Here is a 62074-nt window from a genome sequence, read left to right on the forward strand (position 1 = left end):
ATCTGGCAACTCTGTGCATGGGCACACTGGGAACAGGCTCCAGCTCTTCATCTGCCTCACTGATGTCTGACTCCAAAGGCAGCTGATAGCTGGCATATGGTCCTGGCCCACTCTCTGCCTCTGACTCAGAGCCCTCATCAGAGCCTTCCTCAGACTCCAGGACTGGCCCATGTTCATCCCCAACCTCCTCACTGTCTGAATCTTCTGCCACCTCCGCTGGCCACTGGTAGGCCATAACACAGGTATGGAGTATTGGTTAAGGTGTTGAACTAGGAAAGTGGCAATCCAACTTCCTTTATCCCTTAAATTCCATTGGAAAGTTTTGGGCTAGTCCTTCTCCGTCAGTCCAGCCTGCCTCAGAGTTGAGGGGAGAAATAGGCCTTGTATTGTGCTTAGATAAAAGAGCATGTTGAATAAAAAACACTTTAAAAATTAGAAATAGAACTATATTCACAAAATTTAAAAAAGGAAACAAAGAAAAAACTAGTTTGGCTATATTAAGCTAATGGAACTTGAATATGTTATGTTTCAGATCAACCCAGGATTTGCGTATGGCTTAGAATCACTGAAAATGTGAGGTATGACTAACGCAATTCCCATTTCTTTCTACAGTTCCATTTTATAAATAAGGCTATATTTGGATCCCAACCTTTATTTAAGCATTATCTATATTCTAATTTGCATGTTCTTTCCTTCTTGAATATCTGTGCTGATCTACAAATTTATGTCACAAAATGGGTGCTATATTTCCCCTAAAATATACAAAACTTCTAGCAGTCTGAATTCTGGAAATCAGCCTTATTTTAAAACAGTGTTTCAAACATATTTCATCATATAGAATTATGGTGACTTAAAAAAAAAGTGATTGAACAAGATAGAGGAAGAGAACTATATAAGGCAGAAAATTTTGTGGATTTTTTTTTTCTTTTAAAGTATTACTCACCTAGAAGTAAATTTACTGAATACATTATGTCTATAAATGTAAGTAAACATAGAATTGTTCTTCCTATTTGAGGTCAAACTTGAGAATCAGGTATTTTTAGTAGCATGGCATACAGACCTCAATTCTATTAACGCTTGCCAGTGTGAAACATCTGCATAAACAATTAAACTCGAACCTGGATTTTCTTGTTTCGGCTCCACTCCCTTTTTCTTTTGCATTGAACATTTTATTAACATAAGCCTGAGAACACAAACACTTTTAATGTTTCAGTTGAAAAGTGAAACATTAAAAAAGGAAAAGGAAGAAATGTTAGTAAAAAGACAGCAAATAAATTCAAAAAAAATTGTTCTGTGAGCCATAGGTTTAGGATGACCTTCTTTAATGAAAAGAAAAGATACTTAAATTTGTTTAAATGTTTGAACTCATAGCTTGTTTGTTTCTCCACCCACCCATCCACCCACCCATATCTATCTATCTATCTATCTATCTATCTATCTATCTATCTATCTATCTATCTATCTATCTATCTATCTATCTATCTATCTGGCTAGCTAGCTAGCTAGCTAGCTAGCTATCATCTATCTGTAGTGGAATTCAATTTTTTTTATTACTGTTTCTGTGGGTGTGGCTTGGTGGGTGTGGCGTGGCGTGGTGGGCGTGGCAGGGGAAGGATACTGCAAAATCTCCATTGCCACCCTACTCCAGGGGAAGGATATTGCAAAATCCCCATTCCCTCCCCATTCCTGGGGGAAGGTTATTGCAAAGTCTCCATTCCCACCCCACTCTGGGGTCAGCCAGAGGTGGTATTTGCCAGTTCTCTGAACTATTCAAAATTTCCACTACCGGTTCTCCAGAACCTGTCAGAACCTGCTGAATAGCATCCCTGCTATCTATCTATCTATCTATCTATCTATCTATCTATCTATCTATCTATCTATCTATCTATCTATCTATCTATCTATCTATCTATCTATCACATTTCTACATCCCCTACCTCACCTAAGTGACTCTTGGAAGTTGACAATAAAATGTAAATGGACAGTGCATTTTTTTTCCCAAAATGGTCTTGTTCTTTTTAGTAGTGTGAAAATTTGAGCATTTTTGGATCAAAATATTTCATTAATTCAGCAGGCTTCTTTTTCTTTCTTCTAACATTCACTGCAGTGGTTAAGGGCTGACCTAGAAACCAGGAGACTGTGAGTTCTAGTCCCCATAGCCTGGAAAAACTGGTCTGGTGACCGTGGACCACTGGGCCAGTTACTCTCACTCCAGAGGTGGTATTCAGCAGGCTCTGACCAGTTCTGGAGAACCAGTAGCGGAAATTTTGAGTAGTTCGGAGAACCGGTAAATACCATCTCTGGCCCTGCCCCCATCTATTCTCTGCCTCCGGAGTCCCAGCTGATTGGGAGGAAATGGGGATTTTGCAGTAACCTTCCCCTGCCATGCCCACCAAGCCACGCCCACCAAGCCATGCCATGCCCACCAAGCCACACCCACAGAACCGTTAGTAAAATTTTTTGAAACCTACCACTGTCTCACTCAGTCCAACACATCTCAGAGGATCGTTGTTGTGGGGAAAGAAAGAGGAGGAGTATTGGGTATTGCCTTGAGTTGTATTTTGGAAAAGGGCGGGATATATATATATATATATATATATATATATATATATATATATATATATATATATATATATATATTCAAATTTTATTGCATGGTATTGAACAATGCAATATAACAAGCCTCAGCAAAACGAAAACATTATAACAATGATAACAATGGCAATATTAGTTTCTACCTTAGGCTGTTGAAGTTATTTGCATTGTGTAATGAAATGTAAGCTGGATCCAGTGCACCTTTCACTCTTCACCCTCATCCCATCCTCATTCTGAATCAACTGCTTATTTGTAGTCGGTAGAAAGAAAATAATCCCATTCAAATCATCCTTGCATTATTCATGGTGAGAGAAAAAATGGCATACAATTTACAGAGCAAAAATAATAATTAAAAAAAACAACAACAGCAAAAAAAAAAAGAGAGAACTGTTTTACACCGCAATTTAAATAATGCATGCTATGTTACTCGATTTTTTTTTTCTAGCCAACATTTCTTAGCAGATATATGGAAATTGTTCAGTAAAGCTTGTCACTTGAATTGTACATGATCCTTATTTGGATTCTGTATTCAGTGCTGTCGGTGACAGTTCTCCATTAATTTCACTGCCAGCAAGACCCCAAAGGAAGCTAACTTTGAATAAAAACTATGTTTTTCATAAAGTTTTATTAATGAATATTTTCCATCTAGTTTGATGGCTCTGCATTTTTCCTGAAGAATTAAAAGAGACTGGCAGGATAGAACAACTCTTCTCTGCAATCTTTTCAATGAGATTAAAAATAAAACAAGGTTTCAGAGAAATATCAGGTTAATAGCTTAGATTTTGTAGATATAGTTAGAGCAATTTGCCCTCTGTTGTTAGCCGCTTCTCATCCTCTTCTAATAGATGGATACTCATCACACAGAAATATAGAAAAATGATGGCAGAAAAAGACCTAGTAGTTCATTGAGTCTCCCTTTGAGTTATTTTTGCTTTTTAATTTATTATTATTTTAAATTATTATTTTTGTATTTTATTTATTTTTATTTTTTAATTTTTGTCCAATGATGGACATGTGTTTATCCCAAGCATGTTTGAACTGATATATGCTAAAATAGGAAAATCAACCTGAACAGCTCCAAATGAGGAACTTAAGCAGAAATGATTAGAAAATGATATGGCATGTGTCTAAATATTAGTAGATTAGTAATTGAATATAAGGTTATATCAGCAGAGTAGAGTAGAGTAGAGTAGAGTAGAATAGAATGGAATGGAATGGAATGGAATGGAATGGAATAGAATAATAGAGTTGGAAGGGACTTTGGAAGTCTTCTAGTCCAACCTCCTGCTCAAGCGGAGACCCTATGCCATTTCAGACAAATGGTTGTTCAGTCTCTTTATGAAAGTCTCCAGTGATGGAGCACCCACAACTTCTGATGGCAAGCCATTCAGTGGTGGGATACTACCGGTTTAACAACTGGTTTGCTGCGCAAGCATGCACAGTTTCAAGAAAAGTCACTTTCCGCATTGCAACCAGTGAGGAGCGGCAATCTACTCTGCTGCGCCGATCAGCTGGGCTTTAGAAACGGAAATATAGGTAAGTATAACACAGGGGCAGGCGCGTGGACCAAAAGTCAAAGTGAACCGGTTCACTCATGGCTGAAAGTCAGAGCTAATGGTTTGCCCGAACCAGTGAGAACCAGTAGAATCCCACCAGTGAAGCCATTCCATTGTTTGATTGCTCCCACTGTTTGGCAGAGTAGGCACACTACAGGTACCTTCAGCTAGGGGCCTACATTTGGTAGGCCTCAGAAGATATGCCTTCTCTGCCATGGTACATACCTCATGGAACATTCTTCCACCCAAAATAAGATCAGCTCTAACCAGTGGTGGGATTCAAGTAATTTAACAACCGGTTCTCTGCCCTAATGATTTCTTCCAACAACCAGTTTGCCAAACTGCTCAGAAAGTTCACAACCGGTTCTCCCGAAGTTGTGCAAACTGGCTGAATCCCACCACTGGCTCTAACCAAAAAGCCCTCAAGACTTGGGATTCCCAGGCAACCAGAGATTTTCTTAGATGGCTCCGTTGTTGGGATAAACATTTTTAGTCTCCCTTCACCTGTGATCTGTATCTTTAGCTTTTATGCTGTCTATTAGTTTGCATTTTTATATTTTATAACTGTTGTTTTTACCGTTCTTGTTTTTATTAGATTGTTGCAAGTCACACAGAATTGCTTTTGGTGAGATGGGCAGCTATGTAAATTTGATTAATAATTAAATGCATAAATATTCCACCAGAGTATTTTCTAAAAAAATCCCAAACCCATCCTGCTTTTGTAAATAAATGAATAAATAACGCTACTTTATAAATACTGAAAAGGGATTAAAAGTTTTTTTCTGGTGGGACTGGTCCATGAGGGAAACTTGGTCTACCCAATTATAGAATGGAGCATACCGCTACAATTTTCCCCTTTCATACCCAATCCAGAGGCCTTCGCAGGCAGTCACTTCCTTTGTTGGTAAAACATAAATTTAACCCTGAAAGGGATCTTTCACTGAAATAAGGAACAGATTGGTAAAATTAAGATGATTATGTGTGAATGGATAATTTTATACTTGGCTGAAGGGAAGAAAGGTCCAAACACACAGAGTGAATGAGGACAGTCATCTATTTCAATTAAGCTTTCTGAACCAAGTGTTAATACTATAGTTTATCAGATAACAGTTGTCCTGTTCAGCGATTAATAAATCATGACTTCCTTTAAGAAGAAAAATATTTCTGTTCCACTGTATGGTTTCTATAGTAGATGTATTTGGGTCAGTGAAGGGATAATATGGTATGGGAAAACCGAAACAGTCAGTTGATCCAGTCAGTTAGCAAGCATTTAGGTAACTGAATTAGTAGTGGGTTTCAAATCCCGTCACTACCAGTTCGTTCGTGGGTGCGCGTGTACTTGCGTGCGTGTGCGATGCTTTTGCACATGCACAGAAGCATCCGGGCGGGTGGGTGGAGCGTCCCGCCACTGTCACTACCGGTTTGCCTGATCCGGAGTGAAATGGTAGCAACCCACCACTCAACTGAATTCATCTTAAAAGGATTCAAGGATGTACAGGGGTTAAACTAACTAACACAGTCAGTTGTGTTATGGAAATACCTAATCTAGTTAGTTGGCCTGTTTTGCATGCCTAATGCTCTGAGAAAAAGGACTGGGGAGAAACATCACCTTAAAAAGTAAACATCTCTCAAAAGGACTGTGATTTAATATAGAAACAGTAGTTCTGTTTTGCTTGGGTTCGATGTTAATCTATTTTATGCCATCCAAATTTTGATGGTCTTCAAACAGGATAAGACATCAAGGCCAGCTCCAGCCATGGCATAACTCACTCCAAAGTCTATGAGCACAAAATATGCTTCCCAATTACTGATTTACTCCAGGGATCAAATTGTTATTACTGGACAAGGGCTAGTTATGGCTTGTTAGTCTTCTTCTGACTGAAGGATTTATGGGTTACTAAGCACTTCCTAATAAAGGAAGTAGGTGTGGACTTTGTGTTTTTCCAATGGAAGTTTTTTTTTTTTACTCAGTTATATGATTGGTTACTGCAAGAATAACCAGACTCGCTGGATTAGTGGTTGATTAAGTTAAGAACAGTATCGGATGTTGGACTTTCCTTTTGCAAATATCTTTCCTGACCTGATGGATATCTTCAGAAACTAGTATACCAGGAGTAATATCAACAGGAGAGAGAGTTACTTTAATTCAGTCAGTACCTGTCACACAAGCTAAAATAGAATAGAAATTTGAAATGAATAAAACATAAAATCATAAATATTAAATTTATGAAGTTATTAAATGAATCTAAATGACCAAAGCTGCTAACTTTTGAAAATTGAAAAATAAGTAAATTGCATAGTATTTATAGTATTGCCTGGAGCTTGTCCCATTTTAATCCTTTTACACAGAGATGTAATTTTTGCACAGGTTACTGATGCCCAACTGGGACTTCCACCTACAGTGATCCATTTTAAAATCAGGTTTGGGATCAGCTCATCTTGGATGTATAGTGCAAAAGTGTACTGATACCATTTCCTAACTGGAATATGAAGGATACTTAATTCAAATTAAATTACAATTCTCCAGAGCAGAATCAAATTATGAGAGCATCATTTTTTCCTCTCTCTCTCTCTCTCTCTCTCTCTCTCTCTTTCTTTACTACATTTATCTTCTATAATAATTCTTAACGTGATTTGGACTATGCCTGCATAGAGCAAAAGATCCTTTCAGAACCTATTTTGTCAATCAGCATTCCGAATCAAACCATGATTTAGAGTCCTCTGCCTTGCTCTTGAATTACAGATTCTACTTTGGTTCACGCTGACATGACAGTAAAAAGAACTTATTTATAATTCTTGAGAATAAATCCATCCAAACTTCTCTCTATAAAGTGAAACGCATTGCCTTTTCAGATTCTAATATTTTTCACCAAATGCTGAGATGGATCTTGAGCGGAATCTACAGGTTTTATTATCCATGTTGAGAATCAGACCAATTCAATTATTCTCATGGGTTCTCATGTGTAGAACAGCTGAGAGAATAGTTACTATCAGAATGCATAACAAAGGACAAAGAATGGGGTTCTGGATTATGCAATATAATATAGTGTATCAAGCAGTGGTGAAATCCGTCCGGATCTATCCAGCTCACGCAAACCGGTAGCACCGGAGGCAGGAGGCTCCGCCCACCCACTGGGACATCATTACAACCTGTTTTTGACCCTCTGTGCAGAAGGCTCTACATATATCACATTGCATGAGAAGCCCAACTCAGAGTTCCTTAGGTCCATCTGATTGCCTGGCAACATGAATGCAGAGCTGCTAAAATATCTAAAATATTATTAAATATTGAATATTAATCTTAAATATTCATTATTATATTTTAAGGAGGTTTCAGAGAAGTAAACCACAGCCCCTCTATTACGTTAATTCCTGTCATCATTACATCAGTGGTGGGTTGCTAACGGTTCGTCCCAGATTGGGCAAACTGGTAGTGGTGGTGGCTGGAGGCTCCACCCACCTGTGCATGTGCAGAAGCATTGTGTGTGCACGCAAACACGCACGCACACATCCACGAGCGAACTGGTAGCGATGGGATTTGAAACCCACTACTACATTACACCCACATATTTAAGAAAACCATTCTACACTGAACCTATTTAAAGTGGAAACCAAAGCCACACTTAAACACGTTTGCCAATGTAAGTGTCCAATGTTGCATGTTGCTTTTGTTTTTGTCACATCCAAAAATGTTTTACTTGTGGACATTTATTAACACCTTCACTTTGCTTGCTTTTATGTAGTCATTTAGACTTTGACTACATTTTCCACTCCATTCATTTGTCACAAACCACAATCACTATTTTTTCTTGGCAAATACAAATGATCTACTTTCTTCTTCTTTTTTTTGATGTAGCACGTGATGCATTATTATTATTACTATGCTGTTATTGTAATTGTTTATTGTATTGAAGTATACACAAGTCATTTGAGGTTGAATTTGCCTCAAGGTAAAAGGAAGTAATGAATGAATTAAACATAATTCTAATTAGAATAACATATAAAGTCATCGGCTTTTAAAATGATTAAATGTTCAAAAAGGAAGGACTGGAAGTGGGACCATGAGGGACGGGAGGAGGGAGAGATGGTTTCCATACTGTAACTTCTTGAAGAACATAATTAACAGTGTGAAAAAAGTGGATCAGCAATGTTACTAAGTAAAGGTGGAGCAACAAGGATCACTGAGTCAAGTTAACGCATTTCCATGATAACTAATATGCAGCTACATTTTTTTTTTATATTTAAATAGTAGAGAGCAAATCTTACTAGAAGCATAGGGTAAGAAGATGTTATTCCTAATCAAATACCAAGTGACAACAATTTTTTACTTTATTTTATTATTTTATTATTTTATTTTATATATTTTATTATTTATTATTTACAAATGTATACAGCTGCACATCTCATACGACTGACCCTAGATGGCCCACAATTGAAAACATAATTAAAACACATTTGAAAACAAGTGAAATTAAAAACAACAGAAGTCACATAAAATAACATAGCAGTTGAGAATACTCATTTAACATAATGATGACCAAGAAATAAGATCACCCATACTACAGGAGCATGGTGGCTCACAAGGTCAGGATACTTGTCATGACAATTACCAGGTTCGTGTTAGAGACCTGGTTACTGCTGTGTGGCAGGGTAAGTTCTCGTCACTCACTCCCACTCCTGCTGATCCAGCAGTTCCAAAGCGGGTGACCATAATTAAACAGATGGGTACCACTTTAAGTTGGTGGGCAACTAATGGGGACATGAAAGGGCTCCCAGCTGTGCATCCAAGGGCAACAGTAATGTCACTGGTTGATCCTTTCATCACAAAAGTGCTTCAGTGCTTCTGACATGGGGAAAAAAAACCCATAGTATCAGGGCACGAGGGTTGATGGCAAAACCAAATGTTATTTTTTTTAAAAAAAGAAAAATAAAGTTTATTTTCATTTTTAAAAATACAATACTTTACATATATACATACAAGGTTATTACATCTAACGTACACAAATCTGTGCCTATACCACTAATACAATCCATTTCATTTCCCTCTCTACCAATGGTTGTGGGACATACTACCACCAATGGTGGACGTGTCCCAAAGCAGGCAAATATTGGTCCAAGGTTCGGAACTGGATAGTGGAAATTACAGGATATAATATAGAGCTGAAACCAGAGATTTTTTTATTAGGAATGAAACCAGACAAAATAACTAAGGAAAAATGGTATTTGATCCTCCACATCACTGCTGCAGCTAGGATACTATACGCGCAAGAATGGAAAAATGAATTAATACCCACAGAAAATAAATTGATTTGGAAAATTACAGAATGCACAGAGGCAGACCGGTTAACGAAATTACTTAGGAACCAAAAAGATTCTGATTATTACAAATGTTGGAATTTATGGTATAATTGGGTGAAAGAAAAGAGAGGCAAAACCAAATTTTCCATACCTTAACAAAAACCAGCAGAATCAGAGGAAATCCTGTCTCTGGAGCAATGATAATCCAGAGGGCAGGCGCCAAAGTAGAAAAGATTATCTTCCTGGGGCCTGCCAGATGACACCCTCTTGTAGATGGGATCCAGTGTGTGCCAGATCTAACAGGACAAGTACAGGACACTGAGCAAACATGTTGTCAGCATTCCAAGTAATATACCCATAGCAAACAGAACTCTGAGGCAGGTAGATTCCTCAAAAAACAGTTTTATTTGGGGATATCATATTGACACAGGCTAGTGAAAACCAACTCTGAAAGTTCCCGTGGTTTTCACCTAATTAAAAAGTGAAAATTTCCCTTTTCCTCATACAATAAGTCACATGGTTCAATCTAGGTGCTAGCCAGTTGCCTGGTTACTGCTCTCCTCCTCCTCCTATCTCCAGCCAGCTGTTGGAATGTCTTTGATTCACAGGAGAAACCATTTTGTTTTGGCTACAAAAGCCCAGCAATCTTTGTTCCACCCTCCCTAACCCTCAGTTCCAGTGTGGCAACACTGAAGCCTGGAAAATGGCCTCGGTGAGACCAGCTTCAAGATTGACACCACAGATAGTATTCAGCCAGTTCGGACTAGTTCACCCGAACCGGTAGCAGAAATTGTGGGTGGCCCGCCCGCCCACACCTCTGGCTGTCGAGATCCATTCGACACATCAGGACATAGGAACGACTTGCAAGGACCCCAGATGCCTTGGAAGATCTCATGTTTGGCAGCGAAATGCTTGTTAGGGTGGCTGGGTGGGTGTTGAGCACAATGTTGGTGGTGGTGTTTGCAACGGGTTAGGCAGCCGGTCATGTTGCGGCCAGATGAGGCATCTTTACCCTGACTCCCTGCCGCCATGCTGACTGAAGAAGATGACACTATGAACTGACGCCGCGCTCTGCACAGAAGCAACAGCGGCGAAGACCCGGAAGTGTGACTGATTACTGTGTTCGTCGGTGCGACTATTTAAACGGCATTGGGAGGCGGCAGCTCCCAACGTCGACTTTGTGTTGTATAGCATTAAACATCAGCCTTGTCAGCGGCAGATCTGGAGATGGATTAAACCTACATGCCACAAAGAAGCATCCTGGCTGTAGCGTTTCATTTCTTACATACCCAGGTTTGCAGCGCAAGCTGATACCGGCTCTATGCCATCCTATTTAGGCATGTTTTTGAGGCTGGGCGCAAGCGCGGAAGGCATGTGCACCAGCAAAGCTCATGCACAGAAGGCTGGGCACATGCGCGGATGGGCTCCCATTTGCGAACCGGTAGGGAAAGTAAGTGAATACCACCCCTGGTTGACACATGTCCTGTGAGCAATCTGGTGAAATGTCAAGTCTAAAATGACATAAACTGAAACAAAGTATTTTAACTTTCTAGCCTTATGCTGTATGAACGTAGATATTCTTTTTTCTGCTGTGAAGGGAATAGGTAACCCTTCCTTCTTTATGTTCTGCATCTGCTCTGTGCCTGTCATTAATTACGAGACAACAAGTTATATAGCTGCATTAGACAAATTCATGGATAATAAAGCTATCGATGGCTAATAGCTGTGATAATAATATCTCACCTGCAACATCAGAAGCAATGTGTATCAGTTAGTGAGGATTCATGGCCCTCTTGTATACATAAGCATCTGGTTGCCACTGAGCACAGAAGGGTCTTACACCAAAGCTCTTCTTATGTTTGTATTTATTTGTATCAAGGGAATTATCTAGTTGGCTCACAAAATACCGCAACATCTACCATGGTTCTCTGCATTATTAAGGCATAAGGTAAAGGTTCCCCTCGCACATATGTGCTAGTCCTTCCCGACTCTAGGGGGCAGTGCTCATCTCTGTTTCACAGCCAAAGAGCCAGCGCTATCCTAAGACATCTCCATTGTTATGTGGCCGGCATGACTAAATCCAAAGGCACACAGAACGCTGTTATCTTCCCACCAAAGGTGGTCCCTATTTCTCTACTTGCATTTTTTTACGTGCTTTCGAACTACTAGGTTGGTAGAAGCTGGGACGAGTAACGGGAGCTCACCCCATTATGCGGCACTAGGGATTCGAACCGCTGAACTGCTGACCTTTCGATCGACAAGCTCAGCGTCTTAGCCATTGAGCCACGGCATCCCTTATTAAGGCATAGAAAATGCAAAAGATCCCTACATTTAATGCTTGGTATTCATGAAGTCACCAGAAGTTCAATTCAAATCTAGGGATATTTTTTTTTTACTTTATCTAATATAGTTGGTTCTAGTCACATTTCACCCTTTGGCATATCCATCATCCTTTTGATCTCGTGCTTCACTAGCGGTGTTCATCACCGGCTCTATGCTTTGCGGTTATTGCATCCATTAAAAATACAAATGATGTATTTCTGTGATCATCACAGTCTATAAGCCGCAAGAGAAATATAGTCCAAATGTTGCCATTATCTCTTTGATAAAGCTTTCAAGTTATTATTATTATTATTATTTTTAGAATAGGGCCTTTCAATACAGATTAAGAACAAAATATTTGAAAGGAATGAAAGAAAGAAAAATAGCCATTGGTTATATATAGTCTTTTTTTTTTTTTTTTTTTTTTGGAAAATTAAATCACAATATGACCTTTGCAATTCAGGCAATAAGAGGCCAGGCTGCCTGAGGAGCTGATTAAAAACAGTATAAGGACATTGTCTTCTGAGAAGGGTCACCCACAACGGCCTAAAAACGACACAATAAAATCATGCAAAAACAAGAAAAGATGATTAGTGTATGTGAGAGAGAGGGGAGGGGGAGAAGCATATTCAAAAAATGAGTCACACATTCAATGCAAATTTATAGTCTCTACCAGTGGTGGTGTCCTATCTGTTTCAGGCAAAACGGTAGCGGCGGCTGCGGGAGGCTCCGCCCACCTCATCACATCCCTTTTTTGACGCTCTGTGCATGCGCCGAGGGCTCTGTGCATGTGCACGCTCACATTTGTGAACCAGTAGTGAAGGTAAGTGAATACCACCCCTGGTCTCTACTATCCACCAACCACATTCTTCTTAAAGTCCATGCTAGCTCAATAACACTTTGAAGTAGTCCCAATATTTTGTATGTAGAATTTAATAACTGGAGTAATGATAGCTGATCTAACCTCACATTTGTTTTCCTAACACTTCACAAAGGTGCGACTTTATGCAAGATTTTGCACCATTGGGGAAAAAAAAATATATCCTCATTGTCCTTTCCTTGAGTTCTTTTCTTGTTCTTTTTTCTGTTTTCTTAACTCTCTCTCTCACACACACAAGTTTAAGAGCAGTTTTTGTCTACAAATGGTCCTTAACATATATTTATAGATGTCACTGAGCTGTAGATAATGGGAAAGTCTATTATGCTTCCTTGGAGACCGTAAATGCACTTTAGGAGCAATTATACCACTTAATTGAAAAAAACAACAACTATAATCATGAATTATTTTCCTTCTTGTCCTCTTTTCTCTCTCTCTCTCTCTCTGTCTCACACACACACACACACACAAACTAGAGGTTTTGAACAATTGCTCCTTTAAAAATATTCCATAGGATGAAACACAGAAGAAGAAAAAATGTGTTCAGATAAAATTATTTGAAATAGAATAGAATAGAATAGAATAGAATAGAATAGAATAGAATAGAATAGAATAATAGAGTTGGAAGGAACCTTGGAGGTCTTCTAGTCCAACCCCCTGCTTAGGCAGGAAACCCTACACCACTTCAGACAAATGGTTGTCCAACATCTTCTTAAAAACTTCCAGTGTTGGAGCAGTCACAACTTTTGGAGGCAAGTTGTTCCACTGGTTAATTGTTCTAACTGTCAGGAAAGTTCTCCTTAGTTCTAGGTTGCTTCTCTCCTTGATTAGTTTCCACCCATTGCTTCTTGTCCCACCCTCAGGTGCTTTGGAGAATAGCTTGACTCCCTCTTTGTGGAACCCCTGAGATATTGGAACACTGCTATCATGTCTCCCCTAGTCCTTCTTTTCATTAAACTAGCCATGCCGAGTTTCCTGCAACCGTTCTTCGTATGTTTTAGCCTCCAGTCCCCTAATCATCTTTGTTGCTCTTCTCTGCACTCTTTCTAGAGTCTCCACATCTTTTTTACATCGTGGTGACCAAAACTGAATGCAGTATTCCAAGTGTGGCCTTACCAAGGCATTATAAAGTGGTATTAATACTTCACGTGATCTTGATTCTATCCCTCTGTTTATGAATTAAAATTAAATTAAATTATGAATTAAAAATGATTGGCCTGACTCATTTCAGTAAAATTGATTTAATAAGAAAATACCAGCCGTGTTTAGAAATTTTAGTTAAATAATTATATAGCTCTTGATTTAAGGTAGTCTTAATATCACGAGATCAATCCTCTGTTATATTAATGTCTCCCCCCAAGGGACATTACCTTTTTGTATGTAGTGATTTCCCCAAAGGTTTTCCACCAGCCTTATGGTTAGGCTTTGAAATGAAAAAAAAAATATGCTATTCATTTTGATGTCTTCAAAATTAATTGCTGTAGAGATGCAAGCCTTTGTCGCTCAGAGCCCTGGGTCTGTGGGAATATATTTACTGTGAGAATGGAACATGTAAATTGTTACGAGGATTTCTCTGTTGCTTTGGTTCATGCAAGACATCAAATTATTAAGCAATTTTAATTGGAAAGAAAATTGAACCAATGGAAGGAAGCAAGAAAACTGGAAAATGGAAGCACGTAAGGGATGTTAAGTACCTTATTTTTCAGAATATAAGATGCACCATTTTCTCCCAAAAGAAGAGGGTGAAAATCTGGGTGTTTTATACTCCGAATGTAGCCCCACCCAGCTTCTCAAACGGAGGTTTCAGAGGCTGAAAAAAAGCATCAGAAAAAAAGCCCCCAAACAGAGCTTCAGAGGCTTTTTTTCTGAAGCTGTTTCTGAGGCTTTCAGAGGCAGGAAAAAAAGGTTTTTCTGAAACAGAGTTTCAGAAGTTTCAGAGGCAGAAAAAAAAGCAAAGAAAAAAAAAAGCAAGGCACAGAGCTCACGATGTTGCTAAAATTCACCTCTGGGAACAGCTGATTTGGGGTATTCTAGGAGGCCAATCCACCTGCCAATCACCTGTTTTCTTTTTTTCCACCCCAAAAACTAAGGTGCGTTTTATACTCTGGTGTGTTTTATACCCCGAAAAATATGGTAATCCTTAGGTGTTTGGCTCAAGCCCTTGGAAAATTTCAATGCAGTGTCTAAGATTCTCATTTTGTCCAGTGGAAGGCCAGCAATTTAATATGTTCAATCCTGACATTTCTATTCTTAGGATGAAATAAAGTTTTCTATTGATTGGGAAGGGAAGCAGCCAAAGTTCATGGCTTCATTAAGGTCCTTACAAACCTGAACTGGGGATCCAACTCTCTGTCCCTTTCTGATCAAACTCCTAGTATCAGTGAACAACCTCAATAAAACAAATGTGACGTTCCACAGATCCTATCAGATTACAGTGACATTCAAAACTGCAAGGCGGTGAAAGCAAAAGGACAAAAGCAAAGCTTTGTAAATATGGGTTCGGCTTCAGAGACAAAGAGAACAGTAAGAAGTAAGATGATGAAGCATTAGGAAGACTCCAAATAAAAGCCTTGAACTGGTTACAAAGCGAGACAGTGGGATTCTGTTGAATGCATGACTTCAAGCATACACACAATTTCCTTTAACGTGGATTCAGAAACTGACGGTGGCCATAAGGGTCCCTTCCAATTCTATGATTCTATTAAAACCTGGGTAGATCTTGGTGCCACATAGCAGAATGTCCATCCTTTTTTGGGAAAAAAAAAGAACTATTTCACAAGCAGTTTTGAATTTCAGTTGAAGAGCATAGTGATTTTGACCCGAAGCAAAAGAATCAACAACCTGATTAGGAAATGAATAGCAGTATTGCACAGGTTCCTTGATTCTTACTCTATTGAATCAAATAGCTAGGCTAAGAAAAACAAATATAGTGCCTCTGTGAGAAATCAAGTACAATCTTTTTTCAAGAGAAGAACCCATACTTATCTGCAAATGTATAGATCATTTATATAAAATGTATTTGTTACTTCTCAATTTGATGTTGGGAAGTTTCCAGATTGAATCATATTAGGAATTGAGTTGTGTTAGTGTTTTGGATTGGCACATCTCAATTACTTCTAAGGTTTATCTGACCATGGCACTATTTTCTTAGTCCCCCCCACCCCGCCCCCCAAATAATAATTTATCTGTATATTTAAAAAGAACTTTTAGGTTAATTTGGGTAGAGGAATTAAGCTTTAATTAGAATCAAGATGGATAGCCAAGAATATTTAACCAGAAACCTTTTACTGGTAGCAAGAATACCTTTGCTTATGAAGCATGTTCTTAATATATAAATATAGATATAGATATATAAACATAGATGTATTGGAACAATAAAAAGGAAAGTTTTCTCCAAGTCAGTCTTTATGCTTAATCATACAAACTTCCCTGAATGTTTTTATTTTAAGAAACATGGTAGAACTTCTAAGATGATGGGTTGTTTCTTCTTCTCAATCTCCTTTTGTAGACCTTACAATGTAATCTACATAATCCCGATATTTCCTAGGGATTACTGTCCAATCAATTTCTCAATCTACAATTTTCTTACTAAAAATAAAAACAGCCTTAAAGGATCTCTGAGTTTTGGGTGTTTGTTTCTCCTTTTGTACAAACCAAACTTTTGAAACTCCTTTTGTTCCAAACTCATTCATTGTCCCAATCAGTCTAATGCATCTCTTTCTTGTGTATGTGGGTGGGTGTGTAATCTGCATTTCAACAACAACAACAACAACAACAACAACAAAAAGAAGAAGAAAAATTGCAGTCTGAATGTCAGGTCTCATTTGTATTTTACAAGTTTTTTGTCTCCGTTCAGGAAGTAGAAATTATGTATATTTGCATGAAAATAAAAGAAACTTTTTTTCATTCTTACAATTGACAAATTAGGCAAGATGCTGGGTTAATGATCCATACACAAAACTCCAACTGTAAAAGTGTAAAACTTGTGAAATTGTCTAAATATAGGAGACACAATGAAGGGGAGAAAAAGTGATGCCGGGCAGCTTCTCATCTATTGTCAGAATCAGTAAGTGGCTCCCCAAATAAAATTTTGAAGCAGATCTTAAATTTCAGGCACTTTTGCTTGGAAGCCAGTTCTACCCAGATATATCTTTAGTGCTGTAGGGTCAAAAATAATTGTAGGAGTGGTTCTTGTTTTTGTGCTTTTGAGTCAGTGTTGACTACTGGTAACTGCCTGGACAAGTCCCTGCAGTTTTCTTGGCAAGATTTTGAAGTTGTTTGCCCTTGGTTTCTTTCTTGGACTGAGAAAGAATGAGTGGTTCAAAGTCACCCAGTTGGCTTTGTGCCTAAAGTGGAACTAGAAGTCACAATCTCTCAGTTTCTAGCCTGACGCCTTAACCTCCCATTCTGGGCCTCTAATTCTAGTTTACTAGCTTACAACTCTAATGAGAAGGAAGGACTCACTGGAGAAGAGCCTAATGCTGGGAAAGATTGAGGGCAAAAGAAGAAGGGGATGACAGAGAAAGAAGTGGCTGGATGGAGTCACTGAAGATGGAGTCGGTGTGAGCTTAAATGGACTCCAGAGGATGGTAGAGGACAGGAAGGCCTAGAGGTCGCGATGGGTCGGACATGACTTCGCAACTAACAACAACAAAGCTTACAACTAAAGCAGTGGTGGATTGCCTCCAGTTCGGACCGGTAGTAAAACCGGCAGGAGGCTCCACCCACTAATCCTGACATCATCAGAAGCGATCTGCGCATGAGCAGAAACTTCTGTGCATGCGCAGAAGCAAGGTAAATGTGGGAGTGAAGTGCGCACACGCAATCCCGTTGCAAACTGGTAGTAAAGGTAAGTAGAACCCCTGAACTAAAGCTATCAAATTTTTGCTTTGTAGAAAATCATATCTTCTAGGAGATAAAAGTTATTATGCTTGTCATTCTTCTATCTGTTTTAACTGCCTACACAGAACAGTAATCAATGTGTAATGTACAATGTGCTAATTTATGCAGCTAGAAACAACTGGCTCATTCAGAGCAAGGCAAACCAAGATTGGGATTGCAAACTTCACATGATTAAAATCAGACATTATTAAAGTATTATCCTAATTTAAGATAATCTGTCCTTGCATCTCTATCTCTACTTATCAGAGTGTATAGATAAAAGGGTAAACCACTTCTTTGGCCACTGTGGTGTGAATAGTTCACGGTAGGGAGAAAAAGAAAACCACAATGGTAGCTAAGGTAGAATTTGTTCTGAGCTAAAATTCAATGTCTTTATGATGGGTGTGAAGAGCAGTGAGATAAAACATCTGGGATTCTTGAATAATAAGTAAGATTGACACCTCCAGATGTTATTGGTGAAACACTGTTGAAATCCGAATGACTGTTTAAATGAATTGTGGGAAAGTAATAAGGCATTCATCCCAAGAATAATCTAGATTAGTCTTTAGTGTTGGGGGGAAAAAAACCCTCTTCTTTTCAAGATCAATTGAAACTTGGCACATCTACAAGCAACTTACCTTGCCTGAAATCAATTAAGAAAATAATAATAATAATTGTATGCAAAATGTAGAGCACTAAGTAAACAGAAGCTGACACTTGAATTGAATTGAAACCCCTGATACTGCATTAATATTGCACTATACTGTAGAATTCAATATAGTTACTGCTCTGAGATAGATGCTGTTTTTCAGCCTATTTGTCCTTGTTTTGATTGTCCTGTACCGTCTGCCAGATGGTAATAGTTCAAAAAAAGGGTGCCCAGGATGAGATGGATCTTTAAGAATGTTTTGAACTTAAGAATGTTTTGAACACAAAGGAGATACAAGAAAAAGATGACACAGAATACTACTTAGTCTGGGAGAAATGGTATAAATGGTTGGAGGAGAAAGGGGGGGAAGGGGGGGACAAAAGAAAACTAAACAATGGTTAAATTAGGTGGAGGAATATGGAAACAAATGGGAAGATATAAATTGTGGAAAGGAAACTAGGTACCTGTTTATGTTAAGTGTAAATAAAATATTTAGACTAAGAGAATATATATATATATATATATATATATATATATATATATATATATATATATATATATATATATATATATATATATATATGATATACTAGAAATATATGTATAAAAGATAAAGATAAGAAAGAGAAAATGTATAAATATGGATTATTGATGCAAAGATGTTGAAAAGAAGAAGATGTAAATATCTATTTTTGTTTGTTTTGTTTGTTTTTTAAAAACTGTTTAATTTTTTTTTTTAAAAAAAGAAAAATGATAGCAGAAATTATATGTTAGTAAATTCAAAACTGAAAAAGGACTGGAATGATTAAGAATAATACTGCTATGATTATTTATGTTGGAATGTATGAAACCCGGTAATCAAACCATTTACGAAATGAGATGTATAAAAATAAAAAAAAATATTCAAAAAAATATAATGTTTTGAACTTTCTTAAGGCAGTGGGAGCTATAAAGCTTTTCCAAAGAGGGCAGAGGGCAACCAATGATCCTCTGGGCAATGATGTTAAACCTCTGGAGTGCTGTCCTATCTGCCACTGGGCAATTAGCAAACCATACACAGGTGCAGTAAGTTAAAATACTCTCTATGGTGCAGCGGTAGAAGGTCACCAGCAATTTTTCATTCAATTGTTGTTTCCTGAGAAATCTAAGGTAGCATAATCTCTGTTGGGCTCTTTTGACCAGTGCTGAAGTGTGAGCATCCCAGGTCAGGTCCTCTTTTATGATAACACCCAGAAACTTAAAACTGGCCACTTGCTCCACTCGGTCTCCATTGATAAGCAAGGGCTGGATATCTGATCTATTCCTTCTGCAGTCCACTATAAGCTCCTTGGTCTTATTGGTGTTAAGGACCAAATTATTGTCTCCACACCACCATCTAATAAAAATATCTTTGGGATTGTGAACAAAGCCACAACAGGGCAGTGGTGAAGAAGTGAAGAACATTTTATCATAAGCTGCCTAAATCCATTACAATAGAAATCTAGGTATTTTAAGAACATTTCCCTTGAGCTCTCTGCAAACCAATCAATGTCTCTCCTAAGTATGAAACTGACTGACCAAATCAGACAATTTTATCTATTATTCAGAAAGGCCAAGGCTTTCTCTCCTTAGAGCAACAATGTCTCAGAAATACTTTTTTTTTCTGAATAACCCATAGTAGTAAATTACCTACAGGAAGCTCTCATCTTCTGAAAATAGTTAGCATTGATCAATCAGGAAGCTCTTGAGTAACTTTGTGCTAGGTGTTTCTGCAGCTTGGCATTTCTCTGGCTCTGTCTTTACATGTGCTGGTAGATGAGCCTCCAGGGTAGGGTCTGAATTACCGTAGCCAGGTGATATCGGGTCCTGATATCATCACACTATTGTTGGTAGGGTGGAGCTGTGTCTGATTCCCTGATTGCTCCATCTTGATCCTCCTTCTAATTTGAGGATGACTCTTCAGCCAAGGGCATAATATTAAAGGGAATATACAGTATGACATTCAAGATATATGAAGTGGAAGACTTTCCCTGAAGCCTTCAGATCAGTGGTGAAATCCAATTTTTTTTACTACTGGTTCTGTGGGTGTGTCTTGGTGGGCGTGGCAGGGGAAGGATACTGCAAAATCTCCATTCCCACCCCACTCCAGGGGAAGGATACTGAAAAATCCCCATTCCTTCCCCACTCCTGGGGGAAGGATATTGAAAAATCTCCATTCCCACCCCGCTCTGGGGCCAGCCAGAGATGGTATTTGCCGGTTCTCCGAACTGCTCAGAATTTCTGCTACTGGTTCTCCAGAACCTGTCAGAACCTGCTGGATTTCACCCCTGCTTCAGATGTTCATGAAAAGGAAGCTGTCACAACCATGCCAACTGTCTCCAGGACTCCTCCTGATCACCAAATTTTGAAGTTACCTCAGACTTGTAAAATAACAAACACCTCATTATGTTTGAATCAGACCAAATCACTGATGTTTAATCGGAGTTACTTTAGTGTGAGTGTCTGCTCACTCTGGAAGAAGGGTGCCTTTTTGTTATTGTTTTTTTAAAAAATGAAGCAAGAAGAGCAGAAACAAAATTATCTCATGCCCACAAAAGAGCTTTCAGAAGGTAATATAGGGTGTGGCAGGGAAAGTCTAACATGCTTTTCAGAGAAATGAAGCAACTTTTAAATCTCTCCTTTTTGTGTCTCTTGAAACATTGGTCTCTTTTGAAGGCACCTTTTTTCTTCTTTCAGTCCCTTCCCTTTGGGTGTTGGCAAAAAAAAAAGGCTTCCCTACAGAGTGAGGGTGGAACACCTAATTAATTTGAAACTGATTCTGGCATTTTACAATGTTTTCTTTTGACTGAATTTTCATCTTAAGGGAATAAAATAATGAATCTTAAATTCCGGCACTAGGAAAGACCTCTGTTAACCTTAGCTTGCAGAGAATAGTAATAACTGCTTGAGCAGCTCCACTGAATGGCTTGTGAAGCCTTAGATGCTCTTTCCTGTTAGACAACTTTTACTGGAAAATACACATGTGACATTTTTTTAAAAAAAAGCCTGTGTCCTTGTTTCTCCCCAAGTATTATTTTTGGATTTCATGAGTATCAAGAAAGTGTTACATATCTTAAAGGTAAAAGTTCCCCTCACACATATGTACTAGTCATTCCTGACTCTAGGGGGCGGTGCTCATCTCTGTTTCAAAGCCAAAGAGTCAGCGCTGTCAGAAGACATCTCTGTGGTCATGTGGCCGGCATGACAAAAAGCCAAAGGTGCACAGAATGCTGTTACCTTCCCACCAAAGGTGGTCCCTATTTTTCTACTTGCATTTTTTACGTGCTTTCAAACTGCTAGGTTGGCAGAAGCTGGCCTAACTCTCCTCTTTTAAATTTTTAATTTGCGATTTTATAAATTGGGTGTTTTAATCTGTGTTTCGGCCAAAATATTTAATAATGTTAAGGGATTTTTTAATATTTGTATTATTTGTATTTTATCTTGGCTGTTCACCGCCCTGAGTCCTTCGGGAGTAGGGCGGTGTAGAAATTTGATTAAAATAAATAAAAATAAAAAATAAAGTAACGGAAGCTCACCCTGTCATGTGGCAATAGGGATTTGAACCGCTGAACTGCTGACCTTTCGATCGGCAAGCTCAGTGTTTTAGCCATTAAGCTACCACATCCCTTTTACATATCTTAGGTCTGGGAAAAATCACCTGTCCTGCTGCAAGGACCAGATTTGATGGACTGGTAACAGCCCATAGAGCCTCTGGTCAGTCCAAAGATGATCCATTCTGACTTGGACCCGGTCTAGAGCAAGCTTTAGGCAAACAAAGGGCAAATTAAAATGCTAGTCCTATATTCATAGCTATCTATATGGTTCTGTCTTTTCTTCTTGAATTGAAAAAGTGGTTGAGACCTAATCTATACGATACTTTAAAAAAAGATTGAAATTGATTATGTACCATCAAGTTGGTGCTGAATGTTAATGACCACATAGATTTTCTCCATCAATGATACTGATGGGTTACCCCCCCCTCTTCCTTTTTTTTTTAAAAAAAATCTCCTCCCTCTGTTTGCAGAACCTTTCTAAGGGAACTAATGAAGCCCAAGCAAATATATCTACCATATAACAGGGAAAATCTGTTCCAAATTGACTTGAGATGTTTATAAAGACCTTGTAAAAAAAATGATTCAGGTCAGAAAACTCTCCTCCCCCTTTTTCCTCTTTTAACTCTGTTGGCAAGTTAGCTATTGTCAATTTTGGAGCCCGTGAGAGCATTTGCTTTGGATAAGTGTTGACATTCATTCAGAATAATCTCTCAAGACTCATAGTCCAGTTCTGTTTATAGCAGTATCAGCAAGTCAGTGCATTTTTTTTAACAATACAGTTTTGTAAACAATGTCACTGGCAATAAAAATGAAGAAAAGATTCAGTGACTGTTGGGCTAAACTGAAACCAGAGTTCCTGACAAGAAATTGTGTTCAAGGTAGAACAAGAAAAGTAAAGAGAGCTCAGCTCTCCCACAATTGTACCATTGGTTATCATTCCTATTGTGAATAGGATAGTAATCCTATGTCTTCATTTTGTCTTCATTTGCTTTGCCACTAAATAATACTTTTTTTCCTGACTGTCCACAACTGGTTCTATCATTAGAACAATGAGGAAAATATTCCGGTACTGAGAGGCAGCCCTACTAAACCTCTAGTTATTCTCAGTGGTTAGAATGCATTATTGCAGGCTAATTCTGCTGACAGCTGATTGCCAGCAGTTCGAGTCTCACTGGCTCAAGGTTGACTCAACCTTCCATCCTTCCAAGGTCAGTAAAACGAGGACCCAGATTGTTGGGGGCAAGATGCTGACTCTGTAAACTGCTTGGAGAGGGCTGTAAAGCATTGTGAAGCAGTATATAAGTCTAAGCCAGGGGTCAGCAACCTGCGGCTCCAGAGCCACATGCGGCTGTTTGGGCTCTCTGCTGTGGCTCCCTGTCGGGTGATCCCACCACTGGCTGGCCTCAACTCTTGCCCTCCCCTCCTAGTCATTCCTTGCCTGGCCTGAGAAGGTAAGTGTGACGGCGGGGGATGGAGAAGCAGCCGGGGCAGAGACAGAGAGATACAGAGAGAGGGGGAGAGAGAGAGACATAGAGAGATACAGAAAGAGAGGGAGAGAGAGGGGGGAGGGAGGGAGGAGGAGAGAGAGATATGTCAAAAGGGTTTTGTGGTTCCCAATGTTTTTTAACAACTGGTTCTCTGCCCTAATGACTGGCTGGGTAGGCGTGGCTAGAGGGGTCATGTGATTGGCAGAAGTGAGTGACATCGAGTTGGCCATGCCCACCCAGGTTTTGTGGCTCCCGGTGTTTTCTTTTCTGTGGGAAACAGGTCCAAATGGCTCTTTGAGTGTTTAAGGTTGCAGACCCCTGGTCTAAGAGCTGTTGCTATTGATATAAATTTGCCACCATTTTTCTCAGGTGTGATGAATAATGTTCTCCTATTACCAGTACTGGGCAATGGATGCTCTCTTGAACTGAATTAACAGTGATAATGCAAAGAAGAGAACCCATTGGCTTGATAAGATCCATATCGGATCCTGAAACATGCCCATATTTTTCTCAAATAGCACATGAAAATTAACATCTGAGCTATCTAAAATGCTGCGTGTAAAAACGGATATGGATGGAAAATGGGGGAAGAGATACATAAACAAATAATATAAGATCATTAACTCATAGGGGACTGGAGACTAAAACATATGAAGAATGGTTACATGAACTGGGCGTGGCTAGTCTAGTGAAGAGAAGGACCAGGGGAGACGTGATAGCAGTGTTCCAATATTTGAGGGGCTGCTACAGAGAGGAGGGGATCAAGCTATTTTCCAAAGCTCCTGAAGGCCAGACAAGGAATAATGGATGGAAACTGACCAAGGAGAGGTTCAACCTAGAAATGAGGAGGAACTTTCTGACAGTGAGAACTATCAACCAAAGGAACTGCTTGCCTTTGGAAGTTGTGGGAGTTTCATCACTTGAGACTTTCAAGAAAAGATTGGACTGCCATTTGTCAGAAATGGTATAGGGTCTCCTGCTTGAGCGGGGGGTTGGACTAGATGACCTATAAGGTCCCTTCCAACTCTGTTAATCTGTTAAAGAAACTGTATCAAAAAGACCAATGCTCAAAAAAGCTGAGGTTTATTAGATATCAGTGGAACAGGGTGCCACACAAATATGTGAGTTTTCCTTTTGCTGGAGAACTTCAAACAGAAGCTTAATATTTGTCTGTCAGAAATGCACTGATAGAACTTGCCCTGAGCAGGAGGTGACTTCTAAAGTTCCTTCCAATCCTATAATTTGATGATAATCCAACCATCTTTTATTTTATCTCAAACTGCAAAACACTCTTTTATTTCTACCTTTATTACCTTTTCTACCTTTTTAAAGGGCTAATTGTTATTCTAATACCATTTCCTGAGAAAAATATATATCTAGGGAAATTATCCAACAATTTCTCAAAAACAGGATTCCCACTTAGCAGTGACAATAGCACAGCTATTGGAAAAAGCCAAGTCTTTCTTTGTGACTTAATTGAAGGGTAGGAAACAAAACTTCTGCAGACCAATGGAGAGAAATTTGTTCAAGCCACACAGCATCTTGGCCACTTCATAATTATGGTAAAAAGAAAAACACTCACCAACCTATGAATTCTTTCCCAATAGTCTCTTTCATTCAATTGAACAAGCGCTAGATAAGATAACGCAAAAATAATTTATCTTTCAGTTTATGCATCTAAATGGAAAATATTTTGTAATCTAGAATGACTATAGAAAAGTCATTTCTATAGTTCCATCATATTGAGGCACTTTCACTTTCTTGAACATCTGAAAGCGTTTGAAGAGAGATTGGCAGACTTCGCCTCAAGAATCATACCTGTTGAACATTTTGTAAGGCCAATATCTCAGCTAGATGGTCAAGGGGGGACCCACCCTCTGGAATGAGCTACCCCCAGGGGTACGACTGATCCCGGACCTCCGGACCTTCCGCTGGGCCCTGAAGACTTTTTTATTTCAGCAAGCTGGGCTGGGTTAAAAATCTTTTAATTGGGAAATTTTATGGGTAAGGGGTTTTAAATTTGGGGAAGCCAAAGATAAATTTAATTTCGTTTTATAGTATTTCAATGTTTGTATTGTGTGTTTTTAATTTTGGCTGTTCACCGCCCCGAGTCTCGGGAGAGGGGGCGGTATAAAATTTTAAAAAATAAAATAAATAAATAAAATAAATGGCAACCTAGAAGCCTTGTTTCTCCTGCTGGATGAACAGTAACCTCCCACTCGGTTGGAGATATACTGTGTTTCCCTGAAAATAAGACCTGGTCTTATTTTCTTTTGGGCTCGAATATAAGGACTAGGCCTTATTTTTTGGGATGTCTTATTTTTTTTTTCAACTACAGGAAGCAGCAAGCACAGGGGCTGACAGGAGTGGGAGCGGTGGTGGGTTACCTTCACTACCAGTTTGCAACAGGAGTGCGTGCGCAGATCACCCGTGATGACGTTGTGGCAGGTGGGCGGAGCCTCCTGCCAGTTTTTCTACTGGTTCTATAGAACCGGACCGAACCGGGGGCAACCCACCACTGCACTGATACCGCTGGCCTGCCCTCTGTCCCAACATCTACTTGCCTGAGGCCGCAACAGAGCAAACCCTCAGTGTGCCCTCCCTGCCTGCTGGCGCTACTGCTGCTGAGACATTGGAACTGAAGTCTTACATTGGGATCGCCTCCCCACCCCCATGCCTCTGCCAGGCTTTTGGGCCTGCTGCACCTGCTGCTGCTGGCCTCTTTCCCTCCTGGCTGTGCTGCTCCCAGCAGTAGTAAATCTGAGGGTGGGAGAAATAAATGCAAGAGTGGAGAAACGAGTGCATATTTTAATGGAAGCCACTAGGATGAATTTATTTAAAGGGCTTCTCCCAAAAAATATTCACTGCAAATTATATACCAATGGAATGATTTTACTCATATGTTTATATATTTAGTTAATCAAAAGTCAAAAAAATTCATAAATGAATAATCAAGATCATTCCCTGGAAAAACAGTCGAGGCAAGATAATGCTAATGTAACTGGGTTGCAAATAACCACTAGCTGGTGGAGAAGATCCTGAGCTTTAGGTATCTCTTAGGGCAGAGGTCGGCAATCGTAAATACTTAAAGAGCCATTTGGACCTGATTCCCACAGAAAAGAAAACACCAGGAGCCACAAAACCCTTCCCATGCCTGACTATTTCCTGAGTAGCCACAAAACTAGCATATGTAGTTGAATTAAACGTTCTGTTTTCTTCTGAAAGTTTTCTTTTCTTGGATTTATCCATGGTTGGCCTACCGGGGTGGAAAAAACTCGATAAATTGTGTGCCCGTGGTGTCGCACATTGGCGGTTGTGATGTATATTTTGAGTGACAGGGAGCCACAGCAGAGGGATGAAAGAGCCATATGCGGCTCCAGAATCGCAGGTTGCTGACCCCTGTCTTAAGGGATAGATACCTTACTTATCTATCAGTAATATGAATTTCTGCAACCTAAATGTCACAATAGACCCTCCCTCCTTCCCTTCCTTCCTTCCTTCCTTCCTTCCTTCCTTCCTTCCTTCCTTCCTTCCTTCCTTCCTTCTCACTAAAATTTGAAGCTTTGGATTCAGCCAGCACTTCTACTGTATACTGTTTCTGTGGAGCAATGATAGCTAAACAGAAGGCGAAATCATATTAAGAGATTGATTTAAACGTCTATGACATGCATTCATCAGCAACATTCATAAAATGCCTAGTTTAGAGCAGGGTTGAATGTATCAATTTCTCTTTTGGCATACAAGATATCAGAAAAGTCATAAATGTTTAGGGCACCAAATTCATATCTTGAAGATAGAGTGACAATAATTTCTGAGATTACCCTTGGAAAGGAAAAGAAAATGCATTAACTGTAGCTGCTGAATAATTTGTATCCCTCCTAGATAAACAAGTACACATCAATAATTCTTCTGTCTGAGGTGGGGTGGGGGGAACCAGGATGATATTGTTGGGAAGGGATTGTTTTCTTTCTTTTCTTTTCTTTGCAAAGGTCAGTCAAAGATCTAAATCTGTAGCAGAAACACATTCCCAGTTTTTAATCAAAGGGAGTAATGTTTGAGATTGAGATTACTATAATGATTAATAACCCTGATGCATGCATCTGACTATATGCCTGCATTTTGAATATCTGGAACAATTCTTACTGTGGGGCCTATTTATGAAGAACCTTGCATAAAGCTGAATGACAAAGCTACTTTGATACTACTTTGATGTTAATGCATGAATGAAACCATACCACTAATAACACTCCTGTATATTTGGACAACTATCCAGTGCAAGTTCCCATGTCATAAGAATATTATAGAACAGCGGTGTCAAACTCAAGGACCATAAGCCAGATCTGGCCCACAGGGTGCTTAGATCTGGCCTGTGCGCCCCGCCCCCCAGAAACAGCAAAGGACCAGTCTGTGATGACTCTACCAAAATTGAGCTCAGGAGGGCTGTGCGCAGCCCTCCCGACCTCCGTTTTTTGCTGTGATGACCTCCTGCAGCCTTCTGCCAGTGAAAACAGCCCTCCCAAGCTCTGTTTTCTCTGGCAGAGTGCTTGAGCCACCACAAGCACTGACACGAGTGATGTCAAGCTGGCCACACCCCCTCTGGCCACACCCCCTGAGCAGTGGTAAAATCCAAATTGTTTTACTATGGGTTTTGTGGGTGTGGCTTGGTGGGCATGGCTTGGTGGGTGTGACAGGGGAAAGATACTGCAAAATCTCCATTCCCACCCCACTCCAGGGGAAGGATACTGCAAATTCTCCATTCCCACCCCACTCTGGGGCCAGCCAGAGGTGGCATTTGCTGGTTCTCTGAACTACTCAATATTTCCACTACTGGTTCTCCAGAATCTATCAGAACCTGCTGGAGTTCACCCCTGACCTCGAGGTGAAATACAGTCCTGATGCCACCCTCAATGAAATGGAGTTTGACACCCCTGTTATAGAATTTTCCCTTCTTTATCAGTATTACTCCATTTATTTGCAAATAGAAAATCCCATTCTATTTAAATGCTAGTAAGTAATAACCAGAGATGTCAACAAAGAAGCAAACCAAGACATAGTCCTCCATGCAACCTTAATCATAGCAGGAGTCACCCAAGGGACAAACCTTGTTCAACGTGTAGGCTCCTTGGCTCCTAAATAAAGCTAAAGAATAATACTAAATAAACCTTAAGGGGATTTGCTGCTGTATAAAAGTGATTTCCAAGCATCTTTGTACTGCTCCCAAGTATGTCTCAATCTGTTTTTCAACTTCACGGTTATCTGTTGCTTTGAATTTCCCGAGTCTAATTTTTCTTCTAAGACAGGTAGTTTGCTAATTCACAACACAACTGGATTCAGTCGGTTGGCTTGGGCATTCTCCTAAGAGAGAGAGTATCTCAATTAGTATTGTTGCCGTCAGCGCAGGGAAATTCTTGGCCAATATATGTGTGTTGTATAAATTTTAGCATAATTGGAATCCACTTTATTCAGGATGCCTGAGTATCAGAAATGGTATTCAGCAAGTTCTGACCAGTTATGGAGAACTGGTAGCGGAAATTTTGAGTAGTTCAGAGAACCAGTAAATACCACCTCTGACTGGCCCTGCCCCCATCTATTCTCTGCCTCCCAAGTCCCAGCTGATTGGGAGGGAATGGAGATTTTACAGTATCCTTCCCTTGCCATGCCCACCAAGCCCACCAAGCCATGCCCAGGGAACCAGTAGTAAGAAAATTTTGAATCCCACCACTGGTGAGCATGTGTGAGTGTTCGGGCTGACCATTTGTAACACCCACTCTGGACCTGTGAGAACAGAATACAGTAGATTTATGTGTAATTCTAGTCTCCATCCACAGTTATGAAAGGTGGAGACATGAGAATGCATGTGTGACTTGGAAAATGATTAAAGGTTGTACTTTTTTTTCCTATAAGAAAAGCACATCTTTGATATTACTTAAAAACCTACCTTAAACACCCATATCAGAGATGAAAGGAATATTAAAGAAGCAGTTCTTATTTAGGGTTTTTTTTTAAAAAAAAAAGGAGGGGGAGGGAGAGCTCCTTGATATCCTCGCTTCTGACATGGACTTTTAAAAATAAACAGATTTTGCAAACGTTTGAAAAGCTGTCAGTTAGAAATCAGTTTGATGATCTCTCCAGTACTACGCAGTACCGGAGTTTTCAAAAGTAAAAAAGTCCACCTATCTATTTACGACTAAAAACTCTGAATGCCGTCATGACTTCCAGGTAGGTGAAACGCTGTATCAAAAGGCAATTTTTTTTTTTGAACCCAGGTACCTTGAATAGGTTGACTGAAAGAATGCATCCAAAATCCAAGATCCGTAAATCCCGAGGGAATGAAATTTGATAACATGGCTGATTCAGTGCTTCTGGCTGCTGCTGCTGCATTGCTGGTGTGATCATATGATCTTCACTTTCACCGTTCGGTGCCACTTACCTGCCTACTGACAAGGAACAGGGAGGGGAAGGGAGGGGAAGGGAAGGTTTCCAATACTCCCCGTCAGATTTTTACATGGAAACTCAGTGGAGAAGTGACTCCTGCCTCCCACTTTCTGCCTTTGGCCCTTCTGTGTTTGGATTCGGGAAACACCTCTGAAAGGATGACCCAACACTGATCCAGGCTGTCGGGTCCTTCACAAATCCCAGTATTATTTCCATCCAAAATCTGATGCCACTATATGCGCTATATGCACTAATTAAACAATCTGAAGGAGCAAACCTTCAGATCAAAAAAAAGGAGCACATCCTCCTCTTGACCTCCTAACACATTGTGACAAATCTGTCCTTTCAGCTGACAGGTAATTAATGTTTGAATAAGGAATCTCTGGGTGGTGGGTTGGATTATTGGCGACCAATTTAGGAGCAAGATTTCAACATGGAGCGGCCACCGGACTCCACAAATCCGGAGAAGCCTTTCCTTTCCTTCATCCAGAAATGAAACATCGGTTGCTTTGGAGAAAACAGACTTAGATTTTACTTTACAAGAGCTTCAGGTGTTTTTGTTGGGTTATGTTTTGGTTGGGAAAGAGGGCAGGGGTAAGAAAAGGAAGAGGAGGAGGAGAAATAATTGGCAGGAGGAAGAGGAGGAGGGGTTGAGTTTTCCTAAGGTGGAGCCGCATCTTGTATGAAATATCCCTGGCAGATTAAAAAAACCCTGCGATGGGGAAGGGCTTAAAGGCTGAGTCAAAAGGCTATATAGAAGTCACTCTTATTTGCGCCTATCCCCCCCAGCCTCCGACCATCTCTGGCTAATAACAAACCGAGCTAAGGAGAAAGACCAGAGGAAAAGAGGAAGAGGGGGCATCGCCGCCGCTTGGATCGTTTTAAAAGAAAAGGCAGGCGAGGAGTCCCCCGCGCGCGCTCAGCTTCCCCAGATCCTGCTCAGCGCCCCGTCTCATTCCCCTTGCACCCCGAAGCCGCGCAAACGGTTAACTCAACTGACAGGCAGAAAGTCAGCCGAGCTGAGAAGTCTGCTGTGCATGTTAATTGAGGCGAAGGGATAACTGTTTACAGGATGGTGTAGTAGTGGCTGCCCTTCCTCCTTCCTTCCTTCCTTCCTTCCTCCCTTCCTCCCTCTCTCCCTCCCTCCTCCTCCTCCTCCTCCTCTCGAGGCTCGCTGGGATGGTTGGCGCTGCTGTTTCCTTTGGACCGTGGATTTTCGCTTCCCGGGACTACAGAGCTACGCGGGACTGAGTTGCCCTTCTTGGAGAGGGAGGGGAAAAAACAAAAAAGGGAAGGGAAGAAAAGTCTGCGTTTCGGGAAGAAGGGAAGGGAATTTCTCTCGGAACGGCTGATCCTGTGCCATAACCGACTTTGTCAGTGGGTGTAGCTGCTGTGCAGGTAAGGACGCGTTCTCTCTCCGGCGGTTAAGTAAGGAAACCGCGTTTCTCGTGGTTAGTCACGGATCCTTGTTCCTTCCCTCATTCTTTGCCGGTAACTAAGAGCAGAACAAAGTCATTTGCGGGGCGATGTCTTTGGATTCCCTCGTGTTTTTTTTGGGGTGTGTGTGTGTGGGGGGGGGGCAGCTGTTTGTCTTGCTGGATGAAGTGCCGGAGCATTTAAAATAGAAAGGAGAAGCACTAGCCTCGAAGAGAAACATTGAGGGGGGGAGTGGGGGGGGGAGGGAATGACGCGCGTGGAGAAAGGGAGAGTTTGAAAAGAAAGGCTACCCTCGGCTACGATGAACTGTCGAGCTGGGCAGTGAAACGCGGGGACCTCCGAGGGGTAGATCCACCCCCCAACCATCGTTTTTTAGCCGAAAACTTTGGGCTTTCGGGGATCTTCCTAGGTTGTCGATGATGCTCTCCCGCCTAAGGAAACCCAGAGGAGAAATCTGGATTTGGGACTCCTTTGGTTATCTTGGGGAGGGTTTGGCTTTCTCGTTGTTTGGAACAGATGGGTTTGTGAGCCTTTTTACACGAAGGGGAAAATGTGGCTGTTAGGCGCAACATTTTGGGCATAAAAAAAATCCACTCAAGTCAGGGAAACTCCTCCTGAATGATTAGATTTCCCTGGAACTCGTTTCCTCTTCCTTTCAATGGCTTGAAATGGAACCGCTTATTTCAGGGCAATTTGGGGGGGGGGGGAACGGATGGCTTCAATTAAAATACAAATCAGCCAAGTTATGAGTCACATTTCTGTTAACCTGCAATGTTAATTAAATTAATTGATGTCACTTGGCATGCCTTCCGCTCGGTACATTTATAATATGAGGTTAGCTACTGGGAGGGTGACAGAGATCTATGATCTCGGTTGAGGGGAAAGTATTAACCAGAAACAATTGCATGCCACAGACACATATATAAAAGCAGGCATTTTTTTTAATGTACATTTGTATTACCAGTGGCTCCCAAAGACTGGATTGTACTCAAAGAGTAGAAAGATTATTTAAAAAACAAAAACCCTGAGCTATCTTTTTCAAAAGCCCTAAGTCTTTTTCTGCAGAGGGACCAACTATGTGAATGAAAGACTGACAGATTGCAGTATGCTCAAGAAAGTATGGCACTAGTTAACATGGGAATGCTCTCCATTTGAGGAAAACAAGGATGGAAAACTTTCATTTCCCCCACCCAAACATATCTATATGCAAAGCGATCTTCAATGCAACCCAGACTGATTTACTTAGCTTAATTCTACCCAAGGTTATAATCACATGCATAGAATGTCCTTTTTCCCCTAGGAAAAGAGTAGATAAACAATACACTAAGAAATAAACCAAAGATATGGATGCTGATAAGAGTATCCAAGCAGCAGAATAGGTGAAATTAGATTGTCAGGTATAAATACTGGATATTGCATGTGGAATACTTGGAGTGGTAAGGAAGCAAGATACTTTGAATGCCTGGATCTGCATGCTGTGCCTTGCTCACCAGTCTGAGATGGTGGGGTTGGGGGAAGGAACTCAACCAGGACTATTTAAATTAAACCAAGATTAAACCAAGATATTAATTCCTTTGTTTCAAAAGGTATCATATATAGTGTGTGAACAAAAATAGATCAACAAAAGATTAGTCAGCTAAGAAATATATTTAGAAACATTGAACTTATAATACTGTAGATATTATACCTAGGGGTAAACTCTGTTAATCTCCTTGAGACCTGTACTGATTCACCATTAATATGCCTCTTAAAATATTCCAATAGAAAGGAATATGATGTACAACAGTGGAGTCTTTGGTTCTCACTGAGCTTGGTTGTTTGCCTGCAGATGTTCCATCCCCCAACTAGGTAACATTATCATCAACACTGTTGATGTTATGTAGGTGGGTAATGTCTGTAAGCAAACAACTGAGCTCAGAGCATACCAAGGGCTCCAGATGTTTCAAATGTCCCAGAGAGGACCATTGATAACTGTAGAACCAATTTCATTAGTTTTGCTAAATGTCCATATACTCTCGCGAAGGAAATTTTTCTGCAAGAAACAATAGAAAAACCACATCAATTAAAAAAAAAACACATCTTTCAGAGTTAATTCAGATGAGCAGTCTAATAATATACACGTTTATTCAGAAGACCTACCAGGCTTCATAGAATGTACTCTTAAGTAAATGCGTGAAGACTGCAGCCAATATATAGCCATAAGGGCATCTTAGTGGAAACAGGATGCAGTGAATCTAGCATGTTGTTCCCCCATCATGGCTAACAAACCAAATGCCCCTAGAAAGCCCCCAAAGTCTCAAAACTAATAGTTCTTTCTCCACCACGGTTTAGTTGTGTGACTTTCCGTAACCTTCATTGCAAGTTGGGTGAAACGTTTGCCGCAAATCATCTTGATTGAATAAACCCAATTAGTGCACAAGCAACAGATTATGCGATGTTTACACAGAAGAGGCATTTTCTAAACTTGTGAGATTTATGAGATCAGGCAGATGCTTGTGGTGAAGTGAAAGGCGGAACAGTTACATTTTCACATAACATTCCTTCCCGTGTCAAATTGTTTTCTTAAGGTGAGATGGACTATGTTTAGTTAAAACAGCCATTCTGACTTGATTCCTCAACTTCAACAGCAACTTTCCAAACAGAAGATGGTCATAACCTGGTAATAATCCACACTGAATTCATTGGGAATTCTTCCAAGAAAGAGTGTCTTAAGCACACACACTTGTTTACTATTGTAGGAGAGTAGCTTTGATTTGCTTGCTTTGTAGTTGAAGAATTGGCCTCCCCTTTGCCTCAAAAAAAAAAAAAACCAAAAACAAAAACAAAAACAAAAAAACCCCACCAAAATAAACTTGCCTGATGTGTCTGAAGTAATGTTTTATTTTTCTGCTTAGCAATTTTTCCCTTTGAAAAGTTATCTCTTCATAAATTGCTGCTATAAAACAATGCTCAACAAATGCATTGGATAAAAAGGAAGCCAATGTTTGCAACCGTAAATTATTCTTCGCATTTAAAAGGATAGTATGGGATGGGATGGGATGGGATGGGATGGGATGGGATGGAATGGAATGGAATAGAATAGAATAGAATAGAATAGAATAGAATAGAATAGAATAGAATAGAATAGAATAGAATAGAATAGAATAGAATAACAAAGTTGGAAGGGACCTTGGAGGTCTTCTAGTCCAACCCCCTGCTTAGGCAAGAAACCCTATACCATTTCAGACAAATGGTTATCCAATCTCTTCCTAAAAACGTCCAGTGTTGGAGCATTCACAACTTCTGGAGACAATTTAAATGTAAATTTAAGAAGATGTATGCTTCACTAATTTTCATGTCTGAAACCAGGGTTTTATAAATAATGTTAGCCATGTACACAGTAGATTGAAGTTAATGACCCTGTTAACAATCCCACACGTGTCCCTTTGCATGTCTCTTTTCTGTCTATCCCCCCCCCCCACTCTTTATTACTTCTTCTAGCTTTTGGTCAGAATAGACCTAGAATTATTTCTTCATTTTTAATGCTACTTTCAAAGTTTTACACGGGCATCCTTACAAGGCAACAGAATGCCTAGTTCATTGTCCTATGATGGGGACCAGTTAAATAGATTGATGCAACCTGAAGTGCATGATGGATTTTTGACTGGGAATTCAAAGCCTCCCTTCTGCAGTTTTGCTGCTGAATTGCAAAATTAACTGTGGGCTGTTGGTGCACAATTATTATTTTCTCCGCATCTGTTTCTCTCTCTCTTTCTTTCTTCACCGTGTCTTTGTATTTGGATTAAAACAAACAACCAACAACCCCCACCCACCCCATATTGCCATTTTTGTAATTCATTCTTGAAGACTAACCTCCAGCATCAAAACAGAAAAAAAATAGATAGTATTAAAAAAAATAATCAATCTAGCCTCCAACCTGAGAAAGAGATGAAATATGTTTAGCAAATGCATTTATTTATTTGTGCCTCTGGTTAAGTGTTGTCTCCTGGTGACTAGCTGGAAAAGACTCTGCAGTTTTCTTGGGAAGATTGATTTGCCATTACTTGATTAGTAGGGCTGAGAAAGAGGGATAGCCTAAGGTTCACCCAGTTGTTTTTGTGCCCAAGGAGGGACTAGAACCAGAGGTGGGTTTAACATATTCTTACCACCGGTTCGCCACATGTGTGCATGCTTGCTTCATGCATGCATCTTCCGCGTATATGCCCGGCCTTCCACGCATACACTTTGCTCGTGCGTGCACCTTCTGTGTATGCACCCGGCCTTCCATGCATGCACCCAGCCTAGAAAATGTAGCTAAATAGGACGGCATTATGTTGGGGCGGGTGGGCGGGCCCCTGCAGTCGCCGCTACTGCTTCGCCCGAACCGGTTGAATACCATCACAAATTAGAACTCAGGGTCTCAGGTTTCTAACCTGATGCCTTAACCACTACACCAAACTGACTCTTAGGTCTAGAAAGTATCTTTCAAAAGTCCTAGACTTTAATGTCCCAAAGGTGCTTTTTCAAGAGGCAACTGCTTTTCCTTGAAGACTTTTTGCTTCTTATCCAAGAAGCTTCTGCAGTTCTGAAGAAGCCCCTTGGATGAGAAGAGAAATGTCTTCAAGGAAGAGCAAAGAAAGGCCCAGTTGCCTCTTGAAAAAGCATCTTTGGGACCTGAATGACTGAGAATCTTCATAGACATCTAGAGTTTAATATAACCAACTGGAGAGACTGATAGGTTGCATGCATTTTGAACTTCCCTGCAGGGTTGCCATAACCATTTCCTTCTAATATGAATTATTAAGAAAATGAAATTCATTTCTTTTTTTTTTCAAGTTTTTTATTTATTTATTATTATTTTTTACAAACATATCAATGCATGACAATGTGGCGCCTGGGTATCATACATTCAAATACAAATAAAACTAATAGCATTAATCATAGTTATTACTTTCAATCCAATTTATATATTTCTAATAGTAATACATATTTATATAAAGTTGCAATCTATCCTTATTCGATTATTCCATGTTTTTTCTTATTATTACTCTTATTTTATTATAATCTATATAATTGTTAATTATGTTAATTTGGCAAGCTCACCTTTCCTTTCCCTTCCTCGATTTGGTTGTCAATATACTCAACAGTCAATACTGACCAGATCTTCTTGAGCTATTATCCCCATATATATGTGCCCCCATCAGTGGTGGGATTCAAAGATTTTTACTACCGGTTCTGTGGGCGTGGCTTGATGGGTGTGGCATGGCTTGGTGTGTGTGGATTGGTGGGCGTGGCAGGGAAAGGATACTGTAAAATCTCCATTCCCTCCCAATTAGCTGGGACTCAGGAGGCAGAGAATAGATAGGGGTGGGGCCAGTCAGAGATGGTATTTACCGGTTCTCTGAACTACTCAAAATTTCCCCTACCGGTTCTCCAGAACTGGTCAGAACCTGCTGAATACCATCTCTGCCCCACATATAGGTAGCCCTTAGGTTACCTTTCACACAGAGTCTTTCTTATGCTTCTATAAACAGTCAGTTTTCTCAAGTCCTTTGGTAACAACTTCATTACTTCATAATAATTTATTCTCAGTCCTGAACTCTGCAAATGATTTACCTTGGATGGGGAAAAAAATTGTAATTCAATTTAGGCTTACCAAGGAATATATTCCACTGAATTTGAGGTGTATAAACCTATAAAATAGTGCTATGGGATATATTGATGTTTGCAGGTTTTTGCCTTTAGGGTGTCCTGGTTTTAGAGAATCAGGATAATACTAGTAAGGAACTCTAATTAGCATTTCTTGCTATAAAGTAAACAGTTACTATAGTTGCAGAATGAAGCACAATGACTATATGACAATATAACTAGTTCTTTAAACTAAATTAACTAACTCCTGTCTATGTTTTCTTCAATCATCTGTAGCAGGAAATTTAGATAGACCATATTTCTACTCAACATATGATGGACAACACAATTTTTACCAGCAAAACAATGCAATAGATTTTCTTCCAATGTCAATCCTACTCATATGAGGCTATGCTAGTAAAGAATCAAATGTTCCTTTGAGGACGACAAAGTCAACATTTTATTTAGAAGTATTTTTCTGAGAGGTCCTTGGTGCTCTCTGAACTTGGTTGTTTTCTTACAGTCATTTCATTACCCAGACTAAGTAACATCAGTTTGGGTAATGAAACATTCGCAAGAAAACAACCGAAGCTCAGAGAGCACCATGGACCCCTCATTTCAACCCTGAGCTACGAATAGTCTCCTTTATAAGTATTTTTCTCTCCAGTTTTTATTTGGTCGTTGTTTCTTCTTTGACTCAATTTTTTTGACTACATCTTTGATTATATGCCACTGCTAAATTTTATATAATAATTTTCAAGGATGATATTCGTTGAGGCAGTCTTTTTATCATTCTTCCTGTTTATGCCAATACCCTGAATACGTAATACACACAGCATTTTATAATAGCAGCCCGTTATTTTTTTCGTAATTATAGTGAGAAAAGCTTTCCTTTATTCCATAAAGGACAGGTGAAGTCTTTCTTAGACTGATCTAGTGCCGTGGTGGCGAAGCTATGGCACGTGTGCCACCGGTGGCACCAGTGGTGGGATTCAGCCAGTTTGCACCACTTCGGGAGAACCAGTTGTTAACTTTCTGAACAGTTTGGCAAACTGGCTGTTGGAAGAAATCATTAGGGCAGAGAACCGGTTGTTAAGTTACTTGAATCCCACCACTGGGTGGTACGCAGAGACCTCTCTGCAGGAACGCCAGGTGCCGCCCCAGCCCAGCTTCGCCGCACATGCATGCACGCCTCCCGCTGGCCAGCTGGTTTTCGGGTCTTTGCCACACATGTGCAGGGGGAGCGCTCACATTGCATTTTGGTGTTTCGTGTTCACCTCTAACCTCGCACCCTGTTTTGGGCCTGGAAGGCCTCCTGCACTAACTTGGATGGGGCACGGGCAGTGGTGGGATTCAAATAATTTAACAACTGATTCTCTGCCTAATGATTTCTTCCAACAACCAGTTCACCAAACTGCTCAGAAAATTAACAACCGGTTCTCCCGAAGTGGTGCGAACTGGCTGAATCCTACCACTGGGCACGGGGGAGCCGTGCGAGCCACCATGCACCCCATTTTGGGCCTGGAAAGCATCCTGCACCAACCTGGAAGCCAAAATGAGGTGTGAGGGGCTGGGGCGTATGTGCAGGGGGTGGGGCACATACACGGGAGTGCTCACATTGCATTTTGGGGGTTTGGGCAGGCACACATACATTTGCGTGCATGTGCTTTGGACACTTGGCACCAAAAAGGTTAACCATCCCTGATCTAGTGGCTTAGAATATACTCCCATTCTTAAGAAAGGATTTTTAAAAATGGCATTTAGAAGTGTAGGTAGAAAACTATCGAGCCAAAATGCAAAGGTTTGCTTAATGATCTGCTTAGATGAAGCATGTCATTAATCTTTGAGTTCTTCCTTCCCCATAGTTATTCTATACTCTGAGCAGGTGTAACTTCAAATTTAAACTTATTTAAATCACAGACGAGCAAGCTGCAATCCAAGTGTCACATTAGGTTCTCCAACTTCATTTTTTGTGAATCCCTGAACTACCCTTCAAATTACATCACAACCAGTTTGGTATAATGGTTAAGATACTGACCTAGAAACCAGGGGACTGTGAGTTCTAGTCCCTCCTTAGACATGAAAGCGAACTGGGTAACATTGAGCTAGTCACTGACTTTCAGTCCAACTCACCTCACCTCAAGGGGAAAATAGGAGGAGGAAGGACTATGAGGTATGTTCTCCATCTTGAGTTATTTATAAAAAAAATAAAGATGGGATAATTAATTCAGTAAAATCCAAGCAATTCCTCATCAATGAAAACCAAGCTTTTCAGATCCGTTGCTGAAGTCATTGGGTAATTCTGCATGGCAGTCTAAGCTGTTTGTCTTCCATGCTGCTCCAGCTGTTCTTGCATCTGTCCCTGGTCCTGATTATAGTGATTTTACAGTGATGTGTGCTTGGTATTCAATCTAGGCCAGGGCTGTCAAACCCCCCACCTGTGGGCTGGATGTATAGCGCACTGGCCACATCCACACCCGGTTTAGTGAAGGGGAAAAAAGTCCCAATACGTCATGTGATGCTGTCGTGACGATGTGAGTTTGACACACCTGATCTAGGCTATAACCAGGGGTGAAATCCAGCAGGTTCTGGAGAACCAGTAGCGGAAATTTTGAGTAGTTCAGAGAACCAGCAAATACCACCTCTGGCTGACCCCAGAGTGGGGTGGGAATGGAGATTTTGCAATATCCTTCCCCTGCCATGCCCACCAAGTCTTCCCTAGAAGCTCTCCTTCCCCTAGAATGGGGTGAGAATGGAGATTTTGCAGTATCCTTTCCCTGCCACGCCCACCAAGCCACACCCACAGAATCGGTAGTAAAAAAAATTGGATTTCACTACTGGCTATCACCATCACTGCTTTTGACTGATCATTCAACTGAATGTTGTAGGGAAGGCAAACCACACTGGCTGCACCCCACCCCAATCACATTTACCATCTCCTGCCTATTCCTTTTAGAGGTAGTTTCCTTTCTTTTCCCAGAAGTTTGCACAGCTGGATACCTTCATACCCCTTTCTCACATTCTCTCACTTGACACTAATCCTGGCTCTGCACCATTATGCTTCATTGTACCCAACTACATTGATGTTGTAGTGATTAAAATAAAGGGAACGTGGTCCCTCACTCATTTGTTCTACTATGGTCTGTAAAACATTGCGGAAGCAAGGAAGTGATGGTTGACTTCATAAAATGTGAATTTTGTAACTTCATTCTTATGTCTGTATGCTGACACTTAGGTTATTAAGATTCAGGGGTGAAATCCAGCAGGTTCTGACAGGTTCTGGAGAACCGGTAGTGGAAATTTTGTGTAGTTCAGAGAACTGGCAAATACCACCTCTGGCTGGCCCCAGGAGTGGGGTGGGAATGGAGTTTTTTGCAATATCCTTCCCCCAAGAGTGGGGTGGGAATGGGGATTTTGCAGTATCCTTCCCCTGCCATGCCACCAAGCCACGCCCACCCACCACACCACGCACACCAAGCCATGCCCACAGAACCGGTAGTTTAAAAAAATTGGATTTCACCACTGGGTAAGCCATACCAGTGATGGAACATGAATAAAATATGGATCTGATCACTGTGCCATTTTTTTGTCTCCTTTGCTTTCAGAAGAGTAAAACAAAAAACCTGAAGTACAGCCACATGATTGCATTCCCAAAAGAAATCATCACACCATCATGATTATGGGAATACAGTGAAATTTGTTTTTCTTCTTCTGCCTTAAAATAATGTGCATACATAAATGTGAATGTGTGAATTGGCTGGCCGTTTCTTTCCTACAAATTATATTTTATTTTCCAAAGACATAAAACAAAGATGTGACTTTGACAGGCATTAGGGCCTATGCCACCTTAGATACTGATCTTAGGTTTAGGACAACCTCTGGGTTGCTATTTGGGTGAAAGTTGGACTGGGGACTTTATTTTTTGAGGGGGAGGTCCAGCCTTTTGTGCTGAAAAGTATTTAACCTTCAATGATTGTGTGAAGAGCAGCTGCACTGGCTCCCAGTGGTCTTCCGGGTGCGATTCAAGGTGTTGGTTACCACCTTTAAAGTGCTCCATGGCATTGGACCTGGGTACCTTCAAGACCGTCTTCTGCCACCAGTAGCCTCCCACCAGCCAGTCTGCTCCCACAGAGAGGGTCTCCTCAGGGTACTATCGGCCAAATTATGTTGGCTGGCGACACCCAGGGGGAGGGCCTTCTCTGTGGGAGCCCCTGCCCTTTGGAATGAACTGTCCCCAGAAATGCGTAAGATCTCCGATCTCTGTGTATTTCGCTGTGCCCACAAAACCTTGTTGTTCCGCCAGGCCGGGCTATCAATGTAAATATTTTAATTGGTTTTAAATATGGGATTTTAAATTTGGGAGTTTTAAAGTTGGGCCAATTATTTAATAATTTTAATAATTTTTAAATTTTGTCTGTCCTTGTGCTTTTAATCAGGCTGTACACCGCCTTGAGTCCTTCAGGAGAAGGGTGGTATAGAAATAAAATTAATAATAATAATAATAATTACCCCAGTTCAGCAGAAGAAAGTGACTTCCCTAATGTGGAGTAAGCCATAGTTCTACCATAAACATTCTGTCCTTCAAGACTAAACTAAATTATCTTGGAAATTAGAAGCAATGCATGACCCCCCCACCCCCAGTTCTGTTTTTAGACTAGTTTACCTTAGTTTATTATCATTGCACCTCGTACAATGAAATTAAATGCCATCTTCAGTGTACATTATAAAAATAACTGCAATTGTGTAGAATCCCTTGCATTCTATACAATTGAATTGAAAACCCCTGATATTGCATTAATATTGCACTATACAGTAGATGAGATCTACTGTATAAATCTTTAAGAATGTTTTGAACTTTCTTAAAGCAGTGGGAGCTATAAAGCTCTTCCAAGGAGAGCAGAGGGCAACCAATGATCCTCTGGGCAATGATGCTAACCCTCTGGAGTGCTGTCCTATCTGCCACTGGGCAATTGGCAAACCATACACAGGTGCAGTAAGTTAAAAAACTGTATATAGTGCAGCGGTAGAAGGTCACTAGCAATTTTTCATTCAGTTGTTGTTTCCTGAGAAGTCTCAGGTAGTATAATCTCTGCTGGGCCCTTTTGACCAGTACTGCAATGTGAGCATCCCAGGTCAGGTCCTCTTTTATGATAACACCCAGAAACTTAAAACTGGCCATTTGCCACTAGACTAGACAGTGATTGTAATACTTTTGTGGATTAGAATGGCTTTTTTTTTTAGTAGCTGATTTATGTATGCTAAAACATGCTAATAGTTTGTTTTTTCACTAAAGTTGAAGGAAAAACTAAAATCTGTTTAATTTATTGTACTTTTCAGACGCTGTTGGATTACCATGAAGCTCTGGATAATCACATTAAGTTTAATGGGGGTTGCTTGTGATGTGCTGTATTCTGAAGTAGCATCATCTTCAACTGTTGGCTCTTGCGAAGACTTGTGTTTTTGTGAAGAAAAAGACAGCATCTTGATTATAAGCTGTGAAGAAAGAGGCATCAAGGAGATATCTCAAGTACATGTTCCACCATCCCGGCCTTTCCAACTTAGTCTTTTAAACAATAGTTTGACTATTTTACAGGTCAACGATTTTGCCAGCTTTATCAATGCGATCACATTGCACCTTGGATTTAACAACATTGTAGACATTGAACCAGGGGCATTTAATGGGCTAAGTCTCCTTAAACAACTCCATATCAACCACAATTATTTAGAAATACTTAAGGAAGACACCTTCCATGGACTAGAAAACCTGGAATTCCTTCAAGCAGACAACAATTTCATCACAATAATTGAATCAAGTGCCTTCAGTAAGCTCAACAGGCTTAAGGTGCTTATTTTAAATGACAATGCCATTGAATTCCTTCCTCCCAATGTATTTCGCTTTGTTCCATTAACTCACCTGGATCTTCGAGGGAACCAACTACAAACATTACCTTATGTCGGTTTTTTAGAACACATTGGCCGAATCCTAGACCTTCAGCTAGAAGATAACAAATGGATCTGTAATTGTGACCTACTGGAGTTAAAGAGCTGGTTAGAAAATATGCCTCCTCAGTCTATAATAGGGGATGTTGTATGCCACAACCCTCCCATTCTGAAAGGTAGCATTTTAAGCAGATTAAAAACAGAATCACTCTGTCCAACTCCACCCCCAAACGACCTTGATTCTCCATCAGGGTCATTGCCTTTGGTGATTACAACATCAATAAGTGATAGTCATTCCTCAACCAAGGTGATACCTATTTTTAAAACTCCCACCAAGGAATCCAGTTTAACCCCTGGAGTTACAAAACCAGCTACTCTTCTTCCTGGCGTATTTTGTCCTATCCCTTGTCAGTGCACCAGCAATATCCTTTCAGGGATTTTGATGCAATGTCAGGAACAAAACATTGAAAGCTTGTCAGATTTAGGTTCTCCTCCTCCCAATCCTAAAAAGTTGATTCTCGCCGGAAATATAATCCAGACATTACTGAAATCAGATCTTGTGGGTTATCACAGCCTAGAGATGCTTCATTTGGGAAACAATCGTATTGAGATGTTAGAAGCAGGATCCTTTATAAATCTCACCGAATTGCAAAAATTGTATCTCAATGGCAACCACCTCACTAAACTAAGCCGTAATTTGTTTTTAGGCCTGCAGCGCCTTGAGTATTTGTACCTTGAATATAATGCCATCAAGGAGATTTTACCTGGTACTTTTAGTCCAATGCCAAAACTTAAAGTCCTATACCTAAATAACAACCTCCTCCAAACTTTACCATCTCATATCTTTTCTGGAGTTCCACTAGCCAGGCTGAATTTGAAAACCAACCAGTTTTCCCATTTGCCCATAAAAAATGTCTTAGATGATCTAGATCTACTAGTACAAATTGAATTAGAAGACAACCCCTGGGATTGCACTTGTGATTCGGTCAGGCTACAACAATGGATACAAAAACTAAATAGGAATACAATGATGGGAGAAATCCTCTGTAACTCTCCAAGACATCTTGCTAAAAAGGAACTGAAATCTCTGACCAGTGATATGTTATGTCCCACCTTAATGAACAGTCCAGCTCTCCCAACTCATCCTAGCTTCCTCATCATCACAACATCACCAACGACCACCAGTACAGCGGACACTATTCTGAGATCCCTCACCGACGTTATCCCTCTCTCTGTTTTAATTCTGGGGCTCTTGATTGTGTTTATAACAATGATTTTTTGTGCAGCTGGCATTGTTGTTCTCGTTCTACATCGACGGAAGCGGCACAAAAAGAAACAAACGGAAGAACAAGTGCGGGACAACAATCCAGTTCAGCTTCAATACAGCATGTATGGTCATAAAACAACACACCATACTACCGAACGTCCAGCCTCAACTTTGTATGAACAACGCATGATCAGCCCCATGGTTCAAGTTTATCAAAGCCCATCTTTCAACTCCAAATTTGCAGATCATCAAGATGGAAGGAATGATAAGGAGGGGAATGATTCCAAACACCTTCGGCGAAGTCTCTTAGAAAGGGAGCACTCCTCCCCTCTCACTGGTGGTCCAAACGTCAAGTACAAAACTACAGACCAATCGGCTGATTTTTTGTCCTTCCAGGACACAAGCTCATTGTATAGGAACATTCTTGAGAAGGAGCGAGAACTCCAACAATTGGGGATAACGGAATACCTTCGGAAAAGCATTGCTCAGCTACATCCTGAGATGGAAGTACATTATCCAAGAGCTCATGAAGAACTAAAGCTGATGGAGACACTTATGCTCTCGCGGCCGAGAAAAGTTTTACTAGAACAGACTAAAAATGAATATTTTGAGCTCAAGGCCAACCTGCATGCTGAACCTGACTACTTGGAGGTTTTGGAGCAGCACACATGAAAGGAAATGTCACCTTTGAGAAGGCTTTGAATCAGAAACTCTTAGGTTTGTCTTACATTTGAGAACTTTGTAAATAAAAGTGCCTTATAATAATGTGTCACCAATCAGAACTTTTAAGCACAGCAGTAATCTGAGTGAAAAGAAACTCTCAGGGATAACTGTGTGAAGCCATGGGAAAGTTTTCAGGCTATGTATATCTTACCCCCCATTTTAAATGTGAACTTTGTACAACTGGATTCCGAGAAGAAATTCAGAATTTGCTTGGCCATATTCCTCTAGGTGTGTATTGCAGTCCCTAATGTTTCTTTCTTTCTTTTTTTTTAATTGTTGGTTTTGCTAAACAGACTTTTAAAGCATTTGTTTCTTCGGTTCCCTTCTTATTTTTCCCATGTAGGCAATATTTAATTAAAAACCTACAAGGATCTACTTAGCCAGCTGCTAGAAAGTAGGGAGCATTAGTTATGGATGAGTCCATATATATGAACAAATTCTACATGGCAGTAGTACATAATAATTATAAAGGGAACTATACGTTTTTGTTTCAAAAGGGGAAAAAAATCATTTGTAAGCTTCCAAGGACTGCAGTATTTAGGTATCTTTAATTTGGAATGTTGTTTATCCAAAAAAAAAAGAAGGAGAGGTTTGAATGGGAAAGTGGTATATTATGCAGGAATTTAAAAGATATAATGGAAACCTTTTGTTACTTTCCCTCGATGGCATTTTTAATCACATTTTGGGACAATCTTCAGTATAATGCTGCTATATAGACTCCTGTGCGACATTGGATTGACACTTGTACTTGGGAAGTTTGAAACGCTACTGAGAATTTAATGTAAATATATTAGTATATTGATGCACCCAATTTTTATTTTATTTTTTACTGTATTTATATGATTGGCTCCCAGTGGTAATTTTTGATAACATCACTTTGCTGTGGCCAGTAAATTTCAGACTGCAAATTTCAGACAAGAAATAAGCCATCAGAACTGGTTTCTGGCTGTGAATACTCTGTCTTTGTCATAAGGACATGGCAAAAGAGCATTTCTCAGCCGTCATCCCCACCCCCACCCCACCCCAAAAAGTCTGGTTTAAACATGGTAGGTGAGTTAAAGTCACAAACCTAGGAAGTTGCATTGAGATTAATTATTGCAATCTTATGGATACATGCTTAGATATGTGCTTTTGCAACATTTGTGTGGGTATGCTAATGTTGCACACATAGATGTCAGCGGCTAACCATGTAAAGGTTAGCAAGCCCTGCAGGACTCCACCGCTTGGTGTGTACAGAATTGTGGTCAAGTTTGAATACAATGATGTTCTTTGTCATACTTGATCTCAAATGTAAACACAGCTCACATTTAATGTGGCCTAATCTGCAATCCTAACTTTGCTTCTGAGCAGAAGAAAATCGTTCGATCCAATTCTGACAATTTCGCAAGTCTGTCTCTGTGTTTTTAAACACAGATTTGCTGCACTCACAATTTAGATTTGTGTGCGTGTGTGTGTGTATGCATGTGTGTGTGTGTGTGAGAGAGAGAGAACAATAAAGTGCAAGCAGCACAGCAAATCTGTAGAGATCAGTGGAACGTAGCACTAAAATAATAGTTTAGAATTAAGGAAACAAGAAGCAGGACAAATTTATTTTACTATAAAGTTTAGTTAGAATTATTTGTATTATTTATTCTGTACAATTTGTATCTTTTAAGTTTGAAATTACAATTATTATTCTTGGGTGCCTTTCAAGCAAATCAAAGAACTTAATCATGATAAATAAAACTGACAATAAAGGGATCCTTTTTTTAAAAAAAAAAAAACCCGCTTCTTTGTATTAAGACTCCCTTTTTAATTTTTTTTCTCTCTCTCTCTTCCTTTTTAAAGTGAGCTCTGCATGCATGAGTTCCGATCCATTCTGAAATCAAATTGGAGTCTTCTGTCCGTTGCCATGCATACAGAAGTGTCTTGTTCTGGGAGCAAGACGGCAGTTAAATGCCAGTGTATGATTGAAAAAGTGCCAAAATGGTAATCTGACCTGCATTTCCCCTCCTGATTAAGTTACTCTTTTTGTAAACCTGCCACCCTTTGATAAATATCTCCTTACGCGCTTCTGGGCTGAAAAATCAGAAAGATCCTGGTAGCATCTTCTCTTAAAGATCCCCATAATTACTAGTTGGGAAATGTCTACATAAGTTATGACAGTCAGACTTATGAATGGCATCTACCATAAATAAATAATTTTAATAGCGTCCCTACTGATTGCTTACATAGAAACTTTGGCTTCGATGTAAAGTATTGATTTGTGTAGAGAAAGTTCATCCCTGGGAAGTAAAGAAGAAAGACATTAACATCAAATATTTCATTTATTTATCTGATGCAGTACTACAGAAAGCAAACTATGGTATATCTTCATATATGCTTGACTACTTATTTATGTTTGCACTGGATTTTTGTTAATATATTCCAAATCAATATTCTCCTACTGATTCCTCCAAGTATGTTGGACAATAACTCTCAGAATTATATGTGAGCAAAAGTTGGTCAAAGTATTAGACTTCAAACAATGGATACGGACACATGAAACAGTTTAGGAATTATCCCTTTATGGAGATGAAGCATAATGCTCTGAAGCTATACTGAAGTTAGAGGATTGTGTACTTTATTTAGAATCTTAATAGATTGAATGTATACAGAGATTATATCTCTATCTCCATTTCTACCTGAATGAAGTATCAGCATCTGGGCTGGGTTCTATATAAAAGGTAAAGGTTTTCCTGTGAGTCATATCTAACTCATCTCTGTTTCTTGGCTAAGGGAGCCAGTTTTGTCTGAAGACAATTTCCATGGCAATGTGGCTAGCATGGCTGTATGCCAAAGATGCACAGAATGCTGTTACCTTCCCACCAAAGTGGTACCTATTAATCTACTTGCATTTGCATGCTTTCAAACTGCTAGGTGGGCAGGAGCTAGAGCAAGAGGCGATCATGCGCAAAGCACACGCACAAAGAGAACTGGTAGTAAAGCCAGTTAGAACCCATCCCTGTTTGAGTCTAATCACCAAGAATCATTACCCATTAGTATCCCAAAACTGGTGGGCTCTCGTGACTTTGACAGTTAAAAATATTGGATAACTCTGGCTAAATCAGACCATGAAATTGAATGAGACAACCAGAGACGTGAAATGCTTAGATCAAGAGAAATAAGCTAAAAGTCACTGACCAGCTCTGCAAAATAGACAAGATAATTTGTGTCAAATTTTCAAACGGACCAATCTTTTGTTTGCAGTAGGAAGAGATACCCGAAAATGTTTTCAAATTTTAAAGCTTTTTTTTTTTTTTTTTACATTTTTGATTACTCTGTAGATGAAAAGACATTTTCTGTAGGTTTCATGAGGTAAAAATGAGCATAATAAGAAAAAAGTTGGGTACCTGAATAAGAATAGTAGTAGACTGCGTGTTGTTAAAAATAAGAAAGATAGAAAATAAGTGTCATGTTGTCTTTCTGAATTACAGCATATTGCAGAAATTAGACATAATAGATTTATGGCCGAAAGGGACCAGATTTACACGGGTTCAGGCAAGTGTGAAATGAAAAGAGATAGATGCAAGTAGCTCTTTGCAATAATAAGAAAAGAATAAGTTATGAGACTTTCCCCCCTGAATTTTAAGGCTCACATAAGTATGAGAACCATCCACATACCTATTTTGTCTTTTCCTTAAACCCATTTTCTTTCTTTCTTTTTTTTTAAAAAAACAACCTTCAGTCAGGTTACACTATGAAACAAAAAAAAAAGTATTCTGCATGGAGAAGTTTTTGTCTAGTAACAACCTTCTCATTCTTCTGTTCATTAATAGAATTAGTTGATGAGAAGAATACAACTCCTCAGAAGCTATTGCAACTCTAATTTTAGTGATAAAATTCTTGCCCGGTTCTATTTCCTCTAGCAGATTCAATGAAACTCTAATCTCGCTGTCTCTCTCTCCCCCTCCCTCCCTCTCTCTCCCTCTCCCTCTGTCTTTCCCCCCTCTGTCTTTCCCCCCTCTCTCTCCCTCTTTCTCCCCCTCTCTCTCATACAAATTCCATATGACTTTCAAGAATAATCAATACACCCTAATTTAATTCATATTCTCAAATTCATTAGTATTAATCTTGATGAACAAAATAATTTAGATAGTGATCTTCTGGGAAAAAGTACAGACAAGGTAGTCTGGAATTCTAAAAAAAGAAAAAAAACTTAATTTAATCATCTCCCTTATCATATTTCTTTTATTATTTTCTCTGTTGACACCATATATCTCTACAAGGTTTGCACCCCTGTTGTGATTATTCTTATAATTAAAGGTGAAGGAACTATATTCAAATCCAGGGGAAGTGTGACATTACTGTATAATAGAATAACCACTATGTTCTCTAGATTAGGAATAGCATTAATTTACCTTCCTCGTTTTCTTTTTTTCTTTTTCTTTTTCTTTTTTTTTTTGGTCCTGAATTGTGCGCCTTATTGTGTGGCTGAAATTTGTAAAGCTACAGATTGGTGCATCAAGTCATAAATATATTTTGTTGTACCTTTTTGTGATGTCACTCTGTCATTGGCCACAAAAAGGCTGTCCTTGTTATGTCCCAAAGGTACTTATTTAAGAGGCAACTGGACTTTCTGGTTTTTCTTTGAAGACATTTCACTTTTTATCTAAGAAGCTTCTTCAGCTCTGACTGGATGGTGGGGAATGGAAGGATTTATACTCCTTGGAGACAACTGGTCATTTGCATTCTTTTACAGAGTCGTCAATGCCACTAGGAGGTTTATCTGTGTCCTCAGAGTCACCTGAGTAGTCCAAGAAGGCTCCATACCCACTTCCACTACGCAGATGAGTCTGAGGACACAGATGTTAAACCTCCAAGTAACCTTTATGACTCCCTAAAAGAATGCAAATGACTAGTTGTCTGTAAGGAATATAAATCCTTCCATTCCCTACCATCCAGTCAGAGCTGAAGAAGCTTCTTGGATAAAAAGTGAAACGTCTTCAAAGAAGAAAGTCCAGTTGCCTCTTGAAAAAACACCTTTGAGACAACCATGACCTGGATGACTGAGAATCACCAAAGACATCTGTCCTTGTTATGTTATTTCAATCACTTTAAAAAGCTAAATATATTGGATGATCTGAAATAGAATGGAAAAGAGTGATCTTTACATTTCTCACTCTGTAGCATCTCTGAAACACCTCCAAATTTTCTGAATCAGGAATTGTACTCGAGATTGTATTGTATATAGAGAAGTTGATGGCCTCATACTTACAAGAAGAGCATTCAGCAAATATATGTGTACCACAAGTATAAAGAGAAATTTAATTTGTACTCTAGTCCAAACATACCAAATACACACTTCACAAATTAAAATGGAAGCTAGTCTTCATTTTTTCTAATTTTTTAACGCAGGTCTCAACTTAAAACAATGGGCACAAAAAAAATCCCACATATTGTTGGGAAAAGTGTGTTTTGCTGAACCAGAAAAAGTGAGACCTTATTCTAAGCCTAACCTCAGTCATGGAATCTCAATGGGTGACTTTGGACCAGTAACTATTTCAGTAGAACCTACTTCAAAGATGTGGGGAAAATTGGAAGGTGGAATGATATATATGCCACCTTGAGTTCCTGAAAAAGGTAGACTATAAAGCTAACAGATTAATTAATTAAAATGATATGCCAGAACTTCTTTGCATAAACGTCTTCAGCAGCACCTGCAAACTGAGACTTGATCACTTGACCCAATACCTTAAATTAGAAATATGCCAAATTCTCCCACCCTTAATTACAGTACATAAAAGGAAAGAAAGTCATATAAAGCAAAAGTTGAATAAATTCCTAAGCTTTAGGTTTGCAAAATATGCTTGGGCTCGTAGCATGTGAAAATATATTCTCCTGTTCCTTGACATTCTACCTCCTTGCAGAAGAGAAGTTCTTTTTTACTTCATTCTTGGAGGACTTCAAAATCATTTATTTATACTTATTAAAGTTTTATTTATTGTTCATAGGTTGCAGAATTGGGGAAATAAGTTGTTCTTTTTCTTGTTATGTGTCTCTTCTCACTGATTGCTTCTGCTTCTGGATATGAAAAGGCCACATAGAAGCATTCCATCCCAGTTGTTCTCCTGAGGAATAATAGAAAAATGTGGTATCAGAGATTCTCATTTTTTTATTATATCCTAAGGGGCTGCTGGCAAAATGATAGAAGAGTTAGACAGGACAAGCATTCTCATTCTTTAGTCATTTGATATTGGTGATAAGTCCTCTTATCCTTCTTTGAGGAGTTCATTTTTTCTTCATACTGAAAATATTTTTAAATAGGATTCCTTCTGTGGAATGAAAAACATCAAAATTGAGAGGGTTTTTTCCTGCATTGTACTGATTTATCTCTCTCTCTCTCATCTATGTATCATCTATCTATCTATCTATCTATCTATCTATCTATCTATCTATCTATCTATCTATCTATCTATCTATCATCAAATGTATATGTATGGCCACTTCACATATGTGATTCTGGCTAGTGCATCCAATTAAATTTGAACCCTTCTAGAGGAAGGACAGGGATGTGATGGCTCAGTGGCTAAGATGCTGAGCATGTCGATCGAAAGGTTGACAGTTCAGTGATTCAAATCCCTAGTGCCACATAGTGGAATGAGCTCCCATTACTTGTCCCAGCTTCTGCCAACCTAGCAGTTCAAAAGCACGTAAAAAATGTAAGTAGAAAAATAGGGACCACCTTTGGTGGGAAGATAACAGCGTTCTGTGTGCCTTTGGCATTTAGTCATGCTGGCCACATAACCACGGAGACGTATTCGGACAGCACTGGCTCTTCGACTTTGAAACAGAGATGAGCACCACCCCCTAGAGTCAGGAATGATTAGCACATATGTGCGAGCGGAATCTTTACCTTTATCTTTAGAAGAGGGATGGTCTCAACTTCTTCCAGAACTTATAGTGCAAATGTTTAAGGCACCAAAGCTACATGAGCTTCATTTATGTAGGCCTTGCTATTTTAGGTGTTCATGGTCTATGTATACAATGCTTGCAATAATTTATACCTTTAAAGTTGCACTGGAAGAGAAAGGATGATTGGTCAGAATGCACAATGTATTACATTTTTTTTAAAAAAAAAAGAATGTGTGAACAGGTTGAGCAAAACCCTGCAACATATAGTAAATTAACTGGATCTAAGTGACTCAGAGGACATTGTAGTTGAATAGTGTGTTTAACCCTCCTGTCAGTCAAACTATCACTATTTTAGCCTCAATAATTGGCAAAGTTTTCTATGTATGTTTTTAAGGAAAGAAGATTAAAAATAAAATCCTCATCCATCTCATTTCGAAGGTTAAATTCATCCCACGAAAATGGAAAATGTTATGATGCAGATTTGAATCTCCTTTGCCAGGGTTTTGTTGAGATATGAGTCTTTCATATTTTCTAGATAAGCAGCTGATACGACTGCAATTTAGAAGTGCTTATGTACTAAAAAGTCTAATTAACCAAATGGCAAAGATGGCTTAGAATTTGCAACAACTTTCTGTTCCAAACATAATAACACATGGAACAATAAAAGATAGAAACCTATATTGCAGTTCCTGCTTGGATAAAATGCATGAAAAAGTCTGAAGAGAAGCTGGAGAACATTTAGGAAGAAAATGACCCACTTCAGCTTTAGAATTCTGCAATATTTGAGATTCCAAAAAGGTGCTCCAGGGGACATGGGAGTGTAAGTAAAACAATTTTTGTAACTCTATTGTACCACAACCTTCTCAAATCCATGTTACTACCCTAAGCAGTTTGCTGCATGGTCCCAGAAGAGCTTTAAAGTGTTGCAAACAGGTGCACATTTATTTTCTAAATGTCATCTTGAAATCAGATTGAAAATGTTCCATGGTTATATTCTCAAGATTCTTACAAATACCATAAGCCCTTTCTTGTGCCAATTATCCTCTTCTCTTTCACAAGTTTTACTTTTTTAATATTTTAAAATAATAGCTCATGTAATGTAATGGCACTCACTGATGCAAATTGAGACCAGGTAGATATAATGAGTATCCTACAAGGATGACTTTTTCATGTGCTCAGAGACTAAAACTAAATCAGGGCATAAAGGCTATTAAAATGCCCCATTATATTACACTTGGCTTCTTGAGCTTGTCAGCAAGCTTAATCACCTATCGCAATTAGACTTAGACTTAGACCTTAGACTTAGAATAACTTTGTCACTTTGAATGTACACTAATTGGCATACGTTAAAATGAAATTTCATTGCCTACAGCTCTCAAAGGGTCTCCCCCTCTAATATACGCTACATAAACATGACAAAATGAACAAATAAATAAATACAAAATTATGCATATACCCACATATCAGAGGTGAAATCCAGCAGGTTCTGACAGGTTCTGGAGAACCAGTAGCGGGAATTTTGAGCAGTTTGGAGGACTGGTAGCGGAAATTTTGAGTAGTTCGGACATCCTGCAAATACCACCTCTGGCTGGCCCCAGAGTGGGGTGGGAATGGAGATTTTGCAGTATCCTTCCCCTGTCAGGCCCACCAAGCCACGCCCACCAAGCCACGCCCACGCCCACCAAGCCACACCAAGCATACTGCAAAATCTCCATTTCTACCCCTCTCCTGGGGGAAGGATATTGCAAAATCTCAATTCCCACCCCACTCTGGGACCAGCCAGAGGTGGTATTTGCCGGTTCTCCAAACTACTCAAAATTTCCGCTACCGGTTCTCCAGAACCTGTCTGAACCTGCTGGATTTCACCACTGCTCTATGGCCATTCAGCTAATAAATAAATATATATTTTAAGGGACAGAAAACAACAACCTGGGAAAATTAACATTATATAAAAATATTTGCTGTATCCACTTAATTTTTTTTTCAACTTATCCATAAGTCCTCCCCACAACAAACAAATTGTCTTCCATTATATTGACAGAAGTGGATATAATCCATTCTTGCTTCAGTATTTGATGTAATCAATTTCACTGCAGTTCTATCCTCAGGATTTATATACCCAATGTTTGCATATTTCACTTTAAACATTTTTTTCCCCATTTTATAATTGGGCCAAGCAGATTTTGCTACAACCAATGTTATTTTTCTTAAGCCATCTTTTTCACTGGCTACACAAGGTGGGATATAACACAAAATTAATTTTCAGGGAAGCATGGAAACGGTATCTTTCACATCATTTGTGACAAGCTAAGTAAGACAGGGAGATCTTCTTTTCAGGTGGAGCTTAAATTAAGAATGTTTCCACATCAAAGATTTACTGAGAAACTGTTATGTTTTCTTCTCTCCCTTAAGCCACATGATCCACATGATGAGAACTGAACATCAAGAAAAGCATGTCAATCACAATTCAACATTCATTACAGTGTAGCCATATATTATTCTGGGCTGCTTTTAAAAATCAAATTTTAAATATTACCAGTTTTTCTATTTAAAATAAAATAAGGATAAGGTAAAGGTAAAGGTAAAGGTTTCCCTCACACATATGTGCTAGTCGTTCCCAACTCTAGGGGGTGGTGCTCATCTCCGTTTCAAAGCCAAAGAGCCAGCACTGTCCAAAGACGTCTCCATGGTCATGTGGCCAGCATGACTAAATGCCAAAGGCTCACGGAACGCTGTTACCTTCCCACCAAAGGTGGGCCCTATTTTTCTACTTGCATTTTTTTACGTGCTTTCGAACTGCTAGGTTGGCAGAAGCTGGGACAAGTAACAGGAGCTCACCCTGTTACGCGGCACTAGGGATTCGAACTGCTGAATTGCCAACCTTTTGATTTGCAAACTCAGTGTCTTAGCCACTGAGCCACCGCATCCCATTGAGAATAAAATAAAGATAAGGTAAATTAGGGATATGATGGCTCAGTGGTTAAAGACACTGAGCTTGTCAGCTGAGAGCCCGGATTCAAGACCCGAGTGCTGAATGACGGAGTAAGCTCCCATTACTTGCCTCAACTCCTGCCCACCTAACAGTATGAAAGCATGCAATACAAGTAGATAAGTAGATACCACTTCAGTGGGAAGGTAACAGTGTTCCATGCGATTTTGGCATATAGCCATGCTGGCCACATGACCACAGAAGTATCTTTAGACAATGCTGGCTCCCTCGGTAAAAAATAGAGATGAGCACCAGCTACTAAAGTTGGACAGAGGAAACCTTTACCTTTATGCTGTAAATTATTATTTATTGTTTTGTTGTTGTTGAAAAGCACCAAAATCATGCTGAATATATGCATTATGTAATTTACACACCACACACACACACACACACACGTGAGGTGTCTGTGTGTCATGTCGGTATGCAGAGAGAGAGAGAAATGTAATATTTTACTATTTCCATGCTACCTTTTTTAGTTATTGTTGCACAGTTATTACTACATAGTTATTACAGTGCTGAATGGGATTACAACAGTAATAGCATCACACTTTTTTATAAGAGCTGTGGTAGCGCAGTGGTTAGAATCCAGTACTGCAGGTTACTTCTGCTGACTGCAGTTCGGCAGTTCGATTCTCACTAGCTCAAGGTTGACTCAGCCATCCTTCCGATGGTAAAATGAGGACCCAAATTGTTGGGGGCAATATGCTGATACTGTAAACTGCTTAGAGAGGGCTGTAAAGCACTGCAAAGTGATATATAAGTCTAAGAGCTATTGCTATTAGAAACTGACATTAAGGACACAACACTGAAAATCTAGATTTCTATTAATAATGGAATCTAGCTAATAAGAACTGGCTGCAGGGATTTTGCAACCTTTCAAGTTCTCTTTGCGCATATAGTGTGGCAAAAGACTTTGTCAGCAGCACATCATCAGCTTGCATCTGCTGATGTGATGAGACAAATAGATAACTGCTGACAACATTTGCAAAGAACTCATGGACAAGAAAGCAAAGAGGAGGTTGATACAATCCAAACCATTAAGAAGCAGAGCAAGATGGTATTAAGTGAGAAGATAAGGGGAAAGATTTGGGTTTATGTATTGTTCTACTCTATTGCACTCATCTGATAATGAGAAGAGTCTATAAATTATGATTCCCATGTCTGGAATTGTTTCTCTTGGAGAAGGGATTTGAGGAATGGAAAGTAGTCAATGTATCAGAACTTTCTCCCTTGGCCTGCTCCAACAAGTCATTACAAAATGCCGAATCACAGCAAATCATCAGTTTGAGTAGCACTGTGAATTCAATAAGAAGTATCAATTTGATTCAGGAAAAAAAAAAAGCACAATTTCCTTGATGCGTGAAAGCAACTGAATAATGAAACCATTTCAGCTTGTTTCAACATTTCAATTGCTCCAATCCAATGCAACAGATTGATCCTAATTGAAGATTTCATTGAGTTCCTTTAGAATCAAATCTCTGAATTAAAATTTCACATAACTGTGCAGATACAGTATGTGAATGAAGTACTTCCGAGTGACAGTTTGTTTTACGGAAGTACATACACTGATATGTTTTAGCATAACTCGATAACTTTCTCCCCCCTCTCATTTTAGTCTCTGACTGACAGTGTGTCAAGCTATAATTCAGCAGGATATTTACTGCCGTTGAGCAATCAAACTCCCCCAAAGTCAGAACAGCTGGAAAGGAGGGTTTGAGGCAAAGAATCACTTCTGACCCCATGTCTCTCTATGTGGCTCTATTCATTCAAGCATTAATCTTGCTGATGTTTATGGTATGTGGGCCAGAAAACTATTAAACCCTAGCAGTCTTTGCCTGCATATACATTAATCATACTGAGGCCAGACACTGTTGGGTATAGAAGACAGCTGGTATATCAATATACAGTTTGCAAAAGGAATGGGTTACAAAAACCTCTTTCTTCCTCCTCCTCCTTCTCCTCCTCCTCCTCCTTTTCCTTTTCCTCCATCTCCTATTCACCACCACCTCTTTCTTCTATTGCTCTGAAGCTCAAAAGTGACACACCCAAAGTGACTGTCTTGGATATAAGGAGTATGTTGAATACAAGAAAGGATAGGGCATCCATTGAAGAATAGGGCATCCATTGAAGAGCATGGTGGCTCACATGGTTAAGATGCTGGGTTGATTATCAGCAAGCTTGCGTTCGAGACCTGAGTGCTGCTGTGTGGTGGCATGAGCTCCCATCATTTGCTCTTACTCCTGCTGAGCTAGCAATTCAAACACATATAAACACAAGTAAATATATAGGTACCCCTTTGATGGGACACATTAATGAGGAAATGAAAAGAGCCCTACAACTGAGCATACCCCAGGCAATAGTAATGTCGCCAGCTAATTCTTTCAACCCAGAAGCACCTTAGGTGTTTCCAGCATGAACGCAAGCACAAGGCCATCCATTCAAAAGACACCCTACATGTGCTTCTATTTTACAGCAAGTCTTCCTTTAGAGATATCATCAGCCCCTAGGATGCAAGTGTTCTATCTGTTAGTGAAAATGATCTAATTAGCAAGATAATCCTGACCTTCATACGGGCATGAATGTTTTTTTTTTTTCACACAGCTATCTTTTATGATCAGAAGTTGTATTTTCAATGGAAACTGTAATTTTCTCCCTTCTGAAAAATGCATCCAAATCAAATTTCAACAGAAAAGAAGGTAGAAGGAGTGAGGTTATGTGAGTGGGCTGCCATTAGAATGCACCATCCAGGCATACTAGGCTGCCAGTAGGAGGATATGTTGAGAGGAATAGTTCCAAAGATGACACTACCAAAAAAAAAAATGGATACACTACAGTTGTTATTGTTTAGTGTGTATGTGTGTCTGTATGTCTGTGTGTCTGTACTTATGCATGCATGTGTTATGTATGCATATAAGTTCAAGAATATAAGATATCATTGGAGTGGTAGCATTATTACCTAAACTGAAGGTGAGAATGGGGAGGAAATTTAGCAGTAATCTAGGATGAATATCCAGATGGTGATTTATGTGCCTTTGCATTAATCTTGACTCCTGGCAACTGCCTGGATAAAAGCCTGAATTTTCCTTGGCAAGATTTCACAAGTGGTTTTAATATTGCCTCCTTCCCAGGTTGAGAGAAAGTTACTGGCCCAAGGTCACCCAGCTGTCTAAGGAAGGATCAGAGCTCACAGTCATCTGGTTTCTTGCCTGATGCCTTAACTACTACCTCAAACTGGCTCTCAATCTGGAATGAAATCTCAGCTAGAATTGTAAAGACTAGATCAGGGATCTGCAACCTTAAGCACTCAAAGAGCCATTTGGACCCGTTTCCCACAGAAAAGAAAACTCCAGGAGCCACAAAACCTGGGTAGGCGTGGCCAACTCAATTTTGCTCACTTCCACCAGTCACATGACCCCCCCCCTAGCCACGCCTACCCAGCTGGTCATTAGGGCAGAGAACCAGTTGTTAAAAAACATCGGGAACCACAAAACCCTTTTGATATCTCTCTCTCCCCCCTCTCTCCCTCTCTCTCTGTATCTCTCTCTGTCTCCCCCTCTCTCTGTATCTCTCTGTCTCTGCCCTGGCCGCTTCTCCATCCCCCGCCATCACCCTTACCTTCTCAGGCCAGGCAAGGAGTGACTAGGAGGGGAGGGCGAGGGGTGGGGCCAACCAGTGATGGGATCTCCCGACAGGGAGCCACAGCAGAGAGCCAGAAAAGCTGCATGTGGCTCCGGAGCCGCAGGTTGCTGACCCCTGGACTAAATGGAGATCGACTTAATTTGTATGCAGATGTCTATAGAATTGGTCATTGGGGTTTGGGGTGTCTGGAAGTGCTCTAGGTCCCTTCAACCAACAGTGTCATTATTTGTGACCTAGTGTAGGAAGTTAGCACCCACCCCTTTCCTGGAAGAGTGAAATATTTTAGGAAATATGAAAAAGGCAGAATATTATATTTCCCTGGATGAGAAATGGAGAAGCATATTTTACAGACAAAGCAGCTCCCACCTTCCTGCCCCCCACCCTTTGTCAATGGGCCATTAAGGCCTGGGCCAGTCTATTCTACATAACAAAGATCTGCCTCCTTCAGGCAGAGCCATAGTAGGAATTGCCAAAGATAGGATTAGCCCTCTACACAATAGCAGCAGAAACTCACCACATGTGACCTGGGAAGCACATGTGACCATCAGCCAGCAAGGCCCCCACCCCCTGGGAGTCTGACAACCAATCAGGATACTCTTTCGGGGCCCCAGGAAGTTCAAAGCCAGAGAGAGCATAAAACCTGAAAAACTTGCTGTATCTGCCATTTTCTGTTCAGGAACTCAAGCCATGTGATCCTGTCCACCATTAAACCATCTTTCCGAGCAGTCTCCATGTTTCCAGTGTCTGTTTCCCCACTTGGAGCAGAACCCAGAAGGATGTTTCTTCCAACACTAGAAAGCATGCCTTCTCAATTGAGGCACCTGCTCTGTGGAATGATGTTCCCTCTGAGGTCTAGATGGTTTGAAAGTATTCTGGAAGATATGACTGTTCTCCCGATTCTTAGGATTGAAAAGACAGAACCTCATGTTTTATACTGGGCATTAATTGCATTGTTCGCAAATCACCATTTTATTTCTTTCCTTTCTTTTATTTCTATTTATCTTATTCTGCTTTGTTTTGTTTTAATATTGTGAGCTGGTCAGAGACAGTCTGGAGTCAGACAGCACTGAAATTGAATAAAAAATACCATTAAAAAAATAAATCTAAGTTGGATGACTGTGGATGTAGAAATGACCTTGGAGAAAGCTAGGTAGAGTCAATGATGGTTGCATAAACAAAAAGTATACTTTAAGCCTAGCAAGTAGTACAATCTTGAAAAGAAACTTCTATTTATGCCTTTCTAACTCATTATAATATAAAGAAGAAGAGTGAAACTCAGTTACTGTAGACTAATATTAATGAAATATAGTTCTGGTCAGATTTATGACGTTTGTTTTCTGTCCTTGAAGGGCTGACAATGAACATGTCAGGGTTCCAAGTAACACCCCCAACAAAATCAAACTCTGAGGCTTGAATTTCCTCAAAGCTAATTTTTATTAGAGATGTCATATTGGCAAATCTGGGAAAACCCAAATCTGAGAGCTTCTGGGTTTTCCTCACCCAAAAGAAAGTTCAAGTCCTTGCCCATCACCCACGTGTCCATCACACAAACCAATCAGGTACCCTCCAGAACAGAAGATACCTCCTCAGTCTTCTCAGCAAAGCTGCGGCCTTGACTTTCTGAAAAGAATGTTATTTTGACTACATATCATCTTCACTCCATAAAACCCCCCCTCCCATTTTCCCACAGTAGAATTTGTGGCAGGCCTGAAGGCCCAAATGTAAAAAACGGCTTCCAGGTCTGACAGAACCTTGCCTGATCAAAAGGATTTAAAGTGTTGCGTGAATATGGACTGAAGGCAAGGGTGCTATTCAGCAGGTTCTGACAGGTTCTGGAGAACCAGTTGCGGAAATTTTGAGTAGTTCGAAGAACCAGCAAATACCACCTCTGGCTGGTGCCAGAGTGGGATGGGAATGGAGATTTTGCAATATCCTTCCCCCAGTAGTGGGGTGGGAATGGAGATTTTGCAGTATCCTTCCCCTGCCATGCCTACCAAACCATGCCCACCAAGCCACACCCACAGAACCTGTAGTAAAAAAAAATTGAATTCCACCACTGACTGAAGGTCTTGCACTAACTGAATGGGTCTACTAAGGTATGGATGTGGAGTAGTGATTGCTTAAAAGGAAACAAAAGTTGGGTCAGAGTGTGACTGAATTTAAAAGCTATAATGTTGAAATCCCCCCAGTGTGATCATGAAAACACATGCACAGACTGGTGTTTGTGTCTCTGTATGTGTGGGTGGTTGCTGAATGAAGGTTTTCTTGCCTGGAGTTTGAAGCCAAGTCAGTTTATTGATTCTAGCAATGATCAATGGTGTGATAGCTGGGTAGTATTGATTTATCAGATCTCACCTATTAACCCGAGAACCTTGGGGAAGAAGTTGTCCAGCTCTGTTGAAGTCTAAAAATTTCTTTTATGATCCTCCATCCCCCAAAATGGAATGAACACCCTATGAAGTTTAGGTGGACTTCTCGTGGAGTATTCCTAGCCTTAAAAAAAGCCATTTCTTTACCAACATCTTTCCTAAATAGCTCATTAAGTCTGGTTATATCATTTTATATATCTGTAATCTTTTACTGCAAAACATCATCATTTTTTAAAAAAAAATTGATTTATATGCCGCCCTTCTCCGGAGTCTCAGGGCAGCTTACAATGCGCTAAGCAATAGCCTTCATTCTTTTGTATATTTATACAAAGTCAGCTTATTGCCCCCACAAACTGGGTCCTCAATTTACCTACCTTAGAAAGGATGGAAGGCTGAGTCAACTTTGAGCCTTGGCGAGATTCGAACCTGCAGTAATTGCAGGCAGCTGTTCTTAATAACAGGGTGCTTTAGACCACTGTGCTACCAAGGCTCTTTAAACAAGTAGGAACTGTTTCAGTGTTTTACAAAATCATTGAAAAGCAGTATGTACATTAGGTCAAACTTTGCTTCTATGCCTACCAACAGACCTGTTTTTCAACAGATAGCTTGCTAACTGCCTCATTGTCAAATCTCTGCATTTTCTGTTCCTTGCTTTTAATCTTCCACCATTTACTTTTTCTTCTCTGCCTGACTGGGGAGAGTTGGTCTTCTTTCAGATAGGGCAACTGGATAGAAGAAAAGCTGCATGTTGACGCTTTCCTATGGAGAGAACCATGCTCCACTCTAAGCTGTTCGTTCACTGCCTCATACAAAATGTGGGTAGCCATCACTGCACAGGAAAGCTGATTAGACAAGCGTCCAGTGGTAAAATCCAAATTTTCTTACGACCGGATCTGTGGTTGTGGATTGGTGGGCATGGCATGGCTTGGTGGGCGTGGCTTGGTGGGCGTGGCAGGAGAAGGATCCTGCAAAATCTCCATTCCCTCCCCACTCCAGGGGAAGGATACTGCAAAATCCCCATTCCCACCTCACTCCAGGGGAAGGATACTGCAAAATCTCCATTCCCACCCCACTCCAGGGGAAGGATATTGCAAAATCTCCATTCCCACCCCACTCTGGGGCAAGCCAGAGGTGGTATTTGCTGGTTCTCCGAACTACTCAAAATTTTTGCTACCAGTTCTCCGAACTGCTTACAATTTCTGCTACCGGTTCTCTAGAACCTGTCAGAACTTGTTGGATTTCACCCCTGCAAATGTCCCTATCAATTCAATGGAAGGAGATCACAAGTATGCAATTTCCCAAATAGAAGTGAGTCATCTTCTTCTCTCAAGATTGTTTTATTTGTGTGTGTGTCTGTCTGTGTGAGAGAGTGTGTGTGTGTGTTATGTTCAGTTAGCTTTATTTAAAAGTTCCTTTCGTTCATGTTTTGTTAACTGCCTCTACTAGTAGTTAATTGATGAAGAATTAAATTGCCTACTGTTTGTTCCCATGCAATTCTTTTTAGCAGTCGAATGTAAGCCATAAAAATAACTCTCTGAAGTTGTTAATAAAATAATTT

The 62074-nt window shown here is 39.9% G+C and overlaps 1 protein-coding gene across 1 annotated transcript; it reads left to right on the top strand.

Annotated features, from left to right (window-relative positions):
* Nucleotides 1-30149: 30149 nt before the first annotated feature.
* Nucleotides 30150-46409, top strand: SLITRK6 (SLIT and NTRK like family member 6). The gene is made up of 2 exons (XM_034417195.3): nt 30150-31070; nt 42054-46409. The coding sequence occupies exon 2, from the start codon at nt 42070-42072 to the stop codon at nt 44593-44595; it is 2526 nt and encodes an 841-aa protein (XP_034273086.2). The 5' UTR covers nt 30150-31070; nt 42054-42069; the 3' UTR covers nt 44596-46409.
* Nucleotides 46410-62074: the final 15665 nt, after the last annotated feature.

Source organism: Pantherophis guttatus, chromosome 5, assembly GCF_059756535.1.
Source record: "Pantherophis guttatus breed Tessera chromosome 5, ASM5975653v1, whole genome shotgun sequence".
Taxonomy (NCBI): Eukaryota; Metazoa; Chordata; class Lepidosauria; order Squamata; family Colubridae; genus Pantherophis; species Pantherophis guttatus.

Bases quoted from the DNA above. Each gene is read 5' to 3' on its own strand.
- SLITRK6 (XM_034417195.3), top strand. From the start codon at position 42,070: ATGAAGCTCTGGATAATCACATTAAGTTTAATGGGGGTTGCTTGTGAT.